General features: G+C 46.6%; 1 protein-coding gene across 1 annotated transcript; it reads right to left on the reverse strand.

Annotated features, from left to right (window-relative positions):
- Positions 1 to 1,332: 1,332 nt before the first annotated feature.
- pdzk1 (PDZ domain containing 1) lies at positions 1,333 to 33,681 on the reverse strand. The gene is made up of 9 exons (XM_073028834.1): positions 33,563 to 33,681; positions 21,079 to 21,307; positions 18,984 to 19,215; positions 14,842 to 14,978; positions 10,943 to 11,138; positions 8,484 to 8,680; positions 6,908 to 7,108; positions 5,753 to 6,070; positions 1,333 to 4,152 (listed from the first exon to the last, which is right to left on the reverse strand). Exons 2-9 carry the CDS (start codon positions 21,286 to 21,288, stop codon positions 4,090 to 4,092), a joined length of 1,554 nt encoding a protein of 517 aa, XP_072884935.1. The 5' UTR covers positions 21,289 to 21,307; positions 33,563 to 33,681; the 3' UTR covers positions 1,333 to 4,089.
- Positions 33,682 to 62,761: the final 29,080 nt, after the last annotated feature.

A 62,761-nucleotide genomic window follows, 5' to 3' on the forward strand; every position in this document is an offset into this window, starting at 1 on the left:
TAATGCAAATATTTAATGAGTCAATCATATATGTCAGCAATTCATTGCATAAAAGCATGCAGTCATGGTTGGTTACAAGATTCAGTTGTTGTTCAGACCAAACATCAGAATGGGGAAGAAATGTGATCTAAGTGACTGACCATGGAATGATTGTTGGTGCTGGACAGATTGGTTTGAATATCTCAAAAACTGCTGATTTCCTCGGATTTTCATGCACAGCAACCTCTAGAGTTTACAAAGAATGGTGCAATATACAAAAAAACATCCAGTGAGCAGCAGTCTGGTGTCAAAATGATTTGCTAATGAGAGTGGTTAGAGGAAAATGGCCAGACTGGTTCAAGCAGACAGGAAGGTGACAGTAACTCAAATAACCACACGTTACAACAGTGGTGTGCAGAAGAATATCTTTGAAAGCGCAACACGTCAAACCTTGAAATGGATGGGCTACAGCAGCAGAAGACTACAAACATACACTCAGTGGCTGCTTTATTAGGTATAGGAGGCACTTAATAAAGTGGTTACAGAGTGTAAGTGCATCTGCTAGATAAGAATTAGAGTTCACCACAGGTTGCTGTGAGATTTAAAGTTAAAACTTGCTTCAGTCTCTCCCCATCATCCTACCGGAAATCTATTTCTTTATCTGAAGATTAAAAAAAGACTAACCAGTTCTTTCCTTATTGTTGCAATTTAATATTTCACCCATTACCTGTCCATATGTGTGTTGGCGTGTGGCCTAGTGGGCAAGGCATCAGACTAGTAACCTGAAGGTCACTGGTTCGAGCCTCAGCTGAGGCAGCGTGTTTGTGTCCTTGAGCAAGGCACTTAACAACACATTGCTCTGCCAAGCTGCATGGGTCCTAGTGCCCTTCCCTTGGACAACATCGGTGGCGTGGAGAGGGGAAGGCCTGCAGCTTGGGCAATTGCCAGTCTCCCATACAACCCTGCCCAGACTTGCGCCCTGGAAACTCCAGGCGCAGATCCATGGTCTCTCGAGACCGACAGATGCCACCACACACACACCTGTCCATAGCTATATTATCCTTTTCTGATTTGCTCACCCAGCTTCTATCAAAATGCTTATCTTTCACTTTTGAAAATGAAAGCACTAGCTAACCAGACACACAATCCCAACAGTTCCCATTTCAAACTATAGTTATTTGTGGTTGTTTTAACTTCTGTTTTGTCACCAGTGTTTTGTTTTACAAATCTACACTTCAATACAAGTGTTGCAAAGAGATTTACAGACTTGGGTACATGAAGTGAATAATATTCTGCTCTGTATTTTAAATTAAGTTGCCCATTTTTATTCATAAAATAAATCAAAGATACAAGTTTTGTCCATTGAAAGTTTTATTGTTTCTATTTACAGAAAAAAAAGTCATAAGTACAGCATATAATTATGTAGCTTGGACCTCGACATTGCATTCATGAATCTGAAACAATTGTACTGCATGGATGGGTGTTTCCTGATCTGATAGGAGCAGAAAGAGCAAAGCCTCCTCTTGGACTATTAAATTGAATCTACCTTAACCTCATTTACCCACCTTTTGTGCCATGTTTTATAATAAGGTTGTGATCCTTTGAGTATTAAAGATCTTTATGTGATCTAGTTGAAGTTAAGATCCCTTGAGGGAGAGACCTGAACAATGGAACATAACCTTGAATCCCTAACAAAAATTTTACTTGGTCTCAAATTTCCACTGGCATCTGTTTTTCCCGCACCACCCCTGGGCACCACACCATTTAGGATAGGTTTCCAGATTTCCAGGACTCCTAAAAGCAAATAGGACTGGGCAAGACTTAAGTTTGAAAATAATTTTGCTGCCTAGAGCAGCAGCCTACATTTTAACCTATGTAAGACCATAAAATATAGGAGCAGAATTAGGCCATTTGGCCCATTGAATCTGCTCCACCATTTCATCATGGCTGATCCAATTTTCCTCTCAGCCTCAATCTCCTGCCTTCTCCCTGTATCACTTCATGTTCTGACCAATCAAGAATCTATCTACCTCTGCCTTAAATAAACTTGGCCTCCACAGCTGCCTGTGGCAAAGAATTCCACAGATTCACCACACTCTGGCAAAAGAAATTCCTCCTCATTTCCGTTCTAAAAGGACGCCCCTCTATTCTGAAGTGTGTCCTCTAATCTTAGACCTCCCACCATAGGAAACATCCTCTCCACATCCTATCCTCCACTCTATTAAGGCCTTTCACCATTTGATAGGTTTCAATGAGGTCACCCCTCTTTCTTCTGAATTCCAGTGAATACAGGCCCAGAGTCATCAAATGCTCTTCATATGACAAGCCATTCAATCCTGGAATCATTTTCGTGAACCTCCTTTGAATCCTCTCCAATTGCAGCATATCCTTTCTAAGATAAGGGGCCCAAAGTTTTGTGCAGTGAGAGGTCCAATAATATGGGAGGAAGTCTCGAGGGGCTGAATGGCCTATTCCTGTATCATTAGTCAAGGTGATTGATGGAGGCCAGTAAATGGTGTGAAGATAATGGACATTGGGAAATTGGATCAAATAAAGAGTAAAGATTAGCTTTATATTTGTCACAGTACATGAAAACATCAAAGCAGTGAAATGTATCCATTGCATCAAATCAAATCAGTGACGTTTGGGGTAAGGGCAGTTTCAAGAGTCGCCATGCTTCCAGCACCATCATAGCATGCCCATAACTCACTAAACCAAACCCTAAGACTTTTGGATGTGGGAGGAAACTCCTGCGGTCACAGGGAGAACTTACAAACTTCTTCCAGGTTATAAAAAATTTCATTAAGTTAGGCAACATCCTTCAGTGTGGAGTGATTCATATAAGTATACTACAGCCAGTGATACCCATTGAATATATGAGCAATTGATGAGGCATATTCATAAGTGTAAATATTTTCATATGGTAATTTTCATTCCTGCAGGATCTCCGAAAGTAACCCAGTTTCAAAGAATACTACTGCCAAGGCATGCCTCTCATCCACCTGATGGTTGGATGGTCTCTTGGTTACTGACTTATCAACGACAGAGAAGGAGAATCCACCAACCGGTACAATGGGCTGTGGATTAATTGTCCCACTGGTTTTATTTTGAATTTTGTCCCTCACGAAGATGTACCGATATTTTATTTAAAACTCAAACTTGGTGATCACTCCAGTCATGTTGAGACAGCCAAGTAGCCTTAAATACATAAGGAATTGGTTTGATTTGACATTGGAAATGATTTGTATCCTTGTAATATGCTAGGATATACTTATTCCTTGTGCATTATGTTTCTCTGTGTATATATTACAGGGATACTGACATACATTGTCTATCCCTCAGTATATTGTAGGAATTACTTCCAGCAAACCACCAAAAGACAGAGCTGTTTTCCAGGGATTTGGCCAATGATAGTTTCTGTAGCCCAAACTCCACAATTGCCTCTGTCTCTCTACCATTCCTCCCTTTCAGGACTCACTTTAAAACATACTAAGGAGGGGTTGCTAATCTGAGATGTTGACTGTGTGCATGCATCTCTTTTCCCAGATGCTGCCTAACCTGCTGAGATTTTCCAGTATTTTCTGTTTTTGTTGAAGGATTCCAGAATTTGATATTTTTATTTTCACTGAAAATGTACCACTTGGTTAAGCTTTAGGTCACCTTTCTAAATATCTCTGTGGCCAGATTGGATAAATGACCATTCCTGCTCTTTAGGACTTGTTGTAACACTATATACAGAGCTGTTGAAAAGGTTCATCGTTGTCCAAGTACAATTGTGTGCATTTGGACTTGTTAACTCACAGAGAAACTCGCACACCGGTCTGCTAGAAGCAGTTCTACAGTAATGTTCAGAAAGTATTTGGTTAAATATGCGAGGTAGGGAACAGTATTTTAGGATTGAGAGACAAGGGCTAATTAGATCACTGACACACATAATTGTCAATTGTGATGTGAGATTCAATACTTAAATTTTATAGATTCTTACATTGAGCATTATTACTTCAAAAATGTAGGGAATTTCATTAAGAAAACTGTACTTATGATTATGTGATCATGTTCCTGAAGTGGTGATGATGTGCCTTGGCTGTGTACATTTCCTTTATAATCCTTTCACATTTGTGTATCATCATCTGAATTGTCTTCAGCTGAGGAGGAGGAGGAGGAGGACTTGTCCTGTAAAAAAAAATAAAGAGTGTTGCATCCAAACTGGCACCAAATTATAGTCACTTGTCACCCTGAGGCACACTGAGCTGCACTGATTCCCAATCAGGCAATATCCCCTTTTGCAATCCTCATTGGCTGATTAGATGCTCTGTGGCCCTAGTCATCCCTCCTCTCTGAAGTATCCCCTGTGAAAGGAGAAAGGAATGGACACACAGTGACATGGTGAATGATAAGAGGAAGCTCATGGAGCAGAGGCCATAAGACATAGGAGCAGAATTAGGCCATTCAGCCCATCAAGTCTGCTCTGCCATTCTATTATGGCTGATTTATTAACCGTCTTGTACATGCTGCGCAGGTTGACTCTATGGTTAAGAAGGCATATGGTACATTGGCCTTTATCAATCATGGGATTGAGCTTAAGACCCAAGAGGTAATGTTGCAGCTATATAGGGCCCTGGTCAGACCCCACTTGGAGTACTGTGCTCAATTCTGGTCACCTCACTACAGGAAGGATGTGGAAACCATAGAAAGGGTGCAGAGGAGATTTACAAGGATGTTGCCTGGATCGGAGAGCATGCCTTATGAGAATAGGTTGAGTGAACTCAGCCTTTTCTCCTTGGAGCGACGGAGGATGAGAGGTGACCTGATAGAGGTGTATAAGATGATGAGAAGCATTGATCATGTGGATAGACAGAGGCTTTTCCCAAGGGCTGAAATGGCTAGCACAAGTTAAGGTGCTTGGAAGTAGATACAGAGGAGATGTCAGGGGTAGGTTGTTTTACACAGAGAGTGGTGAGTGCATAGAATGGGCTGCAGGCAGCCGTGGTGGAAGCAGGAACAATAGGGTCTTTTAAGAGATTCCTGGACAGGTACATGGAGCTTAGAAAAATAGAGGGCTATGGATAAGCCTAGTAATTTCTAAGGTAGGGACATGTTCAGCACAGCTTTGTGGGCCAATGGGCCTGTATTGTGCTGTAGGTATTCTATGTTTCTACCCATTCTCCTGCCTTCTCCCCTTAACCTTTGACACCCTTATTAATCAAGAACTTATCAACCTCTGCTTTAAATATACCCAATAATTTGCCCTCCATAGCCACCTGTGGCAATGAAGCCATCATTTGGATAAAGAAATTCCTCTTAATCTCTGTATGAAAGGAATGTCCCTGTATATTCTGAGACTGTACCCTTTGGTCCTAGACTCCCCCACTAAACCAAACATCCTCTGCAGGGTCCATTCTATTTAGGCTTTGAATATTCAATGTTCAATGAGATCCCCCCCCCCCCCACCCTTTTTTTCTAAACTTCAGCCTAGCACCAGCAAACACACCGCAGTGTTAACCCTTTCATTCCCAGAATCATTCTTTGGGTAGAATGGCTTCTCTCTCTGCGATAAATGTTCTGTAATTTTGGGATTATGCACAACCCTGATTCTCTGCTCTAGGTGCTGGATTTCACACCTAAACCCTCTCAGCACTCTCTAATTTAAACTTCTTTGAGCAAACTCTTAGTGACCCATCCTAACATGTACACAGGCAACTTGACCTGCTTCTGCACCACAGTGAGCTGCTGAAGCCATGTTAAGATCCCCAAGTTGCGGCTAGTGATATACCTGCTCTCCTGCCTTCTGGGGGAGTTCATGAGCCTCTGCTGCCTCCTCAGCTTTGCTCTGCTCTTGGATGTCATTGAAGGTGCTGGTGGGCTCGGGAGTTGGCTCAAGGTCTGCTGGTAAAGACGCAGGCTCCTCCGAGGCTTTGAGGTGCTCCGACCCTTCCTTCCTGACCACAAGCAAGCTCAGCTGATCCCCACAGCTGTTGATTCTCTCCACCAACTCGTTGTGTGTGTCCTTCTCCACACTGTTGCCATTCACTTCTATTAGAATGTCATTCACTTCCAGGCCAGCCTCGCTGGCTGGGCTTCCTTTCACAACCTGGAAGACAAAAGGGATAAGTCTTCACACAACCAGACCTGGAACACACTGCCCGAAAATCAGGTTGATTACATACAAAAGGAGCATATTGGGAACACCAAGTAGGGGTAGTAGGGTAAAGTAGCAGTTAACATAATGCACAAGTTCAATTTCACCATGCTCTGTAAGGAGTTTGTATGTTCTTCCTGCGACCACGTGGGCTTCCTCCGGGTGCTCTGGTTATTTCCTATTTTCAACATCCACAGTTTAATGATTTTCTTAGCCTTCTCTAAGTTCTGAGATTCTCTTTTCAAAGATAACTACCACAAAGGTCCAAGGGGGGAAGCAGCATACAGAGATGAAAACAGACACAAAATGCTGGAGGAACTCAGCAGGCCACACAGCAGCAGACTTTCTTCTTTTTCCCTCTCTCCTTTACCCCTTACCCCCAACCCCCACTCTCCCAAACAATAGCAGAATCAGAATCATGACTGACAGGTCATGAAATCTGTTGTTTTACAATCGCAGTACGGTGCATGACATAAAAACTACTATAAGTTATAAAATTAAGAAATAGTGCGAAATATGAATAAGGAGGTAGTGACCAGGTGTTCATGGACTGTCCATAGCTAAAAAAAAAACTAGAGAGATAAACTTCAATACAAGAGATTCTGCGGGTACTGGAAATCCAGAGTAACACTTTCAAAATGCTGGAGGAACTCAGCAAGTCAGGCAGCATCGATGGAGAGTAATAAACATTTCTGGCTGAGACCCTTCATCAGAAAAGATAAGCTTTATTTGTTGCATGCATGTCAAAACATTAAAACATTGAAACATCTGGTGAAATGTGTCATTTACCTCTCTAATAGACTGCCCCTGTGAACCCCGGACGGCATCGATGGTGAAGCCAAATCCTTCTGGGCCTTTGATGAGGTGGCAAAGTTTGGTATCGCCTGATGGACCATCCTCTGTCTTCTGACTCTCTGCTGGCGCTTCGATGTCCTCAGCACAGGATGACTCATGGACTTCATTCCAGTAGCAGAGTGGAGAAATGCCAGCCTGGGATTGAATATTAAGGCAAGCGTTCAACATAACTGGTTCAATTAACCTTTCCTTTATTACCAGTGGTGGTAATGACTATTTATATTTAATTATTACCAGTGATACTCAATCTTCTATGCATTCACAACATGAGTAAAACAACCTCATAGTAAATGTCCTGACTCAAGTAAATATACATGTTTGAGGGAAAGCACTAGACCAGGACATCAGGGAGAAATCTTCTATCCTTCTTCAACATCACAGCAATGGGATCTCATACTTCCACCTTACAGGATACACAGAGCCCAGGTGTAGTGTCTCCTTGGCCACACTGGAACAGTGTTTATCAGCCCTTGAGGTAGTCTTCAGCCCTATGGCATGAACATTGACACATGAGATACTGCAGATGCTGGAAATCTTCAGCAACACATGCAAAATGCTGGAGGAACTCAGCAGTTCAGGCAGCATCTGTTGAGTGGAAGAAACAGTCGATGTGTCAGATAGAGACCCTTCATCAGGACTCACGAAGGAAAGATTTGCTGAAGGGTTTCAGCCCAAAATGTCGACTGTTTACTCCCCTTCATAGATGCTTCATGATCTGCTGAGTTACTCCAGTGTTTTGTATGTGAAACATGAGCAATGAACTTTCTAGTGTTAGGTAACCCTCCCACACCATCTCCCTCACTCTGCTCCTCCCATTTTTGTCTCTTTTCCCACCCATCTGCACCCCACTCCCCTTCCTGTCTCCATCTACCCAGTACACACACAGCTCTCCCACAGGCTCACTCCTCACTCCAATACCACCCCCCCCCCAACCGCTCCCGATTGTCCTCCCCCCGCTGGTTCCTGTTCTCTCCTCCATCACTTGGTCTCCATCACTAGGAGACCATAGTGTTCCTGCTGATTGAGCAGCAGCTGCCTCCAACTTCCATTCGCCCCTCTCCCCAGCCCACTGTACCTACCTCTCATTTCTGCCACCATCTATCATCCACCTGCCACTGTTCCCAACTCTAACCCTGCGCCTCTGCCCTACCTGGCAGAACCTGCCAGCTATTTTGCACACTTCCTGGGTCCCCAATCACCCTGGGACTGCTTTGAGACCATTCCCCTTCGCTTTACACTCACCATCTCCCCTCTGGAGATCAGGTGTCACTCCAGTTTCAAGTGTCTGCAGTATCTTTGTGTCTCTGCCATCGGTACATCTGTGCTCAAGTCACTGGAATGAGGCTCAGAGACAACAGTTCCCAGTTGGGAGTGAATTACTGTCCAAAGGGACCCACTAGGATCTACAAGGATGAATTGGAATGTGACAGCAATTCCCGGGGTCACCATCCAGTGTGGGTGTACAGCTTTTCCCATTTGCCCTTGACTCTTAGCTGATTGAAACACCTACCTGTTTGTAAAGCTTGCTTGTGAGATTGTCGACAACAAGGAACGTGGTCTTGTTCCCACATTTCTTTATCACTTCAACCACATTCTCATGATCGAGATGTTCCACGCTTGTCCCATTCACAGCAATCAGCATATCCCCATCAACTAGACCCACCTTTTCGGCTGGGCTGTTTGGGTCAATCGCCCTGATGATGTGACCTGGAAGTTTGCAAAAAAAAAATCATCAATCCACCACAGACTATGTCTACAGAAGCAGGTCAGAGGCTGGGATTCCAGCAGTGATTGTCAGCTCCTAACCCTCCCAGGCTTTTCCCCTCAACTACAAGGCACAAGTCAGGAGTATGATGGAATACTTCCCACTTGTCTGGGTACGTGCACCTCGAACAGATCTCAAGACATCCACTCGATTAGCACCTCCTCCACCATCCTAAACATCCATACTCTCCACCACCAGCACACGGTGGCGGCAGTGTGTACCAACTACAAAATGCTCCAACATCTCCTTCCCAAACCCACCTTTCCCACCAATAAGGATGGGGCAGCGGCCATACAGGAACACTGCCGCCTGTAGGTTCCCATATCCTGACCTGGAAATATGTAGCATTGTTTCACTTAAACCTATGACCTCCTCCATTAAAAAGAACAAGGCCTCCCCCTTGCTGGCATGTTCAAGAATGACTGCAGCAGTTCAAGATGGCAGTTCAAGAGAGAGTTGGGATGGGTGATAAACGCTGGCCTTGTCACTGGCACGCAGCTTTGGTGAGGAGAAGTTTGAATAAGTTTAAAAACCTGAAAGGAGTGCCATGGATGGGTGCCTGTTGGTGGATAGTTGTAAGTTATTCTGGAGGCACTGGGAATGGTTCATGGAAATGCTCCTGATCTTAATCTGGGCTGATAACTCATCCTTATATTCAGCTGCCAGCCATGGCTCTCCTTCGACGAGGTGTGGACCACAAGGGAGATTACACAAACTGGCAGTTGTGTTGTGAAATTTAGACCAATGAGAAAAATGGTGAGCATTCTAAAACATAGTTCCTTGAAAAACAGTTGGACCAGAGGTTTATTTCAAATCAGGAATTGACAGATTTCTGCCGTCTTTCTTGAGGGATGTGAACAAAAGCAGGGAGGTGGCACGGTGAGTCAGGATCTTATTGTCTGGCAGAAGCACCTCAAGGAGCTGTTGGCCTCCTCCTGTTTCTCCAGTTCTCAGCCAAATTGTGAGCTTGGAGAGTGGGTTGCGAGGCCGAGAAGGAGGTTTCATGGGTCACTTATTACAGGTGATTGTGGAGATTGACCAGGATGCTGCCTGGATTAGAGAGTATGTCTTATGAGAACAGCTTGAGTGAGCTAGGACTATCTTTCTTTGGAGTGAAGGAGGATGAGAGGTGACTTGACAGAGCTGTATAAGATGTTAATAGGCTTAGACAGAATGGACAGCCAAAGACTTTCTCCCACGGCTGAAATGGCTAATAGGAGGGGGCGTAATTTTAAGCTGGTTGAGGAACGTTTAGTGGAGGATGTCAGAGGTAAATTTTTTACACAGAGCACGGTAAGGGCGTGGAACCAACTATCAGCCATGGTGGTCATGGCAGATACATTTGGGATATTTAAGAGACTCTTAGAGAGGCCCATGGATGAAAGAAATGGAGGGATATGTGGGAGGACGGGTAAAGATTGATCTTGGAGGTTAAAAAGTCAGCACAACGTTTTGGGCCAAAGGGCCTGCACTGTGCTGTAATATTCTGTGTTCTGCGTTCTAGTCTGTTACTACCCAACTGTGCAACAATTTGTAAAATTAATCCCCCAGCCATCTGGCTTCCAGTTGCTAGGTATATTCAAAAGGTGTAGGAATCTCTGCCAAGAACCAGGTCAGTAAGTTGCACAGTATTTCAAGCCAATTCAAGAAAAAAACTGACACGAGGCCACTGAGGAAATCTAAGAGCCAATGAGCGAAAGCACAAGGGCTTTGGTCAAGAGAAAGATCTTAAAGAAGGAGGAGAGAGAGAAGGAAGGGTACAAAGAGGGAGTTACAGAGACTGGGGCCCTAGCTGCTGAAGTTATGGCTGCCAGTGAGTGAATAAATAGCTGTGGGTTGCTCAAAAAGAGTTAGACCTGAAGAGGAAACGGGGCCTGCGGGAGGGAACAGAATTGGGAGGCTTCAAAACCATGGAGGGATTTGTGAATGGAGACAGAGTTTGAGGAATTTTAAAAAGGCACACTGTGAAGCTGGGAGTCAGGAACAGAGGGTAATAAATACAGCGGATGTGGCAGGTGGGGGTTTGCAGGAGACCAGAAGCAGCAGAAATCACCAGTCCTTGCATCTGATCCCTCCTTTGCAGCCCCCATCAGGGTAGAACTTGCACAGGAAAGGAGTCCGAGAGGCCAGTCGGAGTCCTGTTTCCTGGTGGCGGGAGATTCAGTAAGAGGAGCATACATGCAAATAACACCTGGCTGCTGTACCCTGGTGGCCCTGTTCCATCCTCAGGAAGAACCCATAGCCTGATGCCTCCTTGGTTAACTCCACTATCCGTGGCTTGAGAGGGAGTCCTTTCACACTAGCCATCGATGCCACTACTGGGACCGATCTGCTCTTGAAGTATTTATCCGAGGCTTCGTCGATCAGCAGGAGCACCATGTTGATCCCCGAAGCCTGCATCTGCAACAGATTAGAAGAGCGGCATTCAGAAACCCGGTGTTCCATATAGGGACGTCCAGTCAGAGGCAGCGGCACGGACAGAAAGGATTTCTTTCTGTAGAGCATTCAGACTCTACAATCCCCAGGGTCAGTACCCTTTGTATATGATCCCCAGGGTCAGCACTGATTGTATGTGATTCCCAGGCTCAACACTAGTGGTATATAAGCCCCAGGGTCAGTACTGGTGGTATATGATCCCCAGGGTCTGTACTGACGGTATATAATCCCTAGGGTCAGTACTGATGGTATATGATCCCTAGGGTCAGTACTGGTGGATTATAATCCCCAGAGTCTGCACTGATGGTATGTGATTCCCAGGCTCAACACTAGTGGTATATGATCCCCAGGGTCTGCACTGATGGTATGTGATTCCCAGGATTAACACTAGTGCTATATGATCCCCAGGGTCAGTACTGGTGGATTATAATTCCCATGGTCAGTACTGACAGTATATGATCCCCAGGGTCAGTACTGATGGTATGTGACCCCTAGGGTCAGCACTGATGGTGTATAATCCCCAGGGTCATCACTGATGATATATAATCCCCAGGGTCAGTACTGGTGGTATATGATCCTCAGGGTCAATACTGGTGGTATATAATCACCAGGGATGATACTGGTGGTATATGCTCCCTAGGGTCATTACAGGTGGAATGTAATCCCCAGGGTCAGTACTGGTGGTATATGCTCCCTAGGTTCAGTACTGGTGGAATGTAATCCCCAGGGTCAGTACTGGTGGTATATGCTCCCTAGGGTCAGTACTGGTGGAATGTAATCCCCAGGGTCAGTACTGGTGGTATATGCTCCCTAGGGTCATTACAGGTGGAATGTAATCCCCAGGGTCAGTACTGGTGGTATATGCTCCCTAGGGTCAGTACTGGTGGAATGTAATCCCCAGGGTCAGTACTGGTGGTATATGCTCCCTAGGGTCATTACAGGTGGAATGTAATCCCCAGGGTCAGTACTGGTGGTATATGCTCCCTAGGGTCAGTACAGGTGGAATGTAATCCCCAGGGTCAGTACTGGTGGTATATGCTCCCTAGGGTCAGTACTGGTGGTATATGCTCCCTAGGGTCAGTACTGGTGGAATGTAATCCCCAGGGTCAGTACTGGTGGTATATGCTCCCTAGGGTCAGTACAGGTGGAATGTAATCCCCAGGGTCAGTACTGGTGGTATATGCTCCCTAGGGTCAGTACTGGTGGAATGTAATCCCCAGGGTCAGTACAGGTGGAATGTAATCCCCAGGGTCAGTACTGGTGGTATATGCTCCCTAGGGTCAGTACTGGTGGAATGTAATCCCCAGGGTCAGTACTGGTGGAATGTAATCCCCAGGGTATTATATCCTCAAATATTGCCACCAAATTTTTCCACCTTAGATCTGCATCTATAAATTGTGTAATGTGGGCAATGCTGACTGGTGCATCAGGATACAGCATTAAGGACGGATCTGGAAGGCAGGACAGTGTAGTGATCTGTCACAGCTCTGAGTACTACACTTGCTCTGAGGAATCCTGGTGCTTCAGGCTCTGGATTTGGTCCAGCAAAGTTAAAATAAACATTTCTTTGTTGTCTAACTCCTGAACATCGAACAGGTTCATTGCCAGTCAGGCTTGCTGAGGTTAACTACCTAAAGAAAGGCCTTCCCACTACTAACTGAACTCGCTATGATAAACATCTTTACAATGTTACTACACCAGTTCTCAAAGAACTGTTCTCCTTCAGTAATGACAGTGTTCCTTCCTCATTTTGGTCAATCTAGTCAGCAGACCATTAAGCTAAAAGAACTGGAAATTACATTCTCTACAGTGGTTAAATCTGGAAGCCACATCTACCCAACTAGTCTGTGACATCACAGAGTCATGGAGAAGTACAGCACAGATACAGGCCCTTTGGCCCATCTAGACCATGCCGAAACCATTTAAACTGCCTACTCCCATCAACCTGCACTGGGACTGTAGCCCTCCATACCCCTACTATCCATGTACCTATCCAAACTTCTATTACATGTTGAAATTGAGCTCACATGGACCAATTGTGTCTGGCAGCTCTTTTCACACTCTCATGACCCTCTGAGTGAAAAAGTTTCCTCTCATATTCCCCTTAAACCCCACCTTTCACCCTCAATCCATGACTCTAGTTGTAAGCTCACCCAACCTGAGTGGAAAAAGCCTGCTTGCATTTACTTTAGTGATACCCTCATATTACTGTATACCTCTATCAAATTTCCTCTCAATCCTCTATGTTCTGAAGAATAGCTTTTCAATCTTTCCTTCCAGCTCAGTTTCTCCAGACCCGGCAACATTCTTGTAAATTTTCTCTGTACTCTTTCAACCTTGTTTACATCTTTCCTGTAGGTAGGAAACTGCACACGATACTCCAAATCAGGCCTCAACATCGTCTTATATAACTTCAATATAACATTCTATCTTCTGTACTCAATGCATTGATTTATGAAGACCAGAGTGCCAGAAGCTTTCTTTTTGACCCTACCTGCCTATGACACCACATGCAACAAATATGAGGGGTGATTGATAAGTTTGTGGCCTAGGGTAGAAGCCGTCCATTTTAGAAAACCTAGCACCTTTATTTTTCAACATAGTCCCCTCCTACAATTACACACTTAGTCCAGCAGTCATGGAGCATACTCATCAGTTAATAACTCATCGGGGTGATTGATAAGTCCTTGGCATAAGGTAGAAGGAGATGAGTTATTAACTTCAAACTTCCTGCATAATCACTCGAAGAGTTGAACTGCATGTGCTTGTAACGAGAGCTGTATAACTCATCTCCTTCCACCTTAGGCCACAAACTAATCAATCACCCATCTGTGGACACTTTCTGGAGGTCCAAGATCCGTATGCTCCACGACCGCTGGACTAAGTGTGTAAATGTGGGAGGGGTCTATGGTGAAAAATAAATGTGCTGGGTTTTCTAAAATTGACTCCTTCTACCTTAGGCCACAAACTTATCAATCACCCCTCGTATATACCTGTATTCCCAGATCCCTTTGTCTACCACACTCATCAGTGCCCCTCCGTTCACTGTGTAAAACCTACTCTGGTTGATTCTACCAAAGTACAAAACCTCACATTTGCCTGTATTAAATTCCATCTGCCATCTTTCAGCCCATTCAGCCTTTCTCACTGTCCACTACATCCCCAATCTTGGTGTCATCCACAAATTTGCTGATCCAGTTAACCACATTATCATCCAGATCATTGATATTGATGACAAACAATAATGGACCCAGCACCGATCCCAGCAGCACACCTGTAGCCGCAAACCTCCAGTTGGAGAGTCGACTCTCTACTACCACTCTTTGGCTTCTCCCACAAAGCCAATGTCGGCACAGTTCCACCCTCAGTCAGGCAGCTCTCTGTTCCTGAGCTTCCTGCTCACAGAAGGTCTGCTCGCTTGAGACCCGTGTTGTTGGGAGGGAGGAGAATTGTTTCCTGCATGCCAAGTCGGGCAGTGATTACTACTCCACAGGCTGTGTTCTAGAAACCCTGAGGGACAGTGGGGTAAGGGCAGCTCCCTGACCTCTCTGAGGTGTGGTCACAGATATTTTCTTGCCCTCTGAAGCAGGCGGAACTGTCAACATCCCACAGGCTTAGATGGTCCCATCAGTGCTCAGCGACAGAATGAAGAGTCACCCTCCAGTACCTTGGTCACCAACTGCTCGTGGGTGAGGTTCTCAACGTTTTCTCCATTCAGCTGGATGATCCGGTCGTTGGGTTCAACGCCCGCGATGGAAGCAGCACCCAGGGGAGAAATTTCCGTCATGAACAGACCAGGGAATCCTGCACAAAGGAAGCACTTGGTGAAGACTCAAACCAGCTCGGGAAGACTGTGGCTCCCCGTGAGCCAGGCTTATAGTCCCAATGTGGAATCGTGATAGGGTCTACGTTTGTAAACTGAACTCACCCAGCTGCAGGCTCCTGCTCTGCTGGATACCCTCACTCTGTCGGCCGTGGTAGTCCGAGACTCCCGGTTCCCAGTCATTTAAACCCCCTCCACCTCCCCATTCCCACACTGACCCATCTGTCCGCAGCCTGCTCAGCTACCAGACTGAGGCTAAACAAAATGCACAGGAACATCATAAGCACGAGAAATTCAGCTGCTGCTGGAAATCCAAGGCATCGCACACTCAGCAGGTCAGGCAGCTTCTTCGGTATTGAATAAACAGTCGATGTTTCAGGCCGGGGCCCTTCTTCGAGACTGGAAAGGAAGTGGGGAGATGCCAGAATAAAAAAGTGGGGGGTGGGGAAGAAGGATAGATAGATGGTGAAAGGTGAAGATAGGTGGATAGGAAAGATAAAGTGCTGGAGAGGAAGGAATCTGGTAGGAGAGGAGGGTGGATCATAGGAGAAAGGGAAGGAGGAGGGGACCCAGGGGGAGGTGATGGGTGGGGATGGTAAAGTGCTGGAGAGGAAGGAATCTGGTAGGAGAGGAGGGTGGATCATAGGAGAAAGGGAAGGAGGAGGGGACCCAGGGGGAGGTGATAGGTAGATGGGAAGAAGTGAGAGGCCAGAGTGAGAAATAGAAAATATGGGGAGAGGGAGAGAATTGTCATTTTTTACCAGAAGGAGAAATCAATATTCATGCCATCAGGTTGGAGGCTATCCAGAAGGAATATAAGATGGACTCAGCGTGGCACAAAAGGAGACCATGGACCAACATGTCAGAATGGGAATCGGAATTAAAAGATTTGGCCACCAGGATGTTCCACTTTTGGTGGATGGAGCAGAGGTGCTCGACGAAGCAGTCCCCAAATTTACAACAGTGTAGAGGAGGCTGCATTAGGAGCACCGGACATGATAGAAGACCCCAGTAGATTTGCAGGTGAAGTGTTGCCTCACGTGGAAGGACTGTTTGAGAACATCACCTCATATCTCCCCTGGGAAATCTACAGTCCCACTGCATGAACAATGAATTCTCCAACTTCTGGTGACCTGTTCAACCTCTGTCCGTTTTCTCTCTCCTCCTGATTTACCAAGTTCTTCCTACACCTACCCCAGCTCCCTTCACCCTATCTCTCTCACCTCCTTCACCCACTCCATCTGTCCCTCACCGACAAACTCCTCCCATGGGGTCTGTTCCCCTCATTGTTCCCATCTGCCCTCCCCGCCTCCCTCACCCAGTTCCATCCTCCACCTTCCTCTCTTATCGAATTCCTCCATCTTCAGTCCTCTGTCAGCTCCTCCTATCACCTTCCAACCTCTGTTCCTATTCCCAACCTCCCCTCGTCCCACCCATCAGCTCTTGCTACAACCTGAAACTTCACCTCCTATCACCTTCCAACCTCTGTTCCTATTCCCAACCTCCCCTCGTCCCACCCATCAGCTCTTGCTACGACCTGAAACTTCACCTCCTGTCACCTTCCAACCTCTGTTCCTATTCCCAACCTCCCCTCGTCCCACCCATCAGCTCTTGCTACGACCTGAAACTTCACCTCCTATCACCTTCCAACCTCTGTTCCTATTCCCAACCTCCCCTCGTCCCACCCATCACCCTTCAGTCCTCTGTCAGCTCCTCCTATCACCTTCCAACCTCTGTTCCTATTCCCAACCTCCCCTCGTCCCACCCATCAGCTCTTGCTACGACCTGAAACTTCACCTCCTATCACCTTCCAACCTCTGTTCCTATTCCCAACCTCCCCTCGTCCCACCCATCAGCTCTTGCTAAGACCTGAAACTTCACCTCCTATCACCTTCCAACCTCTGTTCCTATTCCCAACCTCCCCTCGTCCCACCCATCACCCTTCAGTCCTCTGTCAGCTCCTCCTATCACCTTCCAACCTCTGTTCCTATTCCCAACCTCCCCTCATCCCACCCATCAGCTCTTGCTACGACCTGAAACTTCACCTCCTATCACCTTCCAACCTCCGTTCCTATTCCCGACCTCCCCTCGTCCCACCCATCACCCTTCAGCTCTTGCTACGACCTGAAACTTCAGCTGTCCATTTCCCTCCACAAGCTGCCTGACCTGCTGAGTTCCTCCAGCACTTCGATTCTTGCTCCTTCATCTAAAACATACGGCATTAAACGAGAGAGCCCCCAGCCTGAACCATAAAGGCAGTAGATGACCAGCTGAATCAACGTTCACTTAGAAGTTCGACCACAAACTTCAGTTAGACAGAACTGTTTCACCACACCAGTTAAAGATGAAGGTTTAAAGGTCCGTTTCATTTGCCACGTGTACATCAAAGCTTCAAAACATACGGTGAAGTGCGTCGTTTGCATCAACAATCAACACAGTCCAAGAATACGCTGGGGGCAGCCCGCAAGTGTGACCGTGCCTCCAGCACCACCAACATTGTACGCCCACAATTTACTAACCCTAACTCTCGTCCAGACTTCTTTGGATTGTGGGAGGAAACTGACATGGTCACAGGGTCCTTACAGACAGCGTAAGGAATTAACTTGTATGGTTAGTGTCTCTTCCTTACAGAGTGGTTTAAACTTCTCGTCAATTGCAGTATAGCCTGATTTCAGTGAGAGGACTTGCAATAGCTAAGGTCTGCTCTGGGGGTCTGGTGGTGATCCACATTCCTATGGACTGCTCTCACCAAGACCTTGGACAGGGAGCCCGGCCAGTAGTCCCATGTTTCCACTGGTCACAGAGTTTGTACAAGAAGAGTGAGGAATTTTCTCCCCACTTGTTTGGGTTAGTGAAGCCCCAACAGTACAAGCCCTGTACTTCCCAGGACAAAGCAATGCAGTGTGGAGTGGAATGCCAGCAGAAGTGATGGATGCGGGCTCAACTGCAACGTTTAAGAGACGATTGGGTAAGTGTGTGGATGGGAGGGCTGTGGAGGGCTATGGTTCAGGTGCGGGTCAATGGAACTAGGCAGAGTGACAGTTCAGCACAGACTAGATGGGCTGAAGGGCGTGTTTCAGTGTGTAGTGCCTATTTCTCTATAACTGTGTGGTAGGTACCCATCCAGAACCCTGAACACTTCGTCCCTCCACTTCCACTGGACAGTGTGTACTGTCTACAAAATTGGCCACAATTACGTACTAGCCCAGAATATAAAATGTCCTAAGCCCATTGCCCTACCACAAAGAAGAACCAGAGCAGCAGACACAAGGAAACAACACCCGCAGGCTCCCCTCCAAGTCCACATTATCATTCCTCGGAAATATATCACTAGTCCTTCACCATCACTGGATCATCACCTTGTCGTGGTGAAGAGGCTTGTGAGTTCCTGAGATCCCAAGAGTATGCCATCTGGCACTTGGTAGGGTCACCCGTGGCGGTACGACCAAGTAGGAAGTTCCAGACAAAGAGTGATCTAAACAAGACCTCAACAAGGGAGCCAGCAGAAAGTGATGACAGATCTCTGCGGCAGTTATCTTGCACTCCTTGTGACTAACCCTTGACCCTAATGTGTCAAGGACCATGTGTTAGCTGCCCATGCATCAGCCTGTCCACATTAAACAAAACCAAGCACAAGCCTTCTCCATTAAGGGAATGCAGCCCCTTAGGAGGAGATCATACTCAGCTCGAGTGATTGACTCTACTGCTACATCCTAGAGCTCTATCCTCAACAACCCCCTGGAAGCACCTTCACCAGCAGAACTGCGTCATTCAGGACAGCTCATCCCCACCTTCTCAGGGGCAGTGAGGGACAGGAAATGACACCAACGTTCTGAAGGTGAATAATCCCTTCCCTACAGGTGCATCGCCATTTCGGTGTACTGACAAAAGCTGTGTACGTTGTATGACCGCCTTCCCCTAGCCCTCTTGAACCAAAGGCCAACAGTCTGCTAGCTCCTCCGACTGCATTGTTTGCCAGGCTGTACCTCTGATGCTTTTCAGTGAGAATCCAAAGCCGCGTTCTTGTTTCAGCAGGTAGCAGAGCCTTGGCCGGTGTGTTTTCTCACTGACTCCGTTCACCACCGGCTGGCTTGGCCCTGAGTCCACACAGCTCAGCTGCAGCAAGTCAACGCCTTGCTTCGTGGCGCTGACATACGAGGCACCGTCCAGTACCGTCAGGCTGACTGAGGATTCTGACTTCTTGATCAGGTCCACCACCTGAAACACAAGGGGGCAGGGTTTAGAAGGTGGAAGTGTCAGTCCCCTCCTCACAGGACTACATTTAGTTGATGTCCATTCCTCAAACCCCAACGTTCTCCTCTCCCTGCCCCCATAAAGCTAAAGGTACAAATACTTGAGATGCATACCACCAGACTCTAGGCCAGCTTCTAGCCTGCTGTTATAATACTGCTGAGTAGAACTCGGGTGATCTCCTAATCTACCTTGACAAGGCCTCTACATTTTATTTGTCTGCCTGCACTGCATTTTCTCTGTAACACTATATCCTATATTTTGTTATCACATTTTGCATCAGATTTATTTACATATGGACTGACCTGTCTAGAGGACACACATAATTTTTCACTTTACCTCGATACATGTGACAATTCTAAACCAATTGCCAGTTACTTTTCCACTGATGTGTGGGCCCACAGAGTCCCTGCTGGGTCCAACTGGTCCCTGTCCCCACATTCCCCCACAGTCTTGCCTACTTGTCCATTTCAAATATTTCTCAAATTCTCTTTTAAACACTCCTTCTGAATCCACTCCCACCATCCACATTACAGATCACACCAATCCACTGTGCAAAAGCATTTCCCTCTTCTCCCCTCTCATCCTACTGCCAAACCCCTTCACTCTGTGTCTTCTAGTCATCTACATCCCTGTCCCTTCTCCTTATTCACTCCATCAAGACCCTTTCTGATTCTGAACTCCTCCATTAAATCTTCTCTTAACCTTTTCTGCTAAATTACCTACTCTTGCTCCTAATCTGTCCAGACTCCCACAGATCTGAAGTCCCTTCCTCCTTGAATTGTTCCAGGAAATGTCCTCCATCTGTACTCCCAATCCTTCACAATGGCCGTACATTCACAGTGGAAATCCATTCACACTGTGACTGGATGCACCACGACCTGTTACAGAAACAGCAATGCCCAGGAAGAGAAGAAGGAAGTGGGGGACACAGCCCAGTCCATTTCAGGCAAAGCCATCCTCTCCACTGAGTACACTTACAGGATCCGTCATAAAAAAAGCAGAGTCCAGCATCAGAGCCCCTCACGAACCAGGTCATGCCCTCTTCTTGCTACTGCCACTGGGCAGGAGGTACAGAAGCCTGAGGTCTGACATCACCAGGTTCAGGAACAGTTTTTACTTACAACGGTGGGGCTTCTGAAACAGCGTGGATAACCTCAATCACCACTACTCTGAACTGATTCTACGACCTACACACTTACTTTCAAAGACTCTTTATAACTCATTCAGAGTATTATTTTTTATTTGTACAGATCGTCTTCTTTTGCAGATTGGTTGTTTGTCAATCTTTGTTATGTATAGCTTTTCATAAGTTCGACTGTATTTCTTTTATTCCTGTAAATACCCGCAAGAAAATGAATCTAGGTTCAATTGTAATATACTGATAATTAAATTATTTTGAACTTAGATTGCTAGAGGGCCCTGAGATAAATGTAGACACTGGGATGACAGATGTTGGAATCTGGAGTGGCTAACAATCTGCTGGAGGAAAATAGATAATAGATAGTCCAGTATGAGACCATTCATCTGGTCTGGAGTCCAGATATCCAGGTGAAAGATCCTGACTCACTGAGTTCCTTCTGCTTCCTGCTTATTGAATACCCAACTCCAGAGCCACCAGATAATTAACATTCCCTTATTCATGCCTGTCCCCTCGATCTCCTTTAGAATGTCCGTGTGGTCTAGCCTTTCTCTTCTCCTGAGGGTGGTCAAGAATATTATTGTTCATGACTTACTGTGGACACACTTTGGCAATCCAAAAAGGGTTTCCACAGCAGTCACTGAAGTATTATGAGATGAGCAGTCAGAGCCAGCCTGAGTGCCACATACCTGTTGGTGATCCTCAGTGTCAACGAAAACCCCGTTGACCCTGAGCACTCGGTCACCGTCCTTCAGGCCCGCAAGGTCGGCCGGACCTCCCTTCGCCACGGTGCGGATCAGGTGACCCTTCACATCCTTCTCGATCCTCAAGAAAAACCCAAAGCTGCCGCCTTCCTTCTTGGACAGTTGGCAAACTCGCAGCTGAAGCGGTGTCACCATGGTTTGTGGCTCCAGAAACCTGAAACAAGAAATTCCCTGTCAGTGACCGGTCAGCTATCTGTTCAGATATTCATATTCGAAGTTCAATGTATGTTTATTATCAAAGTGTGTATACCGTCAGTTCATCGCTGAGGCAAGTGAAGCCACCCATGCCAGTCCAGGAGCCCAATGAGGTCAGTATTGAACCTGGTTCACTAGTGTGAGACTCTACCAGACTGTGCTATGATCCATTTTTGATTGGAAATCAGACAGGTGTCCTCTGCAAGATAAACTTGCTGCCAGGGTATGCGCTTATTCAGGACCATATAAGGGAGTACTGTGGGCAGGTCCGATCTCCTTCCCTCACGACAGATGTACTTAACACAAAGGGAGTGCAGAGGGATTCACCACCTGGTTCAGGGGTGGTGGGTTTGTCGTATGAGGAGCGATTGGTAGAATGGACCTGGATTGTCCGGAATTTCCACAGCTCCATAGACTGGGTGGAGGAAGGGTGTTCCTCCGATTGAGGGATCTAGAACATGGTCTCAGAATACAGGGTGGGTCATTTCAAACTGAGGTGGGAGAGGATTCTTCACTCAGAATGTAGTGAATCCCAGGAATTCTCAACTCTAGAGGGCTGAGGGGGTTTATTGTGTTCCTTCAGAGCAGGAGTACCAGGGACATGGTGTGGAGGCAGAAGATTGGCCCGTCTCCTGTTTGTAAATTTGTCAGTCACCTGCCTGAAGTTTCTCCCTGGAGCTGCTCCCCACTCCAGACTTCTTAAAAAAAATACTGGCTAAAGCTTGTATCAAATTTCACAGAATTTCACACAGGATGTATCAGATCTGCGGGATTAAGTTTTTGAGCAGTTTTTGCACTGGCTTCAAGACCTACGTTTAAAATATTTTAAAATTAAAACAACAGTAGATTACCAAAAATCCAGCTAATGGGATTAGTAACTGATTCCACCAAGTTTTAAATTCGTCATCGCTCATGTTCCCTACAAAGGAGTTGCTGCTGATTCACAGTCAGTGAAATTTGAACAGTTGTTAAATAATTGATCGAAGTTTCATTATGGGCTCAGGTGTGTGCGATTTGTGTGAGCACATGGCTACCAGGCTCATCACCAAGGGATTCCTTCACGCCTTCCCCTGGTTCCTGTGTTGAGTATTGTCTGTGACGTGCCGGGCTCTGGTCTCTCACTAATCTGAAGAGATTGTCTTTATCAGAATCAGGTCCGTTATCACTGACGTATGTTGTGAAATTCGTTGTTTTGCAGCAGAACATGAACAATTGCTGAGCAACACAAATGCCGGGGATCTCTGCAGGTGCGGCAACATCTATGGAGAGGTATAAGCAGTCAATGTTTCGGGCTGAGACTCTTCATCAGGACCTGGTCTCTGCCTGAAACTTCAGCTGTTTATTCCCCTCCATAGATGCTGAGTACCTCGAGCGTCTTGTGCGTGTTTCTCTGGATTTCCAGCATCTGCACAATGTATTCTGCTTATTAAAAAATACTGTAAGTTACGAGAAGAAATATACACATATAAGAATAAACGTGCCATGCAAAAATAGAGCAAAATACCCGTTCACATCCTCAAGGCATCCATGGGTTACTCCTGAAGTGTGTTCACTGCAGGCAAGTGTTTTGGTCGTTTTGCATGCAGCAACATCTCACTGACAAATGCATAATGCTGGAGGAACTCAGCAGTTCATCAGGTCCTGATGAAGCACCTCGGCCTGAAACATCGACTGTTTAGTCCCTTCTACAGATGCTACCTGACCTACTGTGTCCCTCTTGCACTTCGTATGTGTTGCTCTGGATCCCTAGCAGCTGCAGAATCTCTTGAGCAAAGGAACAGACATATTTGCTGCTACAGTTTAAGGAAGGGATTTTGAGGAGAGATCTTAAGGAAGAGGTTATGAAGAGAGATTGAGTCGCCTGGGACTGTACTCGCTGAAATTTTCAGAAGAATGAAAGGAGATCTTACAGAAACATAAAAAATTATGAAAGAGATAGATTTGAGGCAGTGAAGTTGTTTCCACTGATAGGTGAGACTGGAACTAGGGACATAGCCTCAAGATTCAGGGGAGTAGATTTAGGACGGAGATGAGGAGGAACTGCTTTTCCCAGAGAGTGGTGAATCTGTGGAATTCTCCACCCAATGAAGCAGTGGAAGCTACCTTAGTAAATATATTTAAGACAAGGTTGAATAAATTTTTTGCAAGTTAGGGGAATTAAGGGTTATGGGGAAAAGGCAAGTAGGTGGAGATGAGTCGATGGCCAGATCAGCTATGATCTTACTGAAGGGCAAAGCAGGCTCACCGGGCCAGATGGCCTACTCCTCCTATTTCTCATGTTCTGTCGACCAGTTCCACAGGATCGTTGGCAAGCAGTGGCAAGGGTCCTGGCGTAACATTTTGCCAGCTGACTGAGCTGTTAGCTGTGGACCACTCGATTGTTCTTCTACACTGGGTCTGAGAGGTGTGAATCTGCCCCATTCCACAAGGCGGAACCCAAGGAGATGTTGAGGGCGTACTTCATTGTCAGAGGGGTTGGATGCCGAGCCGTCTGCATGTAGTGACTCAGCAGCAATGTTCTGAAGGGTAGCAGGAACGACCTCTCCTGTGCTGTGGACAGTGGTGAAGCTCGTTACGTGGCCACTCATCTTGATGCTTGATGGTGAGAACTTGCAGTGAGTGAACTGGCTGCTGTGGTTCTCTGTATTACAAGTGTTTTATACACTTCAAAGGACTCTTCATGAACCGTAGGGCGCTCTGGATGCCCAGAGGAGTTGCGTTATCAGGCAGGCCTTTTCCCCAGCCGCGGGTGAAGATGGTGCGTTCAGCTGGTGGAAGGGAGAGTGGGACAATAGCCGTGTGACTGCCAGTGCGCTCAGAACAGGTGAGGAAGTGGGCAGAGGAAGCAAGGACCAATCACGCTCCATAAACGTTCCAGATTTAAGGAAGGGAAACAAGATTGAGGAGGTGGTGTAGCTTGCAGGAAGGTTTTATGGAAGTTAAATAAGAGTGGTTTCTCAATAGTCTTGCAGGGTTGGGGGTTGGTGTACAGGACATTGGAGCATCCTCCAGCAGGCCCTCACTTCACAGGTCCTGTGTCCTCCTGCTGCTGTCACTGGGCCAGAAAATTCCCCAGGAAGTTCCCACCCATCGCAAGCCACAGCTAACCTGTGCTAGGACCTCCCCTGCTCCCTTGTGATGTGTCTCCTCCTGTTAATGGCAGTGAGGTGAGCAGGAAGGGGTGCGGGGAAGGGGGGCGGTGGTCTGACATACCAGTGGAAATAATGTCCAAAGGAGGCCTGAACTATGGAGCAAAGATCCAGAAACAACACTGGGAAGGTTTTGCATTTTTTATTATAACAAAGGTCACTTTCAGCATGACGTCTATAACTTCGACAAACTTTTGTAGTTGTGTCATGGAGAATATATTGACTAGCTGCGTCACAGTCTGGAATGGAAACAACAATGCTCTTGAATAGAAAATCCTACAAAAGGTAGCGAATACTGCCCAGTCCATCATGGGTAAAGCCCTCCACACCATTGAGAGCATCTACTGAAAGTCTGTCGCAGGAAAGCACCATTAGGGACCCCCAACACTGCTCTCTTCTTGCTGCTGCCATCAGGAAAAAGCACAAGAGCCTCAGGACTCACACCACCAGGTTCAAGGACAGTTACTACCCCTCAACCATCATGCTCGTGAACCAAAAGGGTTAATTTCTCTTGCCCCGTCATTGAAATGTTCCCACAACCAACTTTCAAGTACTCTTCATCTCATGTTCTTGATATTTATTTCTTATTCATTGGTTATTATTATTTCTTATTTTTGTATTTGCACAGTTGCTGTCTTCTGCACTCTGGTTGAATGCCCAAGTGTGGTGCCAACAAGTAAATGAATCTCAGGGTTGTATATGATGACATAACTGTATCTTGATAATACAATTTACTTCGAACATTGAACTTGGCTCACCTAGTCAATGCTGGTTCTCCGAGCAATCCCATCAGTTCCATTCCTCCTCATTTCCCTGTAGCCTATTCCCTCACAGGACCATTAACCACCTCTCCCCACCACCCTATCCACTGCTCCTCGAATCTTCTAACAACCATACACACCAGAACCAGTTTATCATGGAGATTAACATACCTGACCACCCACTGATCTTGTAACCATGTTCCCTTCATTGAGAATCTCCCAGTGGTGGAAACACTTCCAAATCTACCTTGTTAATTCCCCGTTTATGTTTCAGTAAGATCACCCTTCATTCTCCTAATCTCCAAAGATTACAGATCCAATTTCTTCAGTCCCTTTTGGTTGGATATCATATAAAATAAGTTTAGATTCACTTTATTTGTCACTTATACATCAGAACGTATAGTGAAAGACGTCAATGACCAACACAGTGCGAGGATGTGCTGGGTGCAGCCTACAAGTATCACCATACTTCCTGCGACAACACAGCATCCGTCCTACTTACTAACCCTAACCCAAACGTCACTGGAATGTGGGAGGAAACTGGAACACCCAGAGAAAACCCAGACTGTCACGGGGAGAACTCACAAAGTCCTTTGAGGCAGTGATGGGAATTAAACCCATCACTGGTGCTGTGATGTGTGCCACCTTCTCCTCTCACCCCAGGAATCAGCCTGGTGAATCTCCTTTGGACTGCCTCTGATGCTAGTAGACCCTTTCTTAGATGAAGGTACCAAGACGGTATCCATTTGTCTAGGTGTGACCTCACCAACACCCTGCACAGTTGTGACAACACTGCCCTACCTGTGAACTCCCACCCTCAAGTCATAGAGCACTACAGCAAAGAGGCCGTTCAGCCTGTCCAATTCATGTCAGCCTGCTCTTTTGCCTAGTCCCATCTACATGCACCTAGACTTAGTCCTCCACCCGTCTCTCATTCATGTACCTATCCAAACTTCCCTTAAATATTACAATTAACCTCACATCTAACATTTCCAATAGCAGCTCATTCCACACTCGTACCACCCTCTGGGTGAAAAAGCTCCCCCTCAGATTCCCCTTGAATATTTCATCTTTCACCCTTAACTTATGACCTCTACTTCTAGTTTCACACAAGCTCAGGAGAAGAAGCCTGCATACCTTCACCCTGTATCTCCCAATCATCATTCTGTGTAGTGAGTCTGTATAATATCTCCCCTTATTCTCCTGCGCTCCGGGGATAAAGCCCTAACCTCGTCAACCTTTCCCTGTCATTCAGGTCCTCAGGCCCCAGCAAGATCCTTGTGAGTTTTCTCCAAACTCTTTAAAGCTCATTGATATCTTTCTCTGCAGATGGGTGACCTGAACTGCACACAGTGTTCTATACTTGACCTGACCAATGTCTCATATACCTTCAACATAACATCACAGCATCCCAAAGCGTCATCTGCCTTCGTCATGCCAACGATTTGGTGGCACACACCCCCAGTACCGGGTTGCTGAGGCTGAGAGGCAGCCGCACTACCTATGGCTTCTCTGGGGTTTGGGATGGGGCGTCACATGTAACAGCCCTGTCACTCAGTGGGACATCTCAGGCCCGGCACCAAATCTCAGACGTGGCTCTGGTATTGGGCTCCCCACACTTTTCTGAAACCAATGTGCACCAGCCCCCGCCCATCTTTCACCACACCCTCTCACTTTAATCCACCACCATCAGCTCTTCCCCACCCAAACACCACCTCCCCTTCCCCCACCATCACCTCCTTCTCCCCACCCACCCACACCACTCACTGTCACCAGCCACCCCTGTTGCAAATTGAATATTTCAGTACTAATATATTGCTTGATTAAGCATTCTTGTTTGCTTAAATAATTCATTACTGGTTATATGTAAACATAAGTGAATTGCGTATATCATGACACTGCCTTGTTCTCATCGCATGCCTCGCTTAAAGTAAAAATGAAGTTAGGTACATTATTCTGGACTCCCTTGTTTTTATTTTGAATCATTTTTATGTCTTGGAATTACAAAACATAACAGTGGCGATGAAGTATTTCTTTAAAATGAACCCAAGATGGCTACCGACCTGTTAAAGTGCATCAAGTTGTCTCCATGCTGTACACCATAAACTATTGCCCAACAGAAGGCAAACAGGTGTTGGTGCCAACCTCTGTGCCTCTGGTTAGAAAGCATGTTGGACCAAGGAAGGGCTATTCTACTCAGTGGGAGCATGAATGTGACAAAAACATTGGTCTGACTACAACAGTTTTTGCAGGCAACATATCCGACTGAGAAAGATCTGATATGTTATTCAGGCAATTACTTGTGGAATGTGGGTTGGTTGCAAACATTCAGCTTTTGTGAGTATAAAGAACCAGAATCTACACTGTGTGCATTGGGGTTATTACAGGAACTTCAATGGGCGAGACAAAAACTACTTGTAAAAGTAGATGCAAAGACCAAAATCCATCTGGATGAACGGAAGGCCAAAAAGAAAGGAGGAAGTGGAAATACGAAAACAGAGGATTCGTCAAATGATGTTGTGGATGAGAAATAACCAATAGGAGAGATAAGATCGTAAAGGGAGCAATAGAGTGATTCATAAGAGAATACCCCAGTGAACTGAATGCACCTTCTCAAGATCAAGATGCACATCCTAGAGAGAAGAAAGAGGGAGGTGAAAAAAGGAAGGCAAGAAGTTGAAAAGAAGAGCAGAGATAGAGAGAAAGAACATGAATGAGAGAGAGAAAAGCCAAGAAAAAAGAGAAGGGAGTGCAGAGTGATCAGAACCACTTGCTGCAGTCTCAGAGTCGACCATGGAGGAGGCGCCAGAACCTGAGATTGTTTCACAGCCACAAGTCTCACCGACCAAGCAGAGTGAGCCCTCTTCTCAGGAGAGATATTATCCCCCAAGAGTAAGAAAGCCTCCACAGCGATAAAATCATCAGGCCTGAATGGGACTATTTACAATTGACTATGCTGTGGATATCTATATAGTAGATGTATTATACGGTGTACTGTGTATATAGTTGAGATGCATTCTATATTGAGTTGGAATTTATAGCTAAGCAGGGATTTAATGTTTCAGAAATATTTGAAAAACATTGTAAATATATTATTTGATTAAGCATTCTTGTTCATTTAAATAATTCATTGCAGGTTAAATGTAAAAGATCATAAGACATAGGAGCAGAATTAGCCATTTAGCCATTCCATCAAGGCTGATCCCAGATCCCACTCAACCTTATACACCTGCCTTCTCGCCATATCCTTTGATGCCCTGACCAATCAGGGAATAATCAACTTCCTCCTTAAATATACCCACAGACTTGGCCTCCACCGGAGTCTGTGGCAGAGCATTCCACAGATCCACTACTCTCCGGCTAAAAAATTCCTCCTTAACTCTGTTCTAAAGGGTTGCCCCTCAATTTTGAGGCTGTGCAGTCTAGTTTTGGATACCCCCACCATAGGAAACATCCTCTCCACATCCACCTTATCTAGTCCTTTCAACATTCTATAGATCCCCCCACATTCCTCTAAATTCCAGTGAGTACAGGCCCATAGCTGACAAACGCTCCTCATATGTTAACCCCTTCATTCCAGGAATCATCCTCGTGAATCTCCTCTGGACTCTCTCCAATGACAGCACATCCCTTCTGAGATATCGAGCCCAAAACTGTTGACAATACTCCAAGTGTGGCCTGACTAGTGTCTTATAAAGGCTCAGCATTCTCTCCTTACTTTTATATTCTATTCCCCTTGAAATTAATGCCAATATTGCATTTACCTTCTTTATCACAGACTCAACCTGTAAATTAACCTTCTGGGAGTCTTGCACAAGGACTCCTAAGTCCCTCTGCACCTCTAATGTTTGAACTTTCTCCCCATTTAGATAATAGTTCACACTATTGTTCCTTTTACCAAAATTCATTATCATAGATTTCCCAACACTCTATTCCATCTGGCACTTTTTTGCCCATTCTTTGTCTAAGTCCTGCTGCAATCGCATTCTTTCCTCAGCGCTACCTACCCCTCCACCTATCTTCGCATCATCCACAAACTTTGCCACAAAGTTATCAATTCCATTAACTAAATCATTGACAAACAATGTGAAAAGTAGCGGTCCCAATACTGACCCCTGAGGAACAGCACTAGTCATTGGCAGCCAACCAGAAAAGCCCCTTTTATTCCCACTCGCTGCCTCCTGCCTGTCAGTCATTCCTCTATCCAGGCTGGAATCTTTCCTGTCACACCACAGGATTTTACCTTGTGAAGCAGTCTCATACGATCCATCTTATCAAATGCTTTCTGAAAATCCAAGTAAATGACATCCACTGCCTCTCCTTTGTCCACCCAGATTATTTTATCATTAGTCTCCAAGTACCCTGAAACCTTGTCCTTAAAAATAGACTCCAACACTTCCCCAACCACTGAGTTTAGGCTAACTGAATTATTATTTCCTTTCTTTTGTCTTCCTCCCTTCTTAAAGAGCAGAGTAACATTTGCAATTTTCCATTCCTCCAGGACGATGCCAGGATCAAGTGATTCTTGAAACATCATGACCAATGCATCCGTTATCTCTTCAGCAATCTCTCTCAGGACTCAGGGATGTAATCCAACTGGCCCAGGTGACTTATCCACCTTAAGACCTTTCAGTTTGCCTGGCACTTTTTCCTTTGTAATAGTAATGGCACTGACTCCTGCTCCCTGACACTCACAGACCTCTGACACACTGCTAATGCCTTCCACAGTGAAGACAGATGCAAAATAAATGAATTGCATACATCAAGACACTGCCCTGTGATACGGGCACACCTCGCTTAAGGTAAACTCAAAGGTAGATATGTTATTCCAGACTCCCTTGTTTTTATTTCGATTAGTTTTTATGTGTTGAAGTTAGAAACCATAAAGCCCCTCAACCTTCATGAACCTCACCCACCCCTCTCCTCGTCACCCCCCCCCACTACCAGTCCTGCCTCCTCTCCCCACTTCCTCCCCCCACCACCCTCTCCTCATCACCCTCCACCCCCGGTTCTTCCTCCCCTCTCCACTTCCTCCCCCTCACCATCCCCACCACCAGTCCTTCTTCCCATCCCCCTTCCTCCCATCCCCACGGCCTCCCCCTTCCCGCCACCAGTCCCTCCTCCCCTCCACCACCATCATCAGCCCTCTTCTCGCACACCCTCCCGTGCCCCCCCACCCACCACCGCCAGCCGTCCCCGACCTACCCCCCCTCCCCCCAAAAGGGACAAGCATTGCTCAACACATTGGGAGCTGAGACAGTACATCTCATGCATTTATAAATGTGGTTATCTCTGGGTCAAAGTATTCTCCTTTAATAAGGCAGTCAGCACGTCGGAGGGAATTCTGCTGACAACCAGTTTTGCTGTCACCACTGCAGATTTTCCGACCACGTTCATTATTAACTGGGCTACACGTTCCACGGTTGTGCAATAGAGAAGGCTTGCTGCCTGCTCTCAGCTGTGCCACACACATTATTAATTACATGGAGACACCAGCCCACTGCCCTTCCCCTGAGGACCCCTCATTGCTGGACCTCTGGGGAGACATCACCCTCCCCCAGCAGCCGGGGGAGGGATGGAATCGGTCACCTGGGGCAGGTTTGGAATGCAGATGCAGAGTCATGTTCCCGGCTCAGTGTCATCCAGTGACCTTTGTTTTGTCGACTATCCTTCAGCTTTGTGGGTTCAAATTGATGCGATCATGAAAAGCTTTACGGCTTGCTACAGCAGCTGCTCTGCCCGAGGTCACAAGGCAGTGCAGAGAGTTGTGGACACAGTTCAGCACTTCACGGAAACCACCCTCCCTGCCATGGCCTCTGTCTGTACGTTGTACTGCCTCAGAAAAGCAGCCAACATAGTCAAAGACCCCCACCCACTCTGGACATTCTCCCCTCTCTCCCCTCCCAGAAAATACTAACTCTGAAAGCGTGAATAAACAGGCTCAAGGACAGCTTCTACCCCTAGTACAACTAGATGGACTCTTGACCTCAAAGTGTACCTCACTGTCCATCTGCTCTGCACTTTCTCTGTTGCTGTTATATTGTTTTATCCTTGTAATGATCTGATCTGTATGAACAGTACGTAAGATGAAGTTTCTCCACTGCATCTGGGTACATGAGACAATAATAAACCAATTCCACATTGAACTGACAGGGTGAGGTTCTGCTGCCATGCTGGAGGTCCTAGCCCAGTGGCAGGATGACCTGCTCATAGGGCCAGACTGATGAATGTGAAAGAAGGGAAGGGGTATCTCCAGAGAATGGGCAACACTTACCTCTCTTCCACAGCAGCAGGCCATCTTCTGACCTTACAATCTACTTCATCGTGACCCTTGCACCTTATAGTCTATCTGCTCTGGGCTTTCTCTGTAACTGTAACAATTAATCCCAAATTCTATTTTCATCTGGATGTACGGACGATCCGTTTGGATGGGACACAAACAATTGATTCCGCCGTATCTCGGTACATGTAACAATAATAACTGTGTCCCTCACATTTCTGTTTGTAATTCGTCAGCTTTGAGGTGCCTTGACACATGTTGATTTGTGGAAAGGATTTTAGAGAAGCAAGCATTGTTCACGTTCTTGTTTTCTCTTCCACAATCCCTGACCCTGCTCCTTGTTCTCAGTCACCATGGGGGAAGAAGAGCAGGCCTAACAGGCAAATGGAAACTTCCAGAAACCATTGAGGCCTGGATGAATTTCCACCACCGAACAATTTCTGGAACCATTTAAGACAATTGTACCAATTCTCAGGGATACAGCTCTCCACACGCCAGGAAATGTTACAGGGATTCTGGATATTGTCCACAGATCACCTATCCAGACCTGCAACCAAAGCAGATGCCTCAGCCCCAGGGCCAAACATCCATGTGACAGGGGTTCCCACATCTTCCAGAGCACAGACAACTGTTAACAGCTAGCTGCTGGGAGCAGGATCAGCCCCTTGAGCCTGATGCACAGGGTCAGAAGGAGGGTATCCATCACTGTCCAAGACAACATTTATTACCCGTCCCTGTTAATGAACTCAAACAGCTCCATCTCATGAGAAAGTCCAGTTTAATATAAGCACAAGGGCAAGGATAAACTTACTTGTACACACACGCGCGCACACATACACGAACACACACACACACAAACGTAAACACACATAAATGTAAACACACACTCACACACACGCACACATACACACACAGACACAAACCACAGGCACACCTGCTCATGCAGACACATAAGCACACACAACACTTGCACACATGCAGACACACATACACAACCACATAAACACAGACAAACACACAGGTAAACTCACACAAACACACACAACAAACGCAGATACATGCACACACACACATGTGTGCAAACATACTCCTCACATGCAGTCTCACACACCTACACACAATAAAAACACAAATTAAATGTAAATAATACATTACACAAATTATACAACTTAATCATCCTGTTCTGTGCCACCTGTTTTAAATTGACAAAGCTTTGATAAAGGGAGCTCAGACCTGACCCATTAACCGTTTCTCTCCCCACTGACCCACTGAGTGTTCCCAGTGTTTTCTGTTTTTATTTCGGATTTCCAGCATCTGCATTTTTTAATGATGCCATAATTTAACCCTTTATGTGTAGTCATGAACTGTTGACCCTCTGTCTGCACACTTTCAAGCAATGACACTCAGTGAGTGAAGCAAGTTGGAATCATCTTGCTTTCGGGGTTTTGCCTGTAACATCTGCTCACTGACCAAGGGCACTCTGAGCGGTGCCTCGCAACTGGGAACTTGCAGTGATTAACGGAGGAAGCACAAGAGAATGAGGGGCAATACACAGTCTGCAGGAGGAACTGTGGGGGAAATGGACAGTGGACGCATTGGCTCGAGAGCCCTCACCCCAACTGCTGATAAATGATCTTTTATCACCCCATCCACAGAGGACTGAGTAACAAAATACACATTTAAATCAAAGTTGCTGAACTCAGTTCAATTGGGAACTCACTTTCTTTCTAAGGTGGTCTACGCAGGGTTAAACCTACAAGGTAAACCTTCAGCTTCTCTTAGATATTCAGCCGATTAGTTTGCCTACTTTACCAAAAAACCCCAGAACTCGTAATAAAATTTATTACTAATTCAGATAATGCTGACAATTATACAACCACAGTCAATATTTGATCAGCAAGACAGAATCAAATAAAAACAACGACAGGCACCCGAGGGAATGCAACAAAAACACTCGACAGGTAACTTCAGGAAACATTGCTTTCCAAAATCAGCCAGGTGAAATATGTAAGGAAGGTGTTTACCAAACTCCGGGTGTTCAGTTCCAGGAGATTCTCTGCGTTCTCTGAGAGGCTGTGAGGTGGGGCCGTGGACTTTGATCGTAATTTGGTTAAAGGGTTGAACCATTCGCTAGGCACTGAAGAGCAGAGTTAGCGAAATATCAACAACATTCCTCGTGTCTGTCCAATAACTGAGCCGAGCTGTCCACTTTTCCAAGCCCAGGCCTCGCATAAACTGCACAGACAGCGGCTTCCTGACCATCTAGTGGGGCTGGAAGGAGTCCCCCCCCGCCCCCCGGAAGAAGGGCACCGGTCTGCCCTGCTGAAGGGGAACGGGGGTTTATGTGTGAGGTAGGGGAGGACAGCGCTGGTGATGAGAGGAAAGTCAGGAGGCCCGATCGTGAGGACAGGCAGCGGGCCGGTCGGTGAGGTGGCTCAGTGTGACGGGAGGAGAAGTGGGCCCCGATACCGTGGTTCTGAAATCTCTAACTGGCAGAGTTCCGCAGTCCCACCCTGAACCCCCGCAGCAGTGAGAAGTAAACCTCCATCCAACCAGTACAGAAGGGTAAAGGAGGGGAGTGCACTACTGTATGGGGGGGAGTGTACAGCACTATACAGAGGGGTCTACAGGACGGGGTACAGCACAATGAGGGAGGGGTTATAGGAATGTACAGGGGGAGAGCACAGTACTTTACAGGAGGGGTACAGTACAGTATAAGCAGGAGAAAGGACTGAAGAGAAGGGGTATACAGGTCTGTATGGGGGGAGTACAGGAGGGGGAAGGGACTGTACAGAAGGTGGGGTACAGACGGGGAGGAAGGACTGTACAGGGCAGGGAACAAGAGGAGGAACAGGAGGGAGAGCAGGTGGGGGTACAGGACTGTACAGGAAAGGGCAGAGAGGAGGGTTCAGGAGGAGATACAGAAGGGGGTACAGTAGAGGGTACAGGCCTGTGCAGGAAATGGTAAAGGACTGTGTGGAGAGGGTACAGGCCTGTGCAGGAGAGGGTAGAGGACTGTGGAAGAGAGGGTAGAGGCCTGTGCAGGAGATGGTAGAGGAGTGGGCAGGAGACGGTACAGGAGCGGGTACTGGGAGGTCTATGGGATTGTTCTGAGAGGTACAGGAGGGCTTTCAGGACCATACAGCGGAGGAGTACAGGAAGAGATACAAAAGGGGGATCAGAAATGTATAGGTGGGATAGAGGAGTAGAGGAAGGAAGTACAGGAGGGGTTACAAGGGGGTACAGGACTGGACAGGTGTGGGAACAGTAGGGAGTACAGGAGGGGGGAAAGGAGATGGTAGAGAAAGAGATACAGGTCTGTACAGGGAGAGTAGAAGAGAGGGTACAGGACTGTGCAGGAGAGAATACAGGAGGGGGCACTGAAGAGGGTTACAGGACTACTTTGGGGGTACAGAAAGTGGTACATGGGGTCAGAGGAGGAGGTGTAATGGAGGAGGTCCAGGGGGTGGTACCGGAGGGGTTGCAGGACTGTACAGGAGGGTGTGCAGGAAGGGCTACAGTACTGTGCAGGAGATGGTACAGTAGGGGGTACTGGAGGGGGTGCAGGAAGGGCTACAGTACTGTGCAGGAGGGGGTACAGTAGGGGGTACTGGAGGGGGTGCAGGAAGGGCTACAGTACTGTGCAGGAGGGGGTACAGTAGGGGGTACTGGAGGGGGTGCAGGAAGGGCTACAGGACTGTACAGGAGGGGGTGCAGGAAGGGGTACAGTAGGGGGTACTGGAGGGGGTGCAGGAAGGGCTACAGGACTGTACAGGAGAGTGTAGAGGAAGGGTTACAGGAGGGAGTAAAGGAGGGGAGTACAAGAGGGGGCAGAAGAGAGTTTTCAGGAGCAAGATGCAATGGAGAAAAAACAAGTCACCAACTCATCACCACATTCCTGACTCTGCACAGAATGCCACTGTGTTTTCTTCATTATACCAGTGACTGCAGCTCAGACAAGAGGCCCTTAAGATTACGAAAGGTGCAGATTTCTGGTTTACCTCTCAGGGTGGAATATTTTCAGCGTAGTACCTAGACTGTGTCAGAGGCAGGAGACCAGAGGCTGAAAGGTCCCTGAGGAAGGTTCAACGAGTACAACAATCACTTTGGTTGGAACCCAGCCAGTGCTGAGATCCTGTGTGCATTTTGAGTCAAGTCCAATTTTATTCAGATAAGAGAACACGAGTACAGCTGTTGTTAATCATTCCTTTATAACAACGAATATCATAAATTAGATATGATATGTAAGTCTGAAAGGCAGTACCACTGGATCGGGCTGTGGATTCAGGGGACCTGGAAATGAATGGAAAGGTATCTCACAATCTCATAGCAACAACTTACTCCTGGTCCCCACATGTCCTTTTTCCGACAATAATTAACTCAGAAATATCCCAGCTGAGATTCCCTGTGTCTGGGATTCTTTCTGTTGGCCTTTGGGAGTAGAAGTGCCCTGAGTCAGCAGGTCTGTGTGTTCCCAGCCCTCGGGCCGGTGTCACGCCCAGCCAGCCTGAGCGCTGTGCCTCTGTGTACGTTGGCCACGTCCGTCGATCGCGCACAGACTGCTGGACCACTTGCTGCCTGGGTTCCAAGCTCCGGAACACATTCCCTAAACCTTTCCATCTCTCCAGCTCTCTGTCTCCTTGAGGAGTTTGCTATGAACCTCTTTATTGAACGCAAGCTTTGCAATCACCTAATTCGTCACTGCGCCCAGAGCTTGTGGATCATTCTTCCCTGAGTGTTATCTTACTCATTTAGAGATACAGCGTGGAATAGACCCTTCTGTAAAGTTGTTACAAAGACAGCAATGAAGTAGGCATCTGCACCTGTGTGCGACAGTATTCCTGAGCCTCCACCTGAGACTTGCACGACTTACAATAGTGAAACCATGAAGAAGCTATTGACATGATGAAGGAAGCCCTGAACACCACTAGAAATGGAGGTGCTGCCCTAATCACCAGCGACACAATGGACAGTAACTAAGCTACTAACCAGCATGTCTACTGATTGTAGGAGGGAAAAGGAGCAGCCAGAGGAAACCCACATGTTTGCAGGGAGGATGTGCTGTACAAACACCTTACAGAGGAGACCAGAATCTCCGAATCCCCGAGCTGCGATAGTGTCGTGCTGCCCACTACGCTCCTGTTGACCCTCAGCTCTGCTATCACGTAACGCCTCTCTCCCCAAAGCTGCAGATCATGCTCTGCTTTGTGTTCACTCACGTTTGTCCACCCCCTTCTTTCTCTCAACAGCAATTCTTGACACGCAAGCTAATTAGCACAGGGTCCACTACAAACCCAGTGAGGTTAGGCTGATTTTCTGGGCAGCCTGTTTTGCACAGACAGGACCTGATTACATTATGAGATAAGTTTCATTCATTTATCATGCTGTGTCATTACATATCAAGGGAAACTTCCCATTGTGATGTGTTTGACCTTGACTTTACATGGCTGAGATTGAGCTGTTTAAGAGTGATAAAGGGATTCTACAGAGCAAACAACACACACAAAATGCTGGTGGAACGCAGCAGGCCAGGCAGCATCTAGAGGGAGAAGCACTGTCGACGTTTTGGAACGAGACCCTTTGTGTGTGTTGTTTGAAGTTCCAGCATCTGTAGGTTACCTCATGTCTGCCTTCTACAGAGCAAAGTGACACTAGTTCCTCTGGAACAGAGGTTCAGTATTACAGCACCAGTTATTCAGGACTGAAAGCAGAAGTCTATCTTTTTTACCCTGACACCTCAGGACGCCTTTCCTCAAAAAGCTTTCAGCCGCAGATTGAGTGAAAACTTGGAGACGAATGGATCTTTAGTACGTAATTCGCTAAATGCTTGGTGAGGGTGCTGTTGCAGAGAAAGGAAAATTCTCCTCCAGTAACCTCAGTTCCACATTACCCAACACACTCAGCAGTCCACATTACCCAACACACTCAGCAGTCCACATTGTCCAACACACTCAGCAGTCCACATTGTCCAACACACTCAGCAGTCCACATTACCCAACACACTCAGCAGTCCACATTGTCCAACACACTCAGCAGTCCACATTGTCCAACACACTCAGCAGTCCAAATTGTCCAACACTCAACAGTTCACACTGACCAACACACTCAGCAGTCCACATTGTCCAACACACTCAGCAGTCCACACTGTCCAACACACTCAGCAGTCCACATTGTCCAACACACTCAACAGTCCACATTGTCCAACACACTCACAGTCCACATTGTCCAACACACTCAACAGTCCACACTGTCCAACACACTCAGCAGTCCACATTGTCCAATACACTCAACAGTCCACATTGTCCAACACACTCACAGTCCACATTGTCCAACACACTCAACAGTCTACACTGACCAACAGACTCAACAGTCCACATTGTCCAACACACTCAGGAGTCCACATTGTACAACACACTCAACAGTTCACACTGACCAACACACTCAGCAGTCCACATTGTCCAACACACTCAACAGTTCACACTGACCAACACACTCAGGAGTCCACATTGTCCAACACACTCAACAGTTCACACTGACCAACACACTCAGCAGTCCACATTGTCCAACACACTCAACAGTTCACACTGACCAACACACTCAACAGTCCACATTGTCCAACACACTGAACAGTTCACACTGACCAACACACTCAAGAGTCAACATTGTCCAACACACTCAACAGTCCACATTGTCCAACACACTCAATAGTTCACACTGACCAACACACTCAACAGTCCACATTGTCCAACACACAGCAGTCCACATTACCCAACACACTCAACAGTCCACATTATCCAACACACTCAACAGTCCACATTATCCAACACACTCAACAGTCCACACTGACCAACACACTCAACAGTTCACACTGACCAACACACTCAACAGTCCACATTATCCAACACACTCAACAGTCCACACTGACCAACACACTCAACAGTCCACATTGTCCAACACACTCAGCAGTCCACATTGTCCAACACACTCAACAGTCCACATTGTCCAACACACTCACAGTCCACATTACACAACACACTCAGCAGTCTACATTGTCCAACACATTCAGCAGTCCACATTGTCCAACACACTCAACAGTTCACACTGACCAACACACTCAGCAGTCCACATTGTCCAACACACTCAGCAGTCCACACTGTCCAACACACTCAGCAGTCCACATTGTCCAACACACTCACAGTCCACATTGTCCAACACACTCAACAGTCCACACTGTCCAACACACTCAGCAGTCCACATTGTCCAACACACTCAACAGTCCACACTGTCCAACACACTCAGCAGTCCACATTGTCCAACACACTCAACAGTCCACATTGTCCAACACACTCAGCAGTCCACATTGTCCAACACACTCAACAGTCCACATTATCCAACACACTCAACAGTCCACATTGTCCAATACACTCACAGTCCACATTGTCCAACACACTCAACAGTCCACACTGACCAACACACTCAACAGTCCACATTACCCAACACACTCAGCAGTCTACATTGTCCAACACACTCAACAGTTCACATTGTCCAACACACTCAGCAGTCCACATTGTCCAACACACTCAGCAGTCCACATTACCCAACACACTCAACAGTTCACACTGACCAACACACTCAGCAGTCCACATTACCCAACACACTCAGCAGCCAAACTGTCCAACACACTCAGCAGTCCACATTGTCCAACACACTCAACAGTCCACATTATCCAACACACTCAACAGTCCACATTGTCCAACACACTCAACAGTCCACATTGTCCAACACACTCAGCAGTCCATATTGTTCAACACACTCAACAGTCCACATTGTCCAACACACTCAGCAGTCCACAATGTCCAACACACTCAGCAGTCCACATTATCCAACACACTCAGCAGTCCACATTATCCAACACACTCAACAGTCCACACTGACCAACACACTCAACAGTCCACATTGTCCAACACACTCAGCAGTCCACATTGTACAACACACTCAACAGTTCACACTGACCAACACACTCAACAGTCCACATTGTCCAACACACTCACAGTCCACATTACCCAACACACTCAGCAGTCCACATTACCCAACACACTCAGCAGTGCACATTGTCCAACACACTCAGCAGTCCACATTGTCCAACACACTCAACAGTTCACACTGACAAACACACTCAACAGTCAACATTGTCCAACACACTCAACAGTCCACATTATCCAACACACTCAACAGTTCACATTGACTAACACACTCAACAGTCCACATTGTCCAACACACTCAGCAGTCCACATTACCCAACACACTCAGCAGTGCACATTGTCCAACACACTCAGCAGTCCACATTGTCCAACACACTCAACAGTTCACACTGACCAACACACTCAACAGTCCACATTGTCCAACACACTCAGCAGTCCACATTATCCAACACACTCAACAGTTCACATTACCCAACACACTCAGCAGTCCACATTGTCCAACACACTCAACAGTCCACATTATCCAACACACTCAACAGTTCACATTGACTAACACACTCAACAGTCCACATTGTCCAACACACTCAGCAGTCCACATTACCCAACACACTCAGCAGTGCACATTGTCCAACACACTCAACAGTCCACATTGTCCAACACACTCAACAGTTCACACTGACCAACACACTCAACAGTCCACATTGTCCAACACACTCAGCAGTCCACATTACCCAACACACTCAGCAGTCCACATTGTCCTACACACTCAACAGTCCACATTATCCAACACACTCAACAGTTCACACTGACCAACACACTCAACAGTCCACATTACCCAACACACTCAGGAGTCCACATTACCCAACACACTCAACAGTTCACACTGACCAACACACTCAGCAGTCCACATTACCCAACACACTCAGCAGTCCACATAACCCAACACACTCAACAGTTCACACTGACCAACACACACAACAGTCCACATTATCCAACTCACTCAGCAGTCCACATTACCCAACACACTCAACAGTCCACATTGTTCAACACACTCAACAGTCCACATTGTTCAACACACTCAACAGTCCACATTGTCCAACACACTCAGCAGCACACATTACCCAAGACACTCAGCAGTCCACATTGTCCAAAACACTCAACAGTTCACACTGACCAACACACTCAACAGTCCACATTGTCCAACACACTCAACAGTTCACACTGACCAACACACTCAACAGTCAACATTGTCCAACACACTCAGCAGTCCACATTACCCAACACACTCAACAGATCACACTGACCAACACACTCAACAGTCCACATTGTCCAACACACTCAACAGTCCACATTACCCAACACACTCAGCAGCCAAACTGTCCAACACACTCAGCAGTCCACATTGTCCAACACACTCAGCAGTCCACATTGTCCAACACACTCAACAGTCCACATTGTCCAACACACTCAACAGTTCACACTGACCAACACACTCAACAGTCCACATTGTCCAACACACTCAGCAGTCCACATTACCCAACACACTCAGCAGTCCACATTGTCCTACACACTCAACAGTCCACATTATCCAACACACTCAACAGTTCACACTGACCAACACACTCAACAGTCCACATTACCCAACACACTCAGGAGTCCACATTACCCAACACACTCAACAGTTCACACTGACCAACACACTCAGCAGTCCACATTACCCAACACACTCAGCAGTCCACATAACCCAACACACTCAACAGTTCAGACTGACCAACACACTCAACAGTCCACATTATCCAACTCACTCAGCAGTCCACATTACCCAACACACTCAACAGTCCACATTGTTCAACACACTCAACAGTCCACATTGTTCAACACACTCAGCAGTCCACATTGTCCAAAACACTCAACAGTTCACACTGACCAACACACTCAACAGTCCACATTGTCCAACACACTCAACAGTTCACACTGACCAACACACTCAACAGTCAACATTGTCCAACACACTCAACAGTCCACATTGTCCAACACACTCAGCAGTCCACATTACCCAACACACTCAGTAGTCCACATTGTCCAACACACTCAACAGTCCACATTACCCAACACACTCAGCAGCCAAACTGTCCAACACACTCAGCAGTCCACATTGTCCAACACACTCAGCAGTCCACATTGTCCAACACACTCAACAGTCCACATTGTCCAACACACTCAGCAGTTCACACTGACCAACACACTCAACAGTCCACATTGTCCAACACACTCAACAGTTCACACTGACCAACACACTCAACAGTCCACATTGTCCAACACACTCAGCAGTCCACATTACCCAACACACTAAGCAGTGCACATTGTCCAACACACTCAGCAGTCCACATTGTCCAACACACTCAACAGTCCACATTATCCAACACACTCAACAGTTCACACTGACCAACACACTCAACAGTCCACATTGTCCAACACACTCAACAGTCCACATTGTCCAACACACTCAGCAGTCCACATTGTCCAACACACTCAACAGTCCACATTATCCAACACACTCAACAGTCCACATTATCCAACACACTCAACATTTCACACTGACCAACACACTCAACAGTCCACATTACCCAACACACTCAACAGTCCACATTGTCCAACACACTCAGCAGTCCACATTGTCCAACACACTCAACAGTCCACATTATCCAACACACACAACAGTCCACATTATCCAACACACTCAACATTTCACACTGACCAACACACTCAACAGTCCACATTACCCAACACACTCAGGAGCCCACATTACCCAACACACTCAACAGTTCACAATGACCAACACACTCAACAGTCCACATTACCCAACACACTCAGCAGTCCACATTACCCAACACACTCAACAGTTCACACTGACCAACACACTCAACAGTCCACATTATCCAACACACTCAGCAGTCCACATTACCCAACACACTCAACAGTCCACATTGTTCAACACACTCAGCAGTCCACATTACCCAACACACTCAGCAGTGCACATTGTCCAACACACTCAACAGTCCACATTGTCCAACACACTCAACAGTTCACACTGACCAACACACTCAACAGTCCACATTGTCCAACACACTCAGCAGTCCACATTACCCAACACACTCAGCAGTCCACATTGTCCTACACACTCAACAGTCCACATTATCCAACACACTCAACAGTTCACACTGACCAACACACTCAACAGTCCACATTACCCAACACACTCAGGAGTCCACATTACCCAACACACTCAACAGTTCACACTGACCAACACACTCAACAGTCCACATTATCCAACTCACTCAGCAGTCCACATTACCCAACACACTCAACAGTCCACATTGTTCAACACACTCAACAGTCCACATTGTCCAACACACTCAGCAGCACACATTACCCAACACACTCAGCAGTCCACATTGTCCAAAACACTCAACAGTTCACACTGACCAACACACTCAACAGTCCACATTGTCCAACACACTCAACAGTTCACACTGACCAACACACTCAACAGTCAACATTGTCCAACACACTCAGCAGTCCACATTACCCAACACACTCAACAGATCACACTGACCAACACACTCAACAGTCCACATTGTCCAACACACTCAACAGTCCACATTACCCAACACACTCAGCAGCCAAACTGTCCAACACACTCAGCAGTCCACATTGTCCAACACACTCAGCAGTCCACATTGTCCAACACACTCAACAGTCCACATTGTCCAACACACTCAACAGTTCACACTGACCAACACACTCAACAGTCCACATTGTCCAACACACTCAGCAGTCCACATTACCCAACACACTCAGCAGTCCACATTGTCCTACACACTCAACAGTCCACATTATCCAACACACTCAACAGTTCACACTGACCAACACACTCAACAGTCCACATTACCCAACACACTCAGGAGTCCACATTACCCAACACACTCAACAGTTCACACTGACCAACACACTCAGCAGTCCACATTACCCAACACACTCAGCAGTCCACATAACCCAACACACTCAACAGTTCACACTGACCAACACACTCAACAGTCCACATTATCCAACTCACTCAGCAGTCCACATTACCCAACACACTCAACAGTCCACATTGTTCAACACACTCAACAGTCCACATTGTCCAACACACTCAGCAGCACACATTACCCAACACACTCAGCAGTCCACATTGTCCAAAACACTCAACAGTTCACACTGACCAACACACTCAACAGTCCACATTGTCCAACACACTCAACAGTTCACACTGACCAACACACTCAACAGTCAACATTGTCCAACACACTCAACAGTCCACATTGTCCAACACACTCAGCAGTCCACATTACCCAACACACTCAGTAGTCCACATTGTCCAACACACTCAACAGTCCACATTACCCAACACACTCAGCAGCCAAACTGTCCAACACACTCAGCAGTCCACATTGTCCAACACACTCAGCAGTCCACATTGTCCAACACACTCAACAGTCCACATTTTCCAACACACTCAACAGTCCACATTATCCAACACACTCAACAGTTCACACTGACCAACACACTCAACAGTCCACATTGTCCAACACACTCAGCAGTCCACATTACCCAACACACTCAGTAGTCCACATTGTCCAACACACTCAACAGTCCACATTATCCAACACACTCAACAGTTCACACTGACCAACACACTCAACAGTTCACAATGTCCAACACACTCAACAGTTCACACTGACCAACACACTCAGCAGTCCACATTGTCCAACACACTCAACAGTCCACATTGTCCAACACACTCAGAAGTTCACACTGACCAACACACTCAACAGTCCACATTGTCCAACACACTCAACAGTTCACACTGACCAACACACTCAACAGTCCACATTGTCCAACACACTCAGCAGTCCACATTACCCAACACACTAAGCAGTGCACATTGTCCAACACACTCAGCAGTCCACATTGTCCAACACACTCAACAGTCCACATTATCCAACACACTCAACAGTTCACACTGACCAACACACTCAACAGTCCACATTGTCCAACACACTCAACAGTCCACATTGTCCAACACACTCAGCAGTCCACATTGTCCAACACACTCAACAGTCCACATTATCCAACACACTCAACAGTCCACATTATCCAACACACTCAACATTTCACACTGACCAACACACTCAACAGTCCACATTACCCAACACACTCAACAGTCCACATTGTCCAACACACTCAGCAGTCCACATTGTCCAACACACTCAACAGTCCACATTATCCAACACACACAACAGTCCACATTATCCAACACACTCAACATTTCACACTGACCAACACACTCAACAGTCCACATTACCCAACACACTCAGGAGCCCACATTACCCAACACACTCAACAGTTCACAATGACCAACACACTCAACAGTCCACATTACCCAACACACTCAGCAGTCCACATTACCCAACACACTCAACAGTTCACACTGACCAACACACTCAACAGTCCACATTATCCAACACACTCAGCAGTCCACATTACCCAACACACTCAACAGTCCACATTGTTCAACACACTCAACAGTCAACATTGTCCAACACACTCAGCAGTCCACATTGTCCAACACACTCAGCAGTCCACATTACCCAACACACTCAGCAGTCCACATTGCCCAACACACTCAACAGTCCACATTATCCAACACACTCAACAGTTCACACTGACCAACACACTCAACAGTCAACATTGTCCAACACACTCAACAGTCCACATTATCCAACACACTCAACAGTTCACATTGACTAACATACTCAACAGTCCACATTGTCCAACACACTCAGCAGTCCACATTACCCAACACACTCAGCAGTGCACATTGTCCAACACACTCAGCAGTCCACATTGTCCAACACACTCAACAGTTCACATTGACTAACACACTCAACAGTCCACATTGTCCAACACACTCAGCAGTCCACATTGTCAAACACACTCAACAGTCCACATTATCCAACACACTCAACAGTCCACATTGTCCAATACACTCACAGTCCACATTGTCCAACACACTCAACAGTCCACACTGACCAACACACTCAACAGTCCACATTGTCCAACACACTCAGCAGTCCACATTGTCCAACACACTCAACAGTCTACATTATCCAACACACTCAACAGTCCACATTGTCCAACACACTCACAGTCCACATTGTCCAACACACTCAACAGTCCACAATGTCCAACACACTCAGCAGCCCACATTACCCAACACACTCAGCAGTCCACATTGTCCAACACACTCAACAGTCCACATTATCCAACACACTCAACAGTTCACACTGACCAACACACTCAACAGTCCACATTGTCCAACACACAACAGTTCACACTGACCAACACACTCAGAAGTCCACATTGTCCAACACACTCAGCAGTCCACACTGTCCAACACACTCAGCAGTCCACATTGTCCAACACATTCAACAGTCCACATTGTCCAACACACTCACAGTCCACATTGTCCAACACACTCAACAGTCCACACTGTCCAACACACTCAGCAGTCCACATTGTCCAATACACTCAACAGTCCACATTGTCCAACACACTCAACAGTTCACACTGACCAACACACTCAGCAGTCCACATTGTCCAACACACTCAACAGTTCACACTGACCAACACACTCAACAGTCCACATTGTCCAACACACTGAACAGTTCACACTGACCAACACACTCAACAGTCCACATTGTCCAACACACTCAACAGTCCACATTGTCCAACACACTCAATAGTTCACACTGACCAACACACTCAACAGTCCACATTGTCCAACACACAGCAGTCCACATTACCCAACACACTCAACAGTCCACATTATCCAACACACTCAACAGTCCACATTATCCAACACACTCAACAGTCCACACTGACCAACACACTCAACAGTTCACACTGACCAACACACTCAACAGTCCACATTATCCAACACACTCAACAGTCCACACTGACCAACACACTCAACAGTCCACATTGTCCAACACACTCAGCAGTCCACATTGTCCAACACACTCAACAGTCCACATTGTCCAACACACTCACAGTCCACATTACACAACACACTCAGCAGTCTACATTGTCCAACACATTCAGCAGTCCACATTGTCCAACACACTCAACAGTTCACACTGACCAACACACTCAGCAGTCCACATTGTCCAACACACTCAGCAGTCCACACTGTCCAACACACTCAGCAGTCCACATTGTCCAACACACTCACAGTCCACATTGTCCAACACACTCAACAGTCCACACTGTCCAACACACTCAGCAGTCCACATTGTCCAACACACTCAACAGTCCACACTGTCCAACACACTCAGCAGTCCACATTGTCCAACACACTCAACAGTCCACATTGTCCAACACACTCAGCAGTCCACATTGTCCAACACACTCAACAGTCCACATTATCCAACACACTCAACAGTCCACATTGTCCAATACACTGACAGTCCACATTGTCCAACACACTCAACAGTCCACACTGACCAACACACTCAACAGTCCACATTACCCAACACACTCAGCAGTCCACATTGTCCAACACACTCAACAGTTCACATTGTCCAACACACTCAGCAGTCCACATTGTCCAACACACTCAGCAGTCCACATTACCCAACACACTCAACAGTTCACACTGACCAACACACTCAGCAGTCCACATTGTCCAACACACTCAGCAGTCCACATTACCCAACACACTCAGCAGTCCACATTGTCCAACACACTCAGCAGTCCACATTGTCCAACACACTCAACAGTCCACATTATCCAACACACTCAACAGTCCACACTGACCAACACACTCAACAGTCCACATTGTCCAACACACTCAGCAGTCCACATTACCCAACACACTCAGCAGTGCACATTGTCCAACACACTCAGCAGTCCACATTCTCCAACACACTCAACAGTTCACACTGACCAACACACTCAACAGTCCACATTGTCCAACACACTCAGCAGTCCACATTATCCAACACACTCAACAGTTCACATTACCCAACACACTCAGCAGTCCACATTGTCCAACACACTCAACAGTCCACATTATCCAACACACTCAACAGTTCACATTGACTAACACACTCAACAGTCCACATTGTCCAACACACTCAGCAGTCCACATTACCCAACACACTCAGCAGTGCACATTGTCCAACACACTCAACAGTCCAGATTGTCCAACACACTCAACAGTTCACACTGACCAACACACTCAACAGTCCACATTGTCCAACACACTCAGCAGTCCACATTACCCAACACACTCAGCAGTCCACATTGTCCTACACACTCAACAGTCCACATTATCCAACACACTCAACAGTTCACACTGACCAACACACTCAACAGTCCACATTACCCAACACACTTAGGAGTCCACATTACCCAACACACTCAACAGTTCACACTGACCAACACACTCAGCAGTCCACATTACCCAACACACTCAGCAGTCCACATAACCCAACACACTCAACAGTTCACACTGACCAACACACTCAACAGTCCACATTATCCAACTCACTCAGCAGTCCACATTACCCAACACACTCAACAGTCCACATTGTTCAACACACTCAACAGTCCACATTGTTCAACACACTCAACAGTCCACATTGTCCAACACACTCAGCAGCACACATTACCCAACACACTCAGCAGTCCACATTGTCCAAAACACTCAACAGTTCACACTGACCAACACACTCAACAGTCCACATTGTCCAACACACTCAACAGTTCACACTGACCAACACACTCAACAGTCAACATTGTCCAACACACTCAGCAGTCCACATTACCCAACACACTCAACAGATCACACTGACCAACACACTCAACAGTCCACATTGTCCAACACACTCAACAGTCCACATTACCCAACACACTCAGCAGCCAAACTGTCCAACACACTCAGCAGTCCACATTGTCCAACACACTCAGCAGTCCACATTGTCCAACACACTCAACAGTCCACATTGTCCAACACACTCAACAGTTCACACTGACCAACACACTCAACAGTCCACATTGTCCAACACACTCAGCAGTCCACATTACCCAACACACTCAGCAGTCCACATTGTCCTACACACTCAACAGTCCACATTATCCAACACACTCAACAGTTCACACTGACCAACACACTCAACAGTCCACATTACCCAACACACTCAGGAGTCCACATTACCCAACACACTCAACAGTTCACACTGACCAACACACTCAGCAGTCCACATTACCCAACACACTCAGCAGTCCACATAACCCAACACACTCAACAGTTCAGACTGACCAACACACTCAACAGTCCACATTATCCAACTCACTCAGCAGTCCACATTACCCAACACACTCAACAGTCCACATTGTTCAACACACTCAACAGTCCACATTGTTCAACACACTCAACAGTCCACATTGTCCAACACACTCAGCAGCACACATTACCCAACACACTCAGCAGTCCACATTGTCCAAAACACTCAACAGTTCACACTGACCAACACACTCAACAGTCCACATTGTCCAACACACTCAACAGTTCACACTGACCAACACACTCAACAGTCAACATTGTCCAACACACTCAGCAGTCCACATTGTCCAACACACTCAACAGTCTACATTATCCAACACACTCAACAGTCCACATTGTCCAACACACTCACAGTCCACATTGTCCAACACACTCAACAGTCCACAATGTCCAACACACTCAGCAGCCCACATTACCCAACACACTCAGCAGTCCACATTGTCCAACACACTCAACAGTCCACATTATCCAACACACTCAACAGTTCACACTGACCAACACACTCAACAGTCCACATTGTCCAACACACAACAGTTCACACTGACCAACACACTCAGAAGTCCACATTGTCCAACACACTCAGCAGTCCACACTGTCCAACACACTCAGCAGTCCACATTGTCCAACACATTCAACAGTCCACATTGTCCAACACACTCACAGTCCACATTGTCCAACACACTCAACAGTCCACACTGTCCAACACACTCAGCAGTCCACATTGTCCAATACACTCAACAGTCCACATTGTCCAACACACTCAACAGTTCACACTGACCAACACACTCAGCAGTCCACATTGTCCAACACACTCAACAGTTCACACTGACCAACACACTCAACAGTCCACATTGTCCAACACACTGAACAGTTCACACTGACCAACACACTCAACAGTCCACATTGTCCAACACACTCAACAGTCCACATTGTCCAACACACTCAATAGTTCACACTGACCAACACACTCAACAGTCCACATTGTCCAACACACAGCAGTCCACATTACCCAACACACTCAACAGTCCACATTATCCAACACACTCAACAGTCCACATTATCCAACACACTCAACAGTCCACACTGACCAACACACTCAACAGTTCACACTGACCAACACACTCAACAGTCCACATTATCCAACACACTCAACAGTCCACACTGACCAACACACTCAACAGTCCACATTGTCCAACACACTCAGCAGTCCACATTGTCCAACACACTCAACAGTCCACATTGTCCAACACACTCACAGTCCACATTACACAACACACTCAGCAGTCTACATTGTCCAACACATTCAGCAGTCCACATTGTCCAACACACTCAACAGTTCACACTGACCAACACACTCAGCAGTCCACATTGTCCAACACACTCAGCAGTCCACACTGTCCAACACACTCAGCAGTCCACATTGTCCAACACACTCACAGTCCACATTGTCCAACACACTCAACAGTCCACACTGTCCAACACACTCAGCAGTCCACATTGTCCAACACACTCAACAGTCCACACTGTCCAACACACTCAGCAGTCCACATTGTCCAACACACTCAACAGTCCACATTGTCCAACACACTCAGCAGTCCACATTGTCCAACACACTCAACAGTCCACATTATCCAACACACTCAACAGTCCACATTGTCCAATCCACTGACAGTCCACATTGTCCAACACACTCAACAGTCCACACTGACCAACACACTCAACAGTCCACATTACCCAACACACTCAGCAGTCCACATTGTCCAACACACTCAACAGTTCACATTGTCCAACACACTCAGCAGTCCACATTGTCCAACACACTCAGCAGTCCACATTACCCAACACACTCAACAGTTCACACTGACCAACACACTCAGCAGTCCACATTGTCCAACACACTCAGCAGTCCACATTACCCAACACACTCAGCAGTCCACATTGTCCAACACACTCAGCAGTCCACATTGTCCAACACACTCAACAGTCCACATTATCCAACACACTCAACAGTCCACACTGACCAACACACTCAACAGTCCACATTGTCCAACACACTCAGCAGTCCACATTACCCAACACACTCAGCAGTGCACATTGTCCAACACACTCAGCAGTCCACATTGTCCAACACACTCAACAGTTCACACTGACCAACACACTCAACAGTCCACATTGTCCAACACACTCAGCAGTCCACATTATCCAACACACTCAACAGTTCACATTACCCAACACACTCAGCAGTCCACATTGTCCAACACACTCAACAGTCCACATTATCCAACACACTCAACAGTTCACATTGACTAACACACTCAACAGTCCACATTGTCCAACACACTCAGCAGTCCACATTACCCAACACACTCAGCAGTGCACATTGTCCAACACACTCAACAGTCCAGATTGTCCAACACACTCAACAGTTCACACTGACCAACACACTCAACAGTCCACATTGTCCAACACACTCAGCAGTCCACATTACCCAACACACTCAGCAGTCCACATTGTCCTACACACTCAACAGTCCACATTATCCAACACACTCAACAGTTCACACTGACCAACACACTCAACAGTCCACATTACCCAACACACTTAGGAGTCCACATTACCCAACACACTCAACAGTTCACACTGACCAACACACTCAGCAGTCCACATTACCCAACACACTCAGCAGTCCACATAACCCAACACACTCAACAGTTCACACTGACCAACACACTCAACAGTCCACATTATCCAACTCACTCAGCAGTCCACATTACCCAACACACTCAACAGTCCACATTGTTCAACACACTCAACAGTCCACATTGTTCAACACACTCAACAGTCCACATTGTCCAACACACTCAGCAGCACACATTACCCAACACACTCAGCAGTCCACATTGTCCAAAACACTCAACAGTTCACACTGACCAACACACTCAACAGTCCACATTGTCCAACACACTCAACAGTTCACACTGACCAACACACTCAACAGTCAACATTGTCCAACACACTCAGCAGTCCACATTACCCAACACACTCAACAGATCACACTGACCAACACACTCAACAGTCCACATTGTCCAACACACTCAACAGTCCACATTACCCAACACACTCAGCAGCCAAACTGTCCAACACACTCAGCAGTCCACATTGTCCAACACACTCAGCAGTCCACATTGTCCAACACACTCAACAGTCCACATTGTCCAACACACTCAACAGTTCACACTGACCAACACACTCAACAGTCCACATTGTCCAACACACTCAGCAGTCCACATTACCCAACACACTCAGCAGTCCACATTGTCCTACACACTCAACAGTCCACATTATCCAACACACTCAACAGTTCACACTGACCAACACACTCAACAGTCCACATTACCCAACACACTCAGGAGTCCACATTACCCAACACACTCAACAGTTCACACTGACCAACACACTCAGCAGTCCACATTACCCAACACACTCAGCAGTCCACATAACCCAACACACTCAACAGTTCAGACTGACCAACACACTCAACAGTCCACATTATCCAACTCACTCAGCAGTCCACATTACCCAACACACTCAACAGTCCACATTGTTCAACACACTCAACAGTCCACATTGTTCAACACACTCAACAGTCCACATTGTCCAACACACTCAGCAGCACACATTACCCAACACACTCAGCAGTCCACATTGTCCAAAACACTCAACAGTTCACACTGACCAACACACTCAACAGTCCACATTGTCCAACACACTCAACAGTTCACACTGACCAACACACTCAACAGTCAACATTGTCCAACACACTCAACAGTCCACATTGTCCAACACACTCAGCAGTCCACATTACCCAACACACTCAGTAGTCCACATTGTCCAACACACTCAACAGTCCACATTACCCAACACACTCAGCAGCCAAACTGTCCAACACACTCAGCAGTCCACATTGTCCAACACACTCAGCAGTCCACATTGTCCAACACACTCAACAGTCCACATTTTCCAACACACTCAACAGTCCACATTATCCAACACACTCAACAGTTCACACTGACCAACACACTCAACAGTCCACATTGTCCAACACACTCAGCAGTCCACATTACCCAACACACTCAGTAGTCCACATTGTCCAACACACTCAACAGTCCACATTATCCAACACACTCAACAGTTCACACTGACCAACACACTCAGCAGTCCACATTGTCCAACACACTCAACAGTCCACATTGTCCAACACACTCAGCAGTTCACACTGACCAACACACTCAACAGTCCACATTGTCCAACACACTCAACAGTTCACACTGACCAACACACTCAACAGTCCACATTGTCCAACACACTCAGCAGTCCACATTACCCAACACACTAAGCAGTGCACATTGTCCAACACACTCAGCAGTCCACATTGTCCAACACACTCAACAGTCCACATTATCCAACACACTCAACAGTTCACACTGACCAACACACTCAACAGTCCACATTGTCCAACACACTCAACAGTCCACATTGTCCAACACACTCAGCAGTCCACATTGTCCAACACACTCAACAGTCCACATTATCCAACACACTCAACAGCCCACATTATCCAACACACTCAACATTTCACACTGACCAACACACTCAACAGTCCACATTACCCAACACACTCAACAGTCCACATTGTCCAACACACTCAGCAGTCCACATTGTCCAACACACTCAACAGTCCACATTATCCAACACACACAACAGTCCACATTATCCAACACACTCAACATTTCACACTGACCAACACACTCAACAGTCCACATTACCCAACACACTCAGGAGCCCACATTACCCAACACACTCAACAGTTCACAATGACCAACACACTCAACAGTCCACATTACCCAACACACTCAGCAGTCCACATGACCCAACACACTCAACAGTTCACACTGACCAACACACTCAACAGTCCACATTATCCAACACACTCAGCAGTCCACATTACCCAACACACTCAACAGTCCACATTGTTCAACACACTCAACAGTCAACATTGTCCAACACACTCAGCAGTCCACATTACCCAACACACTCAGCAGTGCACATTGTCCAACACACTCAACAGTCCACATTGTCCAACACACTCAACAGTTCACACTGACCAACACACTCAACAGTCCACATTGTCCAACACACTCAGCAGTCCACATTACCCAACACACTCAGCAGTCCACATTGTCCTACACACTCAACAGTCCACATTATCCAACACACTCAACAGTTCACACTGACCAACACACTCAACAGTCCACATTACCCAACACACTCAGGAGTCCACATTACCCAACACACTCAACAGTTCACACTGACCAACACACTCAGCAGTCCACATTACCCAACACACTCAGCAGTCCACATAACCCAACACACTCAACAGTTCACACTGACCAACACACTCAACAGTCCACATTATCCAACTCACTCAGCAGTCCACATTACCCAACACACTCAACAGTCCACATTGTTCAACACACTCAACAGTCCACATTGTTCAACACACTCAACAGTCCACATTGTCCAACACACTCAGCAGCACACATTACCCAACACACTCAGCAGTCCACATTGTCCAAAACACTCAACAGTTCACACTGACCAACACACTCAACAGTCCACATTGTCCAACACACTCAACAGTTCACACTGACCAACACACTCAACAGTCAACATTGTCCAACACACTCAGCAGTCCACATTACCCAACACACTCAACAGATCACACTGACCAACACACTCAACAGTCCACATTGTCCAACACACTCAACAGTCCACATTACCCAACACACTCAGCAGCCAAACTGTCCAACACACTCAGCAGTCCACATTGTCCAACACACTCAGCAGTCCACATTGTCCAACACACTCAACAGTCCACATTGTCCAACACACTCAACAGTTCACACTGACCAACACACTCAACAGTCCACATTGTCCAACACACTCAGCAGTCCACATTACCCAACACACTCAGCAGTCCACATTGTCCTACACACTCAACAGTCCACATTATCCAACACACTCAACAGTTCACACTGACCAACACACTCAACAGTCCACATTACCCAACACACTCAGGAGTCCACATTACCCAACACACTCAACAGTTCACACTGACCAACACACTCAGCAGTCCACATTACCCAACACACTCAGCAGTCCACATAACCCAACACACTCAACAGTTCACACTGACCAACACACTCAACAGTCCACATTATCCAACTCACTCAGCAGTCCACATTACCCAACACACTCAACAGTCCACATTGTTCAACACACTCAACAGTCCACATTGTTCAACACACTCAACAGTCCACATTGTCCAACACACTCAGCAGCACACATTACCCAACACACTCAGCAGTCCACATTGTCCAAAACACTCAACAGTTCACACTGACCAACACACTCAACAGTCCACATTGTCCAACACACTCAACAGTTCACACTGACCAACACACTCAACAGTCAACATTGTCCAACACACTCAACAGTCCACATTGTCCAACACACTCAGCAGTCCACATTACCCAACACACTCAGTAGTCCACATTGTCCAACACACTCAACAGTCCACATTACCCAACACACTCAGCAGCCAAACTGTCCAACACACTCAGCAGTCCACATTGTCCAACACACTCAGCAGTCCACATTGTCCAACACACTCAACAGTCCACATTTTCCAACACACTCAACAGTCCACATTATCCAACACACTCAACAGTTCACACTGACCAACACACTCAACAGTCCACATTGTCCAACACACTCAGCAGTCCACATTACCCAACACACTCAGTAGTCCACATTGTCCAACACACTCAACAGTCCACATTATCCAACACACTCAACAGTTCACACTGACCAACACACTCAACAGTTCACAATGTCCAACACACTCAACAGTTCACACTGACCAACACACTCAGCAGTCCACATTGTCCAACACACTCAACAGTCCACATTGTCCAACACACTCAGCAGTTCACACTGACCAACACACTCAACAGTCCACATTGTCCAACACACTCAACAGTTCACACTGACCAACACACTCAACAGTCCACATTGTCCAACACACTCAGCAGTCCACATTACCCAACACACTAAGCAGTGCACATTGTCCAACACACTCAGCAGTCCACATTGTCCAACACACTCAACAGTCCACATTATCCAACACACTCAACAGTTCACACTGACCAACACACTCAACAGTCCACATTGTCCAACACACTCAACAGTCCACATTGTCCAACACACTCAGCAGTCCACATTGTCCAACACACTCAACAGTCCACATTATCCAACACACTCAACAGTCCACATTATCCAACACACTCAACATTTCACACTGACCAACACACTCAACAGTCCACATTACCCAACACACTCAACAGTCCACATTGTCCAACACACTCAGCAGTCCACATTGTCCAACACACTCAACAGTCCACATTATCCAACACACACAACAGTCCACATTATCCAACACACTCAACATTTCACACTGACCAACACACTCAACAGTCCACATTACCCAACACACTCAGGAGCCCACATTACCCAACACACTCAACAGTTCACAATGACCAACACACTCAACAGTCCACATTACCCAACACACTCAGCAGTCCACATTACCCAACACACTCAACAGTTCACACTGACCAACACACTCAACAGTCCACATTATCCAACACACTCAGCAGTCCACATTACCCAACACACTCAACAGTCCACATTGTTCAACACACTCAACAGTCAACATTGTCCAACACACTCAGCAGTCCACATTGTCCAACACACTCAGCAGTCCACATTACCCAACACACTCAGCAGTCCACATTGCCCAACACACTCAACAGTCCACATTATCCAACACACTCAACAGTTCACACTGACCAACACACTCAACAGTCAACATTGTCCAACACACTCAGCAGTCCACATTGTCCAACACACTCAACAGTCCACATTATCCAACACACACAACAGTCCACATTATCCAACACACTCAACATTTCACACTGACCAACACACTCAACAGTCCACATTACCCAACACACTCAGGAGCCCACATTACCCAACACACTCAACAGTTCACAATGACCAACACACTCAACAGTCCACATTACCCAACACACTCAGCAGTCCACATTACCCAACACACTCAACAGTTCACACTGACCAACACACTCAACAGTCCACATTATCCAACACACTCAGCAGTCCACATTACCCAACACACTCAACAGTCCACATTGTTCAACACACTCAACAGTCAACATTGTCCAACACACTCAGCAGTCCACATTGTCCAACACACTCAGCAGTCCACATTACCCAACACACTCAGCAGTCCACATTGCCCAACACACTCAACAGTCCACATTATCCAACACACTCAACAGTTCACACTGACCAACACACTCAACAGTCAACATTGTCCAACACACTCAACAGTCCACATTGTCCAACACACTCAACAGTTCACATTGACTAACATACTCAACAGTCCACATTGTCCAACACACTCAGCAGTCCACATTACCCAACACACTCAGCAGTGCACATTGTCCAACACACTCAGCAGTCCACATTGTCCAACACACTCAACAGTTCACATTGACTAACACACTCAACAGTCCACATTGTCCAACACACTCAGCAGTCCACATTGTCAAACACACTCAACAGTCCACATTATCCAACACACTCAACAGTCCACATTGTCCAATACACTCACAGTCCACATTGTCCAACACACTCAACAGTCCACACTGACCAACACACTCAACAGTCCACATTGTCCAACACACTCAGCAGTCCACATTGTCCAACACACTCAACAGTCTACATTATCCAACACACTCAACAGTCCACATTGTCCAACACACTCACAGTCCACATTGTCCAACACACTCAACAGTCCACAATGTCCAACACACTCAGCAGCCCACATTACCCAACACACTCAGCAGTCCACATTGTCCAACACACTCAACAGTCCACATTATCCAACACACTCAACAGTTCACACTGACCAACACACTCAACAGTCCACATTGTCCAACACACTCAACAGTTCACACTGACCAACACACTCAACAGTCAACATTGTCCAACACACTCAACAGTCCACATTATCCAACACACTCAACAGTTCACATTGACCACCACACTCAACAGTCCACATTGTCCAACACACTCAGCAGTCCACATTACCCATCACACTCAGCAGTGCACATTGTCCAACACACTCAGCAGTCCACATTGTCCAACACACTCAGCAGTCCACATTACCCAACACACTCAACAGTCCACATTGTTCAACACACTCAGCAGTCCACATTGTCCAACACACTCAACAGTTCACACTGACCAACACACTCAACAGTCCACATTACCCAACACACTCAGCAATGCACATTGTCCAACACACTCAGCAGTCCACATTGTCCAACACACTCAACAGTTCACACTGACCAACACACTCAACAGTCCACATTGTCCAACACACTCAGCAGTCCACATTACCCAACACACTCAACAGTCCACATTATCCAACACACTCAGCAGTGCACATTGTCCAACACACTCAACAGTGCACATTGTCCAACACACTCAACAGTCCACATTGTCCAACACACTCAACAGTTCACATTGACTAACACACTCAACAGTCCACATTGTCCAACACACTCAGCAGTCCACATTGTCAAACACACTCAACAGTCCACATTATCCAACACACTCAACAGTCCACATTGTCCAATGCACTCACAGTCCACATTGTCCAACACACTCAACAGTCCACACTGACCAACACACTCAACAGTCCACATTGTCCAACACACTCAGCAGTCCACATTGTCCAACACACTCAACAGTCTACATTATCCAACACACTCAACAGTCCACATTGTCCAACACACTCACAGTCCACATTGTCCAACACACTCAACAGTCCACAATGTCCAACACACTCAGCAGCCCACATTACCCAACACACTCAGCAGTCCACATTGTCCAACACACTCAACAGTCCACATTATCCAACACACTCAACAGTTCACACTGACCAACACACTCAACAGTCCACATTGTCCAACACACTCAACAGTTCACTCTGACCAACACACTCAACAGTCAACATTGTCCAACACACTCAACAGTCCACATTATCCAACACACTCAACAGTTCACATTGACCACCACACTCAACAGTCCACATTGTCCAACACACTCAGCAGTCCACATTACCCATCACACTCAGCAGTGCACATTGTTCAACACACTCAGCAGTCCACATTGTCCAACACACTCAACAGTTCACATTGACCACCACACTCAACAGTCCACATTGTCCAACACACTCAGCAGTCCACATTACCCAACACACTCAACAGTCCACATTGTTCAACACACTCAGCAGTCCACATTGTCCAACACACTCAACAGTTCACACTGACCAACACACTCAACAGTCCACATTACCCAACACACTCAGCAATGCACATTGTCCAACACACTCAGCAGTCCACATTGTCCAACACACTCAACAGTTCACACTGACCAACACACTCAACAGTCCACATTGTCCAACACACTCAGCAGTCCACATTACCCAACACACTCAACAGTCCACATTATCCAACACACTCAGCAGTGCACATTACCCAACACACTCAGCAGTCCACATTGTCCAACACACTCAACAGTCCACATTATCCAACACACTCAACAGTCCACATTATCCAACACACTCAGCAGTTCACACTGACCAACACACTCAACAGTCCACATTACCCAACACACTCAACAGTCCACATTACCCAACACACTCAACAGTTCACACTGACCAACACACTCAACAGTCCACATTATCCAACACACTCAGCAGTCCACATTACCCAACACACTCAACAGTCCACATTGTTCAACACACTCAACAGTCCACATTGTCCAACACACTCAGCAGTCCACATTGTCCAACACACTCAGCAGTCCACATTATCCAACACACTCAGCAGTTCACACTGACCAACACACTCAACAGTCCACATTACCCAACACACTCAGGAGTCCACATTACCCAACACACTCAACAGTTCACACTGACCAACACACTCAGCAGTCCACATTACCCAACACACTCAGCAGTGCACATTGTCCAACACACTCAGCAGTCCACATTGTCCAACACACTCAACGGTTCACACTGACCAACAGACTCAACAGTCCACATTGTCCAACACACTCAGCAGTCCACATTACCCAACACACTCAGCAGTCCACATTGTCCAACACACTCAACAGTCCACATTATCCAACACACTCAACAGTCCACATTATCCAACACACTCAACAGTTCACACTGACCAACACACTCAACAGTCCACATTGTCCAACACACTCAGCAGCCCACATTACCCAACACACTCAGCAGTCCACATTGTCCAACACACTCAACAGTCCACATTATCCAACACACTCAACAGTTCACACTGACCAACACACTCAACAGTCCACATTGTCCAACACACTCAGCAGCCCACATTACCCAACACACTCAGCAGTCCACATTGTCCAACACACTCAACAGTTCACACTGACCAACAGACTCAACAGTCCACATTGTCCAACACACTCAACAGTTCACACTGACCAACACACTCAACAGTCAACATTGTCCAACACACTCAACAGTCCACATTATCCAACTCACTCAGCAGTCCACATTACCCAACACACTCAACAGTCCACATTGTTCAACACACTCAACAGTCCACATTGTTCAACACACTCAACAGTCCACATTGTCCAACACACTCAGCAGCACACATTACCCAACACACTCAGCAGTCCACATTGTCCAAAACACTCAACAGTTCACACTGACCAACACACTCAACAGTCCACATTGTCCAACACACTCAACAGTTCACACTGACCAACACACTCAACAGTCAACATTGTCCAACACACTCAACAGTCCACATTGTCCAACACACTCAGCAGTCCACATTACCCAACACACTCAGTAGTCCACATTGTCCAACACACTCAACAGTCCACATTACCCAACACACTCAGCAGCCAAACTGTCCAACACACTCAGCAGTCCACATTGTCCAACACACTCAGCAGTCCACATTGTCCAACACACTCAACAGTCCACATTTTCCAACACACTCAACAGTCCACATTATCCAACACACTCAACAGTTCACACTGACCAACACACTCAACAGTCCACATTGTCCAACACACTCAGCAGTCCACATTACCCAACACACTCAGTAGTCCACATTGTCCAACACACTCAACAGTCCACATTATCCAACACACTCAACAGTTCACACTGACCAACACACTCAGCAGTCCACATTGTCCAACACACTCAACAGTCCACATTGTCCAACACACTCAGCAGTTCACACTGACCAACACACTCAACAGTCCACATTGTCCAACACACTCAACAGTTCACACTGACCAACACACTCAACAGTCCACATTGTCCAACACACTCAGCAGTCCACATTACCCAACACACTAAGCAGTGCACATTGTCCAACACACTCAGCAGTCCACATTGTCCAACACACTCAACAGTCCACATTATCCAACACACTCAACAGTTCACACTGACCAACACACTCAACAGTCCACATTGTCCAACACACTCAACAGTCCACATTGTCCAACACACTCAGCAGTCCACATTGTCCAACACACTCAACAGTCCACATTATCCAACACACTCAACAGTCCACATTATCCAACACACTCAACATTTCACACTGACCAACACACTCAACAGTCCACATTACCCAACACACTCAACAGTCCACATTGTCCAACACACTCAGCAGTCCACATTGTCCAACACACTCAACAGTCCACATTATCCAACACACACAACAGTCCACATTATCCAACACACTCAACATTTCACACTGACCAACACACTCAACAGTCCACATTACCCAACACACTCAGGAGCCCACATTACCCAACACACTCAACAGTTCACAATGACCAACACACTCAACAGTCCACATTACCCAACACACTCAGCAGTCCACATTGTCCAACACACTCAACAGTTCACACTGACCAACACACTCAACAGTCCACATTATCCAACACACTCAGCAGTCCACATTACCCAACACACTCAACAGTCCACATTGTTCAACACACTCAACAGTCAACATTGTCCAACACACTCAGCAGTCCACATTACCCAACACACTCAGCAGTGCACATTGTCCAACACACTCAACAGTCCACATTGTCCAACACACTCAACAGTTCACACTGACCAACACACTCAACAGTCCACATTGTCCAACACACTCAGCAGTCCACATTACCCAACACACTCAGCAGTCCACATTGTCCTACACACTCAACAGTCCACATTATCCAACACACTCAACAGTTCACACTGACCAACACACTCAACAGTCCACATTACCCAACACACTCAGGAGTCCACATTACCCAACACACTCAACAGTTCACACTGACCAACACACTCAGCAGTCCACATTACCCAACACACTCAGCAGTCCACATAACCCAACACACTCAACAGTTCACACTGACCAACACACTCAACAGTCCACATTATCCAACTCACTCAGCAGTCCACATTACCCAACACACTCAACAGTCCACATTGTTCAACACACTCAACAGTCCACATTGTT

Source organism: Hemitrygon akajei, chromosome 2, assembly GCF_048418815.1.
Source record: "Hemitrygon akajei chromosome 2, sHemAka1.3, whole genome shotgun sequence".
Taxonomy (NCBI): domain Eukaryota; kingdom Metazoa; phylum Chordata; class Chondrichthyes; order Myliobatiformes; family Dasyatidae; genus Hemitrygon; species Hemitrygon akajei.

Excerpts from the sequence above, each read along its gene's own strand:
- pdzk1 (XM_073028834.1), bottom strand. The coding sequence starts at position 21,288 with ATGGTGACACCGCTTCAGCTGCGAGTTTGCCAACTGTCCAAGAAGGAA. Across the intron at positions 11,139-14,841 it reads ACGAGCAGTTGGTGACCAAG|ATGCAGGCTTCGGGGATCAA; the intron begins GTACTGGAGGGT and ends AATCTGTTGCAG. Across the intron at positions 4,153-5,752 it reads CCCAGAAGGCAGGAGAGCAG|GACAAGTCCTCCTCCTCCTC; the intron begins GTATATCACTAG and ends TTTTTTTTACAG.